The sequence below is a fragment of the Thunnus maccoyii genome, chromosome 2, assembly GCF_910596095.1.
Source record: "Thunnus maccoyii chromosome 2, fThuMac1.1, whole genome shotgun sequence".
In the NCBI taxonomy this organism is placed as follows: domain Eukaryota; kingdom Metazoa; phylum Chordata; class Actinopteri; order Scombriformes; family Scombridae; genus Thunnus; species Thunnus maccoyii.
This window is the reverse complement of record NC_056534.1, coordinates 23,905,757-23,977,845: the sequence shown is the minus strand read 5'-3', so window position 1 is coordinate 23,977,845 and position 72,089 is coordinate 23,905,757. Positions and strand designations below refer to the sequence as shown.

The window sequence follows — 72,089 nt, the reverse complement described above, 5'->3', positions numbered from 1 at the left end:
TATAATAACCATGTGCAGTGGAAACATCTCATAGTGATCACGTTACAGTGATCAACCAGGTATTTGGCTCAGAAAGCGTGGGATGGAATCATTTCAAGTGCTGTCTTAATTCAATTAGGCAGCAGTACGTTTAAAGTGATTATTTTGGGCTATTTCATATATGAAATTAAGATTATATATTTTAAAACAAAGGTAATTCAGGAAATATGATTTAAATGAATATTTTTTACTTACTGCCATAATATTGAGCAGCACATCTCCACAGTTAACGTACTGATCAAGATCAGCAGATTAATTGATAAAGAAAATAATAGTAGCAGCCCTAAAATGAAGCCTCAAGTAGGCTATATCATTTTTTTATATGTATTATTTAGACTGTTGGCCTCATCCAGCAGTAAGCTTTCAGTGTTTCAATCACCAGAGTTTACAAACTGAAAATCTATCTACACAAGCAACAAATAGTCCAGCATCACCTGATAACCACACAGAGCAGGCAGACCGAACAGCAGTATTAAACCATACATAGAGATGAGCAGGGACCAAAAGACAAGCCGTAGCTATCAAACCAGTGACGCAGAAACAGCAGCACAAGACCCCATTAAGTTTTCATCCAAAATATGCACAATAATGTAGCTTAAGTAGCTTACCTCTGACATCTTCAATGAAAATATCTGCCGATAATGTTAGTCCAAAAATTGAGAGTTCAGTCTGTGTGTAACCCTGGTGCCCTGATTTAAGTTTTATCCTGCGAGACACCTCTGATGATATAAGTTACTTCAACAAGTGATGGAAAATCCCTCTCCTGTAATTTTTCTTAAACTGCGGGATGTCGTGCATACTTGTGTCCTGTCCTGTGTCCTATGCTAATAAAATAGTGTGGGACACGGGACAAACACTTGCAAAAGTCTGTTTCCTCCCTAAAATCATTTGAGCTGGGAACATGTTGATTGGGCATATTCAGGGGCTATTGATCGCTGCGGGGGTGCTCTGGTCAGCAGCAGGACCGACCACTCTGTTGTTGAAGCTGTTAGCTGTTAGCTAATTCAACCCGCCAACATAATTCAAAACTTGAGTCAAGTGAGGTGATGCTGTGAGCATCACAGCCTGTGACAGGTCAAAAATAACATCAATCACAAGACAGTGGACAAGGAGTTCCAATGAGCAGGCACAGCCTGGTGTGGCATGCCCCCAATGCTGCAGGTACCCATATGAATACTGAAAACCTCTTTCAGTGTTCATGTGGGCACCTGACTGTTGTTTTAAGACAGAATTGAAAAATTGTAAACCTATCCTTTAAGGGTAAGGTAAGCAGGTGTTTTGTTGAAACTTCACTGATGTTCTGACTAAAATGACAGTGAGCAGTGAGTGAGTGACAGTAGCTTATGACAAAATTTTCATTTTTAGGTGAACTGTTCCTTTAAGTATTAGCTGACTGTGACACCAAACAGTCCATGTGGTCCCAAAACAAAAGTCTCATCATCCCACTTCTTTCAGTGACTGAACTCTGTGAAGTATCGCTGTGGACACTTTAATAGACTTTTCAAGGGGTTCTTTTTAGTATTAATTTCACAGTTGCATAGCTACAAGAGGATTTAATTTGTTCGGGCCAAACATGGTCTGTGCGACTCTTTGACTCACAGTGTGAGACTGGAGAAAGTCCAGTTTGGTGGCTACACAGCTAATTGTGTGTGAAATACAGCATGCTTATTTCAAGCCAAATGATATTTCTCCCTTTTCATCAGCTGCAATTTCAAAGCAATGAGGTCATTGTGTGGCGTTAAAACCAATGAGGCATTAAAAACCAATACATTTTTGTATTGTTAAGCACATGCCCTTACACTCCACGTTCAAAGTATCCTCTAACAATACGTATACTTAGCGTGTCACATGCCAGGCCAGTGTGTAGCACGCCTTCAGCATTCATCCTGCATATCAAGACAATGGTAGGACTTCTTTGAAGACCCAGAGCACGATTCTTCTCAAGGGTTGACCACTGCAGCTGAGTCTTTTTTTAAATATCACTCACTGGAGCTGAACAGGGAGAAAGAGCAATCACCCAGCTGATTAGATTAGTGGACACGGGACAGATAGTGTCGGTCGGCTGATTGAGAGAAAACGGAACGAGGGCCAGGACCTGCTACAGCGGATCACATTAATTGTGCTTTAAGTCTACCGGCCTGCGGCTTAGCTAACACTTCTTCTGAGAAACACAATTAATATGGAACGTCTACTTGTTGCCCAGGATGTGTGTGTGTGTGCTCCTGATTGCATACACACACACAAACACACTCACACACACACACACGCACACATGCTGCAGCTCTGGGGGTGATTAGTGACTACGTTAGCTGCCTCCCAATGAGTTTTACTACAGTCCACATCTACTGCAGCATGTGAGTCCTGAGGGCATGGCATTAATCAAATGCTCATTGCTGATAGCCTTCTTGTTAAAGTCTCTTATATCGTAATTGCACAGGACCATGGTATTGCTTGTTGTGGCGGTGCGGTTCAGTTCGCCAACCTTCCTATTAATGAAACAGTTTGTGTTAGCTGATATGCAGTTGCTTTAAATTGTTGAATTTCACCCAGAGTCCAGAACACCTTTCCAGATTCAAATTTCTGCTGCGGCACACCATTTAGGACAGAGCGCTGTTCTGGACTAACAAAATGGCAAAAGGGTTTGGAGTAAAACAGTTAATTGAAGTACAATAGTCGCAGTGTGTTACAATGGTAATATGTGACTGTGTATGTGTGACTGACTCAGAGCAGAATGCTGAAGAGGGATCAGTATCTCCCTGACAAGACTCCCACCTGAGTTACACAGTGGTGGTGGACAGCACAGAGAGCAGCAGCTGCTCAAATTGGGCTCCAGGGGGTTCTCACCAATTAAGGGTGTGGTTGACCTATCAGTCAAGAAGCATGCTTTAAATAGCTGCTGTTGTCCATAAAACAGATTTTTTTAAAAGGTCTGTAAGGCAGATATCCAATCCATGGATTGATTGACTCACAATGATGTCATGGTCAAACTGAAGACAGCAACGATTTTGGGGGTTTTAGTTTAAGGGATTTGGCTGGTGATTTTCCGTATTTTTCATATTGTCAACAAATCTCATGTGCAGAGCCAAAACGACAATGAACTCATCCTACTTACAAGTATTGTGTGTGTATCCAGAGTCTGATATATCTTATTCCTCTGTGCCGTAAACCTCCAGTGTTGTCCAAAAACATTAAAAACTCATCAGTGAGCCACACCACTGCACTGGGTGACATGTTCCTTCGTCCCTGAAGATAGTGGTTACTGTAGCTTGTTTAGAAATGGTTCCAAGGAGTAAAAACAGTGATAAGATAGTAACCCTCAGGGGTCAGGTTCCTTGTATGGCAGATGCCTCTGCGCATGTGTGGAAACACAGTTCTGTTTACAGCTTCACTAGCTTGTTGTGCTACATATGACAACCTCTTGTCTTTGTACTACATTATAAATGTATCAAAGAACTTTAGTACAAAGTCAAGAGGTTGTGTTATGTAGTACAACAAGCTACTGAAGCTCTGTAAACTGAACCACATTTCCGAGCATGTACAGTGGCGGTTTACTATCGTATTGTTGTTTTTACTCTTTGGAGCCATTTCTAAACAAGCTGTGGTAACCGCTATAGCTTGGGTCAATGATGTGGAGGTCTACAGCACAGAGGAATAAGATATATCAGGCTTTGGATACACACATAGTACTTTAAGTATGATGAGTTCATTGTTGGTTTGGCTCTGCACATGAGATTTGTTGACAATAAGAAAAATATAAAAAATCACCAGCCAAATCAAATGAAAATAAATCTTTTCTCTCTTGCTTTGAATTTCCACATTTATTCTTTACCAAGTAGTAAAATTATATCTTTTCAACCCTTTTCATATCAGTTAAATGGAAGATGCTAGCTTCAAACAAGAAAAAGAAAGCTGGATTCCTGGATTTTTGCTTTGGGTAGGTTTTGTGTGTGTGTGTGTGTGTGTGTGTGTGTGTGTGTGTGTGTGTGTGTTTCTTTTAGTTTTGTTGTTCGTTTCTGTTTTGTGGAATTTTTGAGATGGGTTTAGTTAGGACTGGTTCATCTCCTACCTCTCAGATAGGAGTTTTTCTGTGTTGCTTGGTCCCTACATGTCTGAAACTGCTGCTCTTTCCTTTGGTGTTCCCCAGAGTTCTGTCTTGGGTCCTATACTATTTCATCTGTATACGCTTCCCTTAAGTCATATTATTAGCAAATGTAAAGGTATCTCTTATCACTGTCAAATTTTCAAAATAAAAGCACAACACACTTGTAAGAAATATCCCTCATTTTTAAAAAGCAAAATGATCTGATCCTGACGGGCCAGAGTGCGAGGTCCCGACCAATGCTGCTTGCAGCTTTAATTCAAACTGGCCTTTGTCTCATCTCATACTGTCTAGTGTTTGTATTTTGTGTGTTTTTAAGATATGTTGTTGCCTGTTCGTTTCTTTTATTGTGTCCTCTATTATACTGTTTTATGGTCTTATTTCTTTTACAGTTTTACTCTTGTGAAGCACTGTGTGACCTTTGTTTCTTTTATTATATCTTTTATTGTGCTATCTTTATGGTCTTATTTCTTTAATAGTTTTACTCTTGTGAAGCACTTTGTGACCTTGCTCTGTGAAAGGTGCTATATTAAATAAACTTTACTTTTTACTTTACTTACTTGGTGTTCTGTGACTTTTTCTTGTGCACCGGCACTTCTCACAAGTGGCTGGTACCTGATTGTGGCAAAAAATAAAAAGTCAGACTCAGACCACGTCTGTGTCTTCTGCAGAGCAGAGACAACCACTGCCAAGGGTGTGGTGGAGGCTCTCTTAGTACCACCCCCTTTATACCCCCTTAATCAGGCCCCCGCCACCAGGAACAGCGGTGCCAGCCACAAATGTCTGTCCCTGACTGACTGACTGAATGATGAAGTTACACCATTGGTTCACCGCATGCTGCCGAATGACTGATGTGTTATTTTAAATCTAGCTAGGTAGGAAAATGAAGTACAATTCAGGTGCATCAAAACACAAGCAAGAGAGTAAGAAAAGTTTTATTGCATCCTGTGCTCCTCTTACATCTTACTTCTCATCTTGCTTGTCCTGTCAACACAACCATGATGATGTTGATGGAATGGATAATCAAGCTAACGTTACTGCTAGCACTACTAGCCTGACAGTGTCTAACGATGAGGCTAGAATCGATCAAAGTGTAGCTTCCAAACCCCTTGCCATGAAAAGCACATATTTTTTTATATGGAGTATGGAGGATGGTGGAATACACAAATGGACTACACTAAACTACAGCAGGCTGAGCAGGGACAACAACTGGTGAGTGAAACATCCATAATGAGTAAATTTTGGATATGAATAAATCAGTCAAAATGTTAGATTAACTGTTGTTTAACTCCATGTTTACCACATCTCAGTAAGCATGGAGTTAAACAACACCTGTCTGTATCAGTGCCTGTGGTGTTGTAGACTGTCTACTTTGTATTTGAATAGGCCTTGGAGTGATGTAGACAGTGGTCTATTTTCTGTTTGGATAGATCTTGTAGTGTTTTACACCGATTTTATGTTTATGTTATTCCCGTGTAAGAAAGACACGGTATTGGCATGCCCCAGTAATTTACTTGTTAAGATGCATTTTACATAACTGCAACATCTGCAGTTCAATTCTGGCAGTGGACCTTTGTTGTAAGTCACCTCTCCATCTCTCTCTCCCTTACGTTTGCTGTCTACTCTCTACTGCCGTTATAATAAAGACTTAAAAATGTACCCAAAAATATTTTTAAAAAGAATGGTACTGAGACAGTGCACTTGGCCTGTCGCTGTCTATCGGCAGTGGTGCTGAACCGTTCATCAGTTGATGCACGTAGAGTGCTACATGCTGTCCTCAGTGCTGAAACATTTGAACACGACTGGCAACCTGTTTTCTTTTTTTGTTCTTCAGAACAAGCTCTTCTGACAATGTGGCTTGCTTAAGGCTTGCTTGGCTCAGTGAGTGACAATTTGTGTTATGGATAGGATATATCAGCTATTTTACAGTTGTGAATTTTAAAATGACTTTATCAGAAGGGCCCTTTAAGAATGCTCTGCCCCCTCTGTGCTAAGAGTCTAGCTCCACCCCTGCCTATCTTTTATTCATTGTAGAAATTCAGAATGTACCAATTAATGATTTGCTGATACCGGATACACACATGTGAATAAGGTGAGTACTGATACTTATTTTTTTCAACTTCAAGCACTGCCTGCCAGCAACTATAAAGCTCACTAGTTAACACACTATATATACATTTATTTAACAACACATTGTGATTTTACATTGTCATTACCTTGAGGTTGCCAGGCAACTGGTGGAGACTCAAACTGTTTCCAGTCTTTAAGCAAAGTTAAGCTAACCATTCCGGGCTGTAGCTTCATATTTAACAGACAGACATGAGCGTGATAACAATTTACTTATCCAACTCTCTTCAAGAAAACAGAAAAACATATTTCTTAAAATATTTCCTTAAAGAAGGAGCTCTAGTAATGAATCAAGACTATCGTGTTGTGTTTTGTTGCTTTTTTAGGCAGCTGCAACTGAATAGTACATTTTTGACCTTCTACAATTATCTAGCTAGTTGATCACTCACCTATCATTTAACAGAGAGCATTTCTGCCGACAGCTGTTGGTTTGAATGTGAATGATCATCCAAAGTGGTCAAAAGGAGTTGTTTCTTTAAACACTTTGCCTAAACTTTAAATATCATCCAAGAATGGTTATGACCTGTTGCCCTTTACACCCTCGACTTCACCTTCATCTCTCCCTCTTCTCATTCTTGCTCATTAAAACCTTCCCCATCACACTGGTTCCTCCCCATTAGTTCTCACGCTGGCCTCTGGAACTTTCTCAACTTAAACTCTTAAGTTCTTCCTTTCCCCCCTGTCACTTTTTTTTTTTTTTATCCTCATTTCTCCCTAACTGTCTCCTGTATTACCCTCCTTCACAGGAGACTCACATCCTCCTGTACCAGTTTTAATTCTTCTTGATCTCGGGGCTGTCTTTTTCTAATTCTCTGGCAGACTTCAGTGCCTGCAGGACAGATTCACACGGACGTCGCTTCAAACTGAAGTCGAGTTCTGTCAGCTTTTTGGATCTTGTAATGTAATATTTGTGCTGCTGTGCATCTTCCTTTTTCATGGAAATGTCTGTTCTCTACATAGGCCTCTAGGCACCTAATGATTTAGTATGTAACAAAATAAAAATGGAATTTTGACAATGCAGTGTCACAAAATGTTAATTGAATGTGTTTGTTCAATAAATTAACATTCAAAGAAAGAAACTGGATTTCCATAATATTACACTACTCACTAAATTTACAATTTTCATACCTTTTGATTCAGAAGTCAAGCAGATTTCAATCTATTCAGTCTTATGCTGATTTACATGTTGAAGTCAGGAATGAATTTTGCCTCGTCGCAGAGCAGGAAATTAAAGGTTTATGACACCAAGTTTAAAGCAAAAGTTTTTAAAGTGTGGATAGAGAATGGATAGGGGGATAGATGGATTTGCGCGGTGGTTAATAGTAGATTTCCAACCATTTCAACCCACAGTGGAAAGTGAAAGATTCATTGTATACTGGGGGAAATTTTATGTATTCAGTAACAAAGTTGAAACTGCAATTTTTATGTTTTTATAGATGCATGTTACAGTGCAGGATGAACACAAGAATATCATTTAGTGAGAAATAAAGAAATGAGGTAAAAGTTTAATTATAACAAAGTCTGTTTTTATCTTCACAGGAAGCACAGTCCTATGAATGTGAGCTGCTGTGTCACTCTCCTTGCGGTTGAATTTTCCTTCTGATGCCATACTACACTGGTCACACTGACACAAACAGCTACTGAAAGCCCCCTCACAAGTGCAGAAAGCCCATCAGACGGTCTCAAGTGAGACAATTATAAGTTCTATCCGAAATTTGCCGCCTGTCCGATAGTATACCATGTCAACCCTCGGACAGCCTATGATTGTGCATCACGATTCACACCCATAAACACGCCTTGCGTCGCTGAATAACTAACCATCTGATGTGAGATGACATGTTTTTAGATAAGAACAAATGGGGTCCTGCCCCCTTTTCTTATGTCCACGGCCCTCTCACTAAACTGTTTAAAGTGCTAAGGGGTTATTTCCAAACGCTGCCATGCGCTTTCAGTGGGAGTGGCGAAAAGGTTAATGAATTCAACACTGTAAGCCACAACTCCCCTTACAGTGGGCACAGCGAGAGGTGGCGGGTGCACGGGGCTTCAACAGCATGCTGATGAAGGCGCAGCAGTAGGGGAGAGTGTCGCTGCCCCCTGAAGGTGGAGATCAGCAGGTGCAAGGCCAGTCAGAGGTAAACTACATTCAACAAAATATCTTTAATTGGATCATTTCCATAGAATTACCTGATTGATTTTATTGTTTTACAATTTTTTGGGATTAGAAATTAAAATGTTTGACTTGATAAATTAGAATGTAGAATTTTCCTTTGCTTTTTTTGAGAGCCATCATATTTTTAAACTTTTAATGATTTGGGGAATTATATGTGAATCAGAACCAGCATGGATGTAGCTTAAGGTATGTGTTGTTTTATGACAATTTTCATAGTAAAGTAGTATGTGCTGTAATTATTTCTGCAAGTAAAAATACCCAAAGTTGCTGATTCCAGCTTTTCAAGTGTGTTTTCAAGGATTTGCTTCTCCATTTCAGATCAGATTAAATGGAATACCTATCGCTCTTCAGTTTGTTGGTCAAACAAAATAAGCAATTTGAAGACTTGACTTTTAGCTCAAGTCTCATCATCATTATTTTGGCATTGAAAACAGTCATTAATTGCAGCATTATTTGGAACATGGATTAGAAAACAGGCAGAATGAACACTATTGCATTTCAAGATCACACTCAACCCTCTGCCTAGTAATCTTGTCAGTAAGCAGCAGCACATGCAAATTCACCAACAAGCAGTGGAAGATTAGAGGAAAGGAGAGGCTTAGAGAGAGAGAGGAAGAAACTGTTTAAATTTGCCATTGTGTTTCTCTATGCACAAATGTGTGTGTGTGCGTGTGTGTGTGTGTGTGTGTGTGAGAGAGAGAGAGAGAGAGAGCAAGAGAGAGAGGCCGGGAGGATTTGTGTGTCTGTGTATTCCTCTGTCTCAGTATCTGAGCTGCATCTCAACAACTTGACAGAGGGCGTCAGTAGCCAGGGACCTGAACCAGTGACCAGAAACAATCCCCAGGCAGGCTGTGTATTTGTGCTTTCCCCTTCATCCATCCATCCCACCCCCCTCCCTCCCTTATAAATCAAAGCCACATGCAGCACAGTGCGCAGCTCTAGAGTCAGCCAGTAGTACATCAGGTGGAAGAAAATCCAATCTATTTGATTGAGATATTATTTGCATAGTATATACTGTGGTTATTACGACTATGATTAAAACAATCATTCCAAATCCACTCTTACGGAAAGCCAGCAGAGCAGAAACCACATTACAGCTGTGATTGGCTGCAGATAACTAGCCATGCGTGACACACACACATACACACACACACACACAAAAATATCCTTTGGAGACATATCTTTGCTCTGCATCCCATGAGGCCGCATTTTGCGATGTGGCATATGGTTCAGCCTTCGGAGTCACGGGCCAGCGGCTTTGTGTTTACTCAGTAGTTAAGAAGTCCATGGAATCAACGCAGGGGCCAGCTCTGAGTTTTTCTACTCCCTGTGCAGTTACCCCCTTCTGCACTTAAAATGACAAGTGGCGCGTATGCAGCCCCGCGGCTGTGAGTGGAAAGGCGTCCAGATCCAGTCAACACTGAGGGGAGAGGGAGTGAGGGAGCAGTTGGGGTGGATGCACCGTGCTTTATTTATGGAGCCGGAAGCAACCATGACTGACACTCTGGAATAGCAGAGATGTCCATCTCCCCCCCCCCCCACCCCCCCCCCCACCCAAGCCTCAGGCTGTCTCACACCCAGGACACTGTCACAAACACACACCTACACACACATCCACACTGTCGAGTGAAAACCTCCTATCTAAATGTCACCTTGGCAGGATTGTTCTGCGCTTGACGACCTTTCTGAGTTTATCTGGAGAACAGTTGAAGTTTCCCAACCTGTAGATGATCAACTAAACTTTAAAACCACTGAGCCTTAAAATCAACATATCTGGAGATACAAGGTTTTGATATGACAACTGTGACCTGAGTGTGGGAAAGTATCAACATGTTCACAGACATGTACACACCCTAAAAAAAAAAGAGTAATGGCTATGAAAGTGACAGACACAAGAACAAACTTCCTGACACACTCTCATCCTGTTAGAAGTCTTTTTTTTACATTGCTGTTCTGATTTCGCTTCTTGTCCTGCTATGTTCCACATCGCATGACTTTTTAAAAATTTCTCTATCGAACCGGTGTCCACGCTCGCCCCCGCTGAAGCGGTGAAAGAGCACATGAAAGCTTTTGCTCCAACAGTGCTCCATAAATATTGCACCACACAAAACATGTTTGGCCAATTTACACTTTTTCCTTTGTCTGACAGCTCCATCAACAAGCAGCTGGGTGGTTTCCATTCACATAAATAAAATATCAGGAGAAACAATGTGTATGTTTTTTTTTTAAAGTTTCTCTTTATCTGATTCACGGCATGGATGTGTTGGACTACAGAGAAGCGAGTGACAGCTCTCACATAACTTTGATTTTATCTGTTCGAGCATACAATAGTGCATTTTATTCCATTGGAGACTGTAGCACTGGTGTTTTTTTCACTCACAAAGCTATATATAAACTTCAAAGCAATAGAGAACGACACATAATATCATGGAAATAAAATGCAGAGTCTCCTTTCAGGACTCACATTTGCCGCAGAATGTTTAAAATTTAAAGATGCTTGTCGCAGCTTTTACAAAGTGCCTAACAAATTATTAGCAGCAAGTGTGAGAACATGAAATGCCTCCCCAGATCGAATGCTTATAATAGCGTGGAGATGGTACATCTGTGAAGTGTTTGCTTTGTTGGTGAGAGATCACTTCACAGAGCTTCCATTGGTCTGACAGCCGGGGAGAGCCGTGTAATAAGGGCCTTAACAGCTGAAACACCTAGCAACTGGATGACAGTGCTTTTATACATCATGTTCACTGATCGATAAAGGAAGAAAGCCGACACCTTCTTAAGAGCACCACTTGTCCTGAGACTTTGAAAGGAGTCTGAGAAATGTTGGGGGTTAGAGTGAACGGCTCGGAGGTTCAACAATAGGATTAAAAGCGCTAGCTATTATTTGAGGTCAGATCCAAACGTGATCAGCACTTCGCTCAGACCAGCAACATGTTGAGGATCAGTGTCTATGGGAGCAATTTGATTCAGAGACGCATGAGCTGCGCCTTTGCCTGAAGCAAAGATGATGTTTCTTTTAGCACACAGTAACTCTCCTTTCATCTGCCGGTTTGTGGCTCGTGGGTTTTACTGTGCAGAGACAGAGCACATGCCCAAGCTTGCATGACAATTACAGTTATACATGCTGAGGTGTGTCTCAACAAGGCTGAATTGTGAGGTTGTGGGAAAGTGTAAATGCTGTTATATGACAGCATCATAATCATGATCAAATTCATTCATGCATTTGCCTGACAGATTTTTTTTGAGCCTCAAGTCAAGACAGATTACACATTTGTTTAGAGTCTGCCCACCATACAACACCCTCTGTCCTTAGACCCTCAATCCAGCTGAGGAAAAACCTCACAAAATAACCTTTAACAGGGAGAAAAACCTCAGGAGGAGCAAGAGAGGAGGGATCCTTCTTCTAGGATGGACAGACATGTTGATTTACAGTATGGAGAAACACAGTGATCATATTAAGTAAATAAAATGCAAACATATAAAATTATGTAAATGCCAAGTGTAAAGAGGGTTCCAGGCAGAGTGCAACAGTGTCATACCATGGCTGCCTCTCATAGTGCAATGTGTGTGTGTGGGTGTTTGTGTGTGTGTGTGTATTCTCAACCGAAGAGAGCTTGAATGTAAGTGTATCATTTTCAGCTTTTAAGTTGCACATGACAACTCAACACTCTGGCACCTCCACATGGCAGCAGGAGGTAACTGCTTGATGTTTGCAGACTTCAAAACCCCAAAGCATGCACTGTGATCACTGAACACCCACAATACCTCACTTCTACATGTCTTTAAAAGAATGCCATTAATAGCACAGGACACATCTGCTGCATCTCAGTTAGCGAGGATGGAATTACTTATAATAATATTAATAAATAAGATGATATATAAATGTATGATGTATGTGTTTACGATCACTTTTTTTTTATGTAATCAAAGGTCCACATTTAGTTCTCGCGATGGCACCAGAGCCAGCTCCATATGTTGAATGAAGACCATGAGATGTGGCTGAAAGCTCAGTAAGCCTTAAAAACAGTAGTTTAAACACAAAACAAACAAACAAAACAAAAACTTAAATTCCATGTACTACCTTTTTCCAGAGCTTTCAACCACATCTCGCAGTCTTCATAAGTGGCCACCAACCTGTTATCACATGACTGAAGTTTACATAACAACCAAGCCATTGCCATGCAAACTCTATTCACTGAGGAAGATCAAAAGATGCAGGAGAAAGTTTTATTTGTCCAATTTAGAAAGCCAATTAGTGAACATTTGACCTTAGATTCACATGTACATAAAGTAATATTGCATACATTGTAATATGGTATTGTACACTATAGAGACCTGTGTGATGCAGAGCTATATAATTAAAACTTGACTTTATCACAGCCTGGAAGAGGGTTTTCTCATTAGGTTGGAAAAGTGTCAGCAGCTGGCTCAGGTTTATGTTTTTCCAGCCTTGCTCTGCTCTTTAAGGGTTTTCTGTTTATTGTCTTGAGGCAGAGTAGTGAACAAGCACTGCTGAAGGTCTGTGAACAGGCTGCCAGTGGCTCAGTGTGCAGAAGACCCTTCTGTTTGGACCCAAGAGACTCTGGTACCATGTAGCTTATATTTTAGCATATGTTTGTTGTGTTTATGTCTGTATGAGAGAGAGAGAGTGTGTGTGTGTGTGTGTGTGTGTAAGGCCAGACAGGGCGAGCACAGCCTCAGGACCCAGAGAAGGAGTGTGCTTATCGAGGATCTATTCTTTCCCACACTCCCGTGCTCCAACCCAGACCAGGCCTGTTTTGATTTCCCCGGAGTGAGGCAGCAGCTCTGATATTCTCCAGCAAAGTTTATCTCTTAAGCAAAGTTAATGGTCAAAAATCAAGATGTGTTGGCTCAGCCGATCACTCAGAGGAAGCTGGCTCAGCTGAGAGGCAGAGCGGGCTTCGGCCAATCGATAACCCACTTAGCATTACCACGTTAGCATTCATCGACACACAGGCGGGGGATAAATGTGCTGCCTTTATTTGGGATAAGCACAAAATGTTGAAGCCATTCTGTACATTATCTTATCATTCAATGTTTCGCCTTTTATCAGCTGAGAAGTGATTCTTGTCATCTGCAATATAGGTTGAACAATAAACTAAAAGGCAACCTATTTAAAATTCAACTGAAATTAAAACATTTTTTAGGTGTCTTTGGTGTTTGTTTGGTCAGAATTCTTATTGCTAGGAATTTTACCAGACTACCTCTTGCTCTGAGTTTTCATGATCTGGTCAGTCACCATCACCAAAACTCAGCAAGTGTTGAAATTAGGGCTACAACTAACGATTATTTTCAATCAGTTGATTATTTTCTTTCGATTAATCGATTAATTGTTTAGTCTATAAAATGTCAGAAAATAGTGAAAAATAACTATTACTGTTTCCCAAAGCCCAAGATGCAACCTAAAATGTCTTGTTTTGTCCCAACCAACAGTCCTCAACCCAAAGATATTCAGTTAACTGTCATAGACGACTAAAGAAAACATTTGATTATCAAAATTGTTGGTGATTAATTTTCTGTCAGTCGACTAATTGATTAATCGACTAATCATTTAAGCTCTAGTTGAAATAACATGAACAGAAAGGCATGTGTAAAGGAAATCAGTGTTAACATTAGTAAGCTATTCCAGCTAGCCACTTTCTTCAAATTGGAGCCTTCACATACTGAGTTCATGTCACCATAATTATTATCAGCCAAGTGGGAAAAACTGTTAACCTCAACTTCCATGTTATAATTTTAAATAAGACATAGCGGGAATTTCAGACAGCAACAATATCTCCCACTTGGTGAAAAAAAACTAGCGTCAATAATTGGCAGCAGTACTGAAAAGTGTCCTCCACTGGTGGTTACATCTAAATACTGATACAGAATCAATTCAGCTAATCTTTTCGTATCTGCTTTCACTTGTTAACAACCTGCTACAAGTAAGAACTACAACAAAAGTAGCTAATTTAGACTTTATTGGCTGTCACTAGTTTTTCCTGTTCTCACTGTTCTACCCTATTGCATGAATGTAGCAGAAGCTAGTTAGCCTAGCTTCCCATCTTACACTTCACAAATGAAATAAAAACTTAAAAGCATGATGGGTCCTCCTAAATATTGAATGTTGTAAATGCAGCTTAAAATTGCTAATGATTGATAGACGTTGCTATGTGAACTTGTATCAACATACATAGGTTATACAGTATGATATTCTCTTGTTATATACCTCAGAAGTTGACAGTGCGTTTTCTAGCAAAGCCAGCCCTTAAAGGACAGGACAGTCAGGAGCCCAAATGAACATTGAAACATGTTTTTCTTGCTGTAATCATTCCTCCTGTTCACACTGACCATTAGAAGATCCCTTCATAATGCACTTACAATGGAAGTGATGGAGGACAAAATCCACAGTCCTCCTTCTGTGCAAAAATGTATTTAAAAGTTTATCTGAAGCTAATATGAAGCTTTAGACATCCAAATGAGTCAAATCAAGTAGATATCTTTTTTAGTGCTAAATTCCCTCTTTTTGTTGCCCTCTTTGCATAGTGATGCATTTAGAGTAACCATATTTTATTGTGAACAACATACACTTTTTATTCAGTCACTTGTTTAGAACATATTACACATATTACAAAGTAGCCTTGAGCAATGGATGGTACTCAAAAAAGTATTCATTATTTTTTGTGTGTGTTTTTGTTATTACTGCAAACACAAAGAGCAGAGAAATACATCTTTAATAATAATAAGTAACACCATGTTACTTTTGTCCCTCTCATCTCTGTCAATTTTACCCTGGCTAGCACCAAAGATAGGTTTGCATGATAAATTAACTTAACTTAAAGATACTTAGCTTACAGATAGGTCTAACAGATGATATACATTTACAATCACCAACAAACGAAAATTACTTTAAAAACAGAAAACATTTCTGCTTTGTGTTTTTTACTTATTAAAAAAAAAACAGTAGAACAGGCAAAACTGAACGGATCAGGCTGATTTTCGGTTGCAGACTCAATGGTGCCCGACTGTCCCTGACCTCTGTGTTATAAGAGAAAAGGTCAGTGTTGCAATTGTTCCCACGATGCTTTCACCCTGGCCCTCCCCTACTTGATATGACTCAGACTGCTGAAGCCTCAAATAAATTTCAGATCAACTTTTAAATGCATTTTTGCACAAAATGACTGTGTGGACACACTGTGACTTTGGCCTCCATGAATTACATTGTAAGTGCATTTGAAGAGGATCTTTTAATAGTCAGTATGAACAGGAGGAATGATTACAGTGAAGAAAACCTCTTTCACTGTTCATATGGACACCTGACTGTTGTTTTAGGACAGATTTGAAAAATTGCCTTAAATGTCACACACTGGAACACCCACCCAGAGGTTTGAAGCTTAGACACTGTTTACACAAATATGTTCAAAAACAGTTTTATCCATTTATCTGCTTTTACAGTTTCATTTTTGAATCATTTTAGTTTATGTTTCCTTACACAAAAAGTGATCATTCAAATTTTACTTTGACTTTAGGATTATTTACTAATTGCCTCATGACTCAAGTATTAAAAACTTTCGCAGTTGTCACTCATCAATTTTCACCTCAGTCAACAGAGTCACGAGGTGCTTCAAGAAACTGTCTCTACTCTGTCATCCAGCCTGCAGCTGCTGCAAACAGCTGTGGTCAAATTTTCTCATGGGCATCATTTAATTGTTATCATGCAAAGCCCCTTCTCCCTGAGGAGGGAGTGGTTTTCTATGATAACAATTAATTTGTCGCTCCCTGCAACAAAGTCACTTCAGTGTCCTCAAGTGCCAGCTGTGTCTTCGCTGCAGAATAATAACTGTTTTTATTGTGATATTGTGTGACTGCTCAGCTGCAGAAATGTTGGTGGTGAGCCGCAGGTTTCATTAGGAGAGTTAAGAAATGCCAGTTGGAAACAGATGGTTCACAGGATTCCAACTTATTTCCTAAATAAGGAATTTAAACTTGATTTCTTTTTCCTTGGGAGCTGGGATTAAAAACTAAAACAGAGAGCAAGGAGTTTTATCAAAAAACAATTTTATTTGCTTAGATTCTGATATTTGTGAGAACACAATTAAAGACATTTTTAACAATAAATAAATCTGTATAAATAATAGTGATGTCAAGAAAAAAAATAGAGATATGTGCATTTCAACAGTGGTCTCCTTATTCAGACTTGCTGCTATAGAACTTGAATAACTTCTCCTCTGTAATCCAATCTCTCCCCTTCCTGCCTGATAGTTGTTAATCATTTCTCCTCCCACCACTCTTCTCTTCCTCGCCGTCATTTCCCAATACTCTCCGGTGCAGGAGTTCAGTGCAAGCTTTGCTCTCAGCATTCCTCAGCTTGTCTGCTTCAGTCTTCATGTGACCTCCGGGACTGGGGTCCGGATAACTTTCCTCCCCACTCAGGCCTCCCAGCCAGCTCTCCCCCGCTTGTTCTTTCACTCTGATTTTCTTTTTTTGTCAATACACTCCATCTTACGGCTCTCGTCTTTGTTTATCCTTGAAAGAGGAAGAAAAACTGGGATTAGGCCAGAGGACTAATACAAAACATCTGGAGGTTTGTGCAATGAGTCACATGATAATGTTGGATGCAATTTGTTTAGCCAAGGCTTTTGTAATAAAGCCCAATATATTCGCAGAAAGGTTTCTGTCTCATTTACTTAGTGAACTGGGAATTGTATCAATTTTTCCAGGCAGGGTTTTGGCTCTGCAAAATGTGTTCTGGTGCTAGATCTTGAGGCCAAATCAAACATGTTTAAGTGGTGTAATTTTTCTGCCCTGACTTGCAGTGAAAGTTGTGAGAAATCCAAATGTTGCTTGAAGATTCGGTTGATAAACGTAGCTTAGATGCAATTCATTACTGTTTTGAAAAGGCTTGAATTTATGTGCAGATTTAGTGGGAGTTTATATGTAGCTTTTAAAAAATTATACTACATTTTACTACTTCCACAGTTAGTCAAGTTGAGGATGTTATTGTCGTGTGACAGCTGTGTTGTCTTACCTTTCCCAGCACCTCAAAAAAGCCTTGGCCATCTTTCCCACAGTGTTTATGCAGATTTGGTCAGTGGAGTTGTCTGGGTTGGTCCTGGTTACACTGAGGAGTCACAAACAAGAAATAAAAATCAGAACCAAAGTCGACAAGAATCATGAGATTAAAAATCTTTTAAAGCTTCATGTATTCACGTACATGAATTCAGTTCTATCACATCCAGGCCGCTTTTCAAGGACTTGGAAATCTGATATATCTTTGGTGTACTTGATTGTGGTTTCACATGAGCATCGTCCAGGGAAGTCGTGAGCTGCAGGGGAAAGTTTTTAGAAAGCCATTAGAGTTGCATCCTCAACAACAGGAGCAAGTCATTTAGTCAAACACAGAGACAACATGTAACCGCAGCAGCACCATGACAATGCATTACGGTACAACTGAATAATGCATCTTAAACTTTTAATCCTTCGCTAAATTTTTTATCGTTATTGTATCACACATCCTGTAAACATGCCATTCTAACCACAACAATCTGCACTTAAACTCACCTTGATAGAGCTCTATGCAAACTGCAGCCACAACAGCCAGAAGGAGAGTGCAGCTTTTATGTGACAAAGCCATTCTTCTGAAGAGATACAAAGTCCAGAGATTCCCCGGAGTAGAGAGTGAGAGTGAGAGCTGATTCTGAGATCCACTTGAAGTGAGGAGAGAGGAGTGAAGAACTGCTGCGAGCCTCTTCCCTTTTTATACTGAGCAGAGTGGGTTTTCCCAGTCCATGCTTTTTCCCGTCAGGCCAAACCTGCAGCTCTGGAATTTCCACACTCACTCCGGACACTCACAGATTGGAATGTGTTCAGCACTTATTTCACAGGCGGAAAGAGAAGAAAAAGGAAAGGGAAAACTATGCATTGTTTAAATGGATTCCTGACTTAATTAGTTTGCGGTAGTAAGTCACAGATTTAAAAAATGATTCAACGACATGCTGAGATGATTCATTGTGACACACCTCGTCTAGGCATGTCTGGGCAAATCAAACCTTAAATAAATTGTCTTGTCAGTCAGACAACAGTACGGTACAATGTCAGTACAGCTGCACCATGCTGACTTTGATAGATGTTCTCCTGCTAGGAAGTGAAGCTTTATGATGTCAAGGTTAGCTGTTATCAAACAAGAAGAGATGGGAACTTCAGATTGCTTTTGTAACAGTGCAATGTACTGTGCAGTTTTTCGAGTGTGTCTTAAAACAACAATCAGGTGTCCATATGAACAGTGAAAGAGGTTTTCGTCACTGTAATCATTCCTCCTGTTCATACTGGCTATTAAAAGATCCCCTTCAAATGTGATTTCAATGTAAGTGATGGAGGCCAAAATCCACAGTGTGTCCACACAATCATTTAAAAGTTGATGTTAAGCTTACATGAGGCTCCAGCAGTCTGAGTTAGTCATATCAAGTGGATATCTGCCACATTCACAGTCTTTTTAGCATCAAATTCCCTCTTTGTTCCCTCGGACAGTTTTTCCCTGTTGAGCTGCGGTGGAAGTATAGTAACAAAAAGAGGGACTTTGACACTAAAAAGACTGTAATGTTGAAATATATCTACTTGATTTGACTCATTTGGATGGTTGAAGCTTCATATTAGCTTCAGATAAACTTTTAAATACATTTTTGCACAGGAGGACTGTGGATTTTGTCCTCCATCACTTACATTGTAAGTGCATTATGAAGGGATCTTCTAATGGTCAGTATGAACAGGAGGAATGATTACAGCAAGAAAAATATTCAGTGTTCATTTGGGCTCCTGACTGTTGTTTTAAGACACACTTGAAATATTGTGACGCCGTCACTTTACTAAGTCTGTAATTACTAAGAGCAGTTACTGTATGAAATAAGGCTGTAGTGTTTATTTACTGTGCACAGATGAAAAATCATATCTGATATTATGGTTGCCCTTATTAGCTTCTTGTTGTTCTGAATAATCTGTGAAACTGTGAACTGTAAGCTGAAAACAGAGGACATCTTTCTCTTTCTGTTCTCTGTAATTCATACTTTAACATTCCTCACATGTGATAACATTTACTGGAACCCACAAAAACATGACACACTCAGCTGTAACGGTGGGTGAGGGGGGAAGGGGTGCTGGACTCTGTATATGCACTGGGTGGGAGTAGGACAGTAGACAGGCCAGACCAGCACCTGTTTTACAGTACATACTGAAACAAGTTTGCTTGCAAAGCGAGTTCATGCTGCAGCAAGTATCCTCTTCATGACTGAACAACCCACAGCGTGGGTGAAGAGTTCACTCTCCCATAGCCTACATGGGAAATTCATTTCACAATAGATAACACATGTCAAGACACATGCTACCTGCAAAAAAATACCTCAATCAAAGAAGAAATCAAAAAAATCAAAGCATGTATATACATCTCAATTGCAAACACAAAGCTTTCTTTCTTTCAGACAAATAGACCTTCGTTAGAGCTTTAGTCATACCAAACAAACCACAAGCAGTCATCAATTATCAGTTAGCAACCTGAGGCAAGATAAGATAACACACCTTGTAGGATGAGACACTTAAGAATATTACACATGTGAATATACAAAAACATTGGTTGCCAAATCATCATTATTAACAGGATTATCCATAGTAAACCAAGGAGGTCACTGAGACAGCTGCATGTCCTATCAGGACAAGCAGGTTATATTATAGCATAAATTATGAATGTATGAATCCAGAAAAGTTTCCTTTGGCAAAGTTTTTTCATCAAGAGAAAAACAAAATGAACATCTGGGTTTTGTTACAGAAGTAAAAAAACATTTAATTCATACAAATCCAAACCGGAACATGACCTTGCTCAAAAGTGTGATGTGCTGTTTACTCTACATGTATATACATGAGTGCAGAATTTTAAAAAAGCAATGATATATTTATTAAATATTAAACTCACCTTATATATTAAATATATTTATTTAAATATTTTAGCTGTTTTTGACAAACATCATTTGCAACCTTACATCACTGCTCAACAGTAGAGGCCAGTCAAATGGCTGCAACTATAGGACTTAGAATATTAGGAGGTGGAGCACTGAATGGCGTTTTTAGACGGCAGAGTTTAGAGCTATAAAGTTGAGTGGATGGACATCATGGATAAGAAAGAAATTAACAGCTACCATTACGCACAGCTGTAATGACAGCTGTAGTTTTTGTATGCTAACAGACTGTATGCTAACAACTGTTTTAACTTTGTTAAAACCACAAAGGTTTGAGTTAGCATAGTGCTGTAGTACACATTCACTTATCTGCACAGTAAGAAGCCTGGTTCCAGAGTTATACATCATTATGCGCATATCCAGTTTGTTCAGAGATTCAAATAACATGTGGTGTTGTGCTCACTCACTGTTGGATGTTTTCTTGAATGGAGAAACAGACGACCAGTGAGAGTTTAGTTGGCAGGATTAAGAAATAGGACATCAACTTTCTACATAGCTAGCTACCTATCTACATTCATGAGAAATAGCAAGTACTAGGCTGCATGGGAAATCACTCCCTCACTCACTCATTACTCCCTATATAATAGACACTAAGCAGTAAATTGAGATTTTAGACACACAAGTTTAGCATGTCTAAAATGCACTGCGTTGCGTTGTGGGACTGTTAGTAGATGCCATGGACACTACTTTTTCATTCAGTTGGGGAACTTTTGGATAAATTCACACACTCTAATAAACTGTTGGAGGGTAAATATAGTGCACTATATTGTAAATAAGAAGTAATTTTGGACAGAGTCATAGTGATAGCCAACCAGGCCGATGAATTAAACCCACCATGAGAGCTTATATTGAGTCACAGAAGCAAGTGGAACAGAGGCTACACTAGAGGCAGCTGATGATATTGTCCTCTTAGGGGAATAGTCAATAGTTTACCTACCCCAAAAACACAATGCTGTACACAAAAATGCAGTGCTTAAAGGTGCCCACATGTTTAATGCACTTCCTTGATAATAGCACATTTGAAATGCCAGTTTTTTAAACATTTAAAATCTCACATTGTTAACATCCATGTTTACTTGCTAGCAGTCTTCTTCTCTCCTGCCTTTGTTGGGCCCATTGCTACACTTCTTACCACCACCAACTGTCGATGAGTGGATTAGTGTGAAACCAGTGTATATTGCGTTAACTGTGTGTACACATCCATGTGTGTCTTTGTGTGTTTGCACAATACTAACAAAACGGGGCCCCACTCAAAACATTGCTCCATAGAACCATTGATGGTCTTAAACTCCACAGGGTACCTTTAAGGCATCTGATTAACAGATTTTATCAGACGTAGCTCACATTCTTTTTGTAGCAGGAAAAAGAAAATGTTGACAGAGAGTTTTTGCCCAATCTAGGTTGATTTTAGAGACAGTTTTGGTGGATTTTTGCACTGGCTTATTTCTGTGGTTGGCTGCTTATCTGTAAACAAAAGGAGGATGGGTCAACACATTATTGGCCGAGAGAGTCATCTGAGAACAGCAAATGTCAGCATTTCATAACAACATCTTTAATCACATAAGGGTGAGGAGACTTTTGCAAGCTGCACTCTGACCACTGAAACTCTCAAACCAAAACAAAAGGACTCAGTACAGCAAATCCTTTGGTTTACCAACTGAGCTGCAGTCATATCGATGCAGAAGAGGTCAGGCGGCTGATTCTGTCTTCCCAGCTGTGTCCCGCTGTCCAACCGAGTGACTGACTGCAGCAAAAAAGCAAATGATGGTACTGTTATTTTTCTCAGTAACATATTACTTCCTCAATAGATGTGTCATCTACATGCTCCCACTAGCTCAGATTATGGGAAACAATAAAATATGCTACCACAGTTATGCAGATGACACACAAATTTACATAACCATGCCACCAGGGGAATATGGTCTAATACAAGCACTGAGTAAGGGCATTGAACAAATCAGTGATTGGATGTGCCAGAATTTTCTTTAGTTAAACAGAGACAAAACTGAAGTAATTGTTTTTGGAGCCAAGGAAGAATGTTTAAAAGTCAGCTTCAATCAGTAATGTTAAAAACTACAAACCAAGCCAGAAATTTTTGTGTAGTCATGGACTCAGACCTGAATTTCAACAGCCACATTAAGACAATTACAAAGTCAGCCTACTATCACTTGAAGAATATATCAAGAATTAAAGGACTTATGTCTCAGCAGGATTTGGAAATGTCCATGAATTTATTTTCAGTAGACTTGACTACTGTAACGCTGTCTCACAGGTCTCCCTAAAAAAATCGATCAGACAGTTGCAGCTGATTCAGAGCGCTGCTGCTCGAGTCCTCACTAAGACCAAGAAAGTGGATCATATAACTCCAGTTCTCAGATCTTTACACTGGCTTCCTGTCTGTCAAAAAATTAACTTTAAGATATTGCTGTTGGTTTATAAAGCACTAAATGGTTTAGGGCCAAAATACATCTCTGATCTGCTGCTACATTATGAACCGTCCAGACCTCACAGGTCGTCTGGGACAGGTCTGCTTCCTGTCCTCAGACAGAAACTAAACATGGTGAAGCAGCGCTCAGTTTTTATGCTCCACATATCTGGAACAAACTCCCAGAAAACTGCAGATCTGCTCTGACTCTCAGTTCTTTTAAATCGCAGCTGAAGACTTTTCTGTTTGCCGCTGCCTTTCATTAAACCACATTGAAGGTTAATATTTTACACTGCACTGTTACTTTTATTCTCTTGTTTTATCTGTCTTATTCCCTTTTTAGCTTCTTTTATTTTTCCAAATTTAACACTTTTTAATTGTTTTTATATGTCTTTTTACTTGTGTTGCTTTTATATTCTGTTTTAATGCCTTTTATGCTCTATGTAAAGCAGTTTGAATTGCCTTGTTGTTGAAATGTGCTATACAAATAAACTTGCCTTGCCTTGCCTTCTGCTGGATCTTAAATTATTTGGCTCTCACTCAACTCTGTTGTTGTTGCAATTTCTTAGTTGATGATAGAATACAATGAGAGGCATACTGTAATTGCCTATTTTTTATCAACAACTTTATTTCAAAGCCAATATGATTGTACTGCGCATTACAGGCCAGTAGTTCCTCAGTTCAACACATTTAAATTTTATGTGTCTATTGAAAGCATCACAGTCTCCCTGTGGGAAGAATTGGATGTGAAGAGCTGTTCTCTGACTCTGAGCTTGTAAACCTGCAAACATAGAAGGAATACAAGTTACTATAGGACATTATTGACTTCTCAAACAACTAATTTCATCAAGGACTTTATCATTTTAATGCTTGATGATTGATAGTATTTCCAGTGTTATTTACATCCAAAGAGTAGTGTCATTTCATACAGATTGCCTAACAGTGACTTAATATGTTTATTCAGTGAACATAGAGGCAAGCCTGAAGGCAAGAATGGTTGCATGTGTCCTGTTTGACTTGGAACAAACATTTTATGATCCAAATGATTAAAGACAACAAAACAGTCACCACTAGGCCTAAACGATGCCAAGTGAAGGCAATGATCCATAAAGTAATCTGCAACACAGCTCTATCCAGCAGGTCTCTTAATCAAATAAAGGTATGCCGGGAATAAACAACATGGACACAATTGTACATTCACCAGCACACAATGATGTGCACCAGATTTTATTTTCAGTTTGCAGCAGCTGCACTGTGAAGGAAAGAACTACATCAGAAGCCAATACATTTCATTTATTTTGTCAAATTACATAAAACATACATCATGATTGAATGACTTTTAAAATAAAATGAGTCTTGTTTCAACAGAGCCCAGTGGGACTTTTAGACTTGCTGTAGGAGAAAAAGGACAGGTGTAATGTAAGTTTAGGTGTTATCAGTTCCAGGCGCCTGGTATTACACATGCTGTCTTATATAAAACATTATTGATGTTATTGGTTCTACCTGTCCTTTTCCCACCATGCCAAGTCAAAATGTCTGCTGTGAAACTAGTTTACTGCTGGTAGCCAGCTCTTAATACCAATTTTCTTTCTTTCTTTTTTTACTTTTGTATATAATTGTTTTAGTTATTTATGCATTTCTTTATTCATTCTCATCAAAACCGTCCTCCCTCGCACAAAACAAACATAAACCTTTGCACTGCAAGACTGGTGGTCCTCAAATATGGGAACAATTCTGAAGAGTTATACCATCTGTTTAAAGTTAAAATATTTTCCATTCACTTAAAGCTGCACTAATCACTACTTTTATATTAACGATGGCTCAAATGAGTGTTTGGGTGAAATGTGAAAGGAGTCATAGACAATTATCACCAACTCTGTAGTTCATTTGTTTTAGCATCTTTCAGTAACTTTTGGTTCAGTCTTACTGCTCTCATGAACCTTCCAGAAACATGGGAATTCATCCATGCAACAACCTGAACATTTCCTGTTTTTTCCTCTCTACATGTCCAGACTGGAGCCTGCATCTTGCAGCTATAATCCCAGTATATGTTCAATTAGTCTTTATTGTTCAATTATTGTTTTTCAGGCTGGAGATTTGTAGTTTGCGAGATTGATTCTCTTGATATTATACCTCAATGCTGATATCTCACAGTATCTTCTGTCACCAAGCTCTTATTATCACACTGCTTTCTTCAGCTGTATTTCATATTTGAAGCCACACCAGTGTTTACACATCACATGGGTCTTTGGGATATTACAACTAAACTTTGAATCGACTACAGCAAATGTGTTTTATATCTCTCCTCTGACACGTTGCAGTTTATCTTATTGCAGAGAGCAGCTCACAGTAACTCAGTCCTTTTCTAATTCAATGGGTTTTGGAGAACATATGATATCTGATCTTCAACATCACCATCCAAAATCCAATGTTGTCAACAGACATTCCTGAAGTACCATTTTACTGTAAATGTTGTGCAATAGTGAAAGTAGATTATGTTATGAGTCATTCCTCTTTTCTTATCTGCACACCATTAACTTACTAATGATGCATGAGTGAAGTCGTTTCTTTTTAACATCATTATGTATATTCAGGAAATTGCATCATCTTTTTCAGGAATACATTCATGCTCATATTTTGTGTGCTTTATGCATGCGGTGTTGCGCAATGTGTAACAGGAATCAAGGGTCAGTAAGATTAAGACTTACAGGCTTGTTCTGCAGAAACGTCTCCGGGGGGGCCGTTCTGCTTGCTCACTCCCTCCCTCACCACATGTTTGTTGGACATAACTCAGGCAGTTCCTGCCAAGACTCAACCAGAGACCATTTCCACATGCTCACAGAACTTCAGGGAAAAAGAAACTAAAAGTAGATGGTTGACCATAAACAACAGCTTCAAAAGAATAATAAATAATTTATAAGTGTTTACCAACAGAAAGGATGTTTACACATCAAGGTACAAAGTAATTGCTGATTCTTGAGTCATTTCATGTTTTCTTCACAATTGTTTTATTTAATACTTACCAAAAGATCTTTAAAGATACAGAATACAACAGCCATTTTAAGCTTATATATACAGTACATATACATTTATACAGTGCAGGGTTAAGTTAAGGTGCTTTTTTTGCTTTATTCATCTCATCTACAGGGCCTGGCCAAGCTTGTTTGGGGCCATGAGCAGAGTCTGATAGCAAAAATAAGGGAGTGTGTCTTTAAATATTTAAATGAGGATTCAGAAGAGCGTTCATATTTTCAGTTTGCTTTGGGGCCCCCTAGTGGCTAAGAGGCCCTACGCAGCCACTTATTTCTGTGCCGCCTTGGGCGGGCTGTGCTCATTTGTTTGTTTTGCCCTTGATATTTTTCCCTTTTCATCTTTTGTTTCATGTGTTGCACTCATTTAGCACTTCAAAGGGAATGCATATCACTTTTGGAAAGTGTCTGTACTCAATTACTTCTTACATATAACTGAATCATGCAACATGGAGCTGATGTCAAAGCACGCTGCAGGGATAACCCAGCAAATCCAGTCGTGAGGGTAATCTGTTCACCTGCTAATCCCAGCTTTCGCTCATACCAGGCCTGCAAAAAGAGACTGTGAAGCCGACTGATCCAACAGGTTGTGGTTAAAACGCAGCAATGTCTCAGAGTTTGATTGGTCAAGTAAGGTGAATGACACGTCTGATAGGTCAACAGGAATCCAGGGTGCATAGGTACTTGAGGAATTCAGAAATATAGTCGAGGCAACAGGTGTAACTCCGGGGCACCTGCGCACCATCCAGCGGCGGTGACCTCTGAGTGGGCCGTGGCGAGGGTAAGGGGCTGGCTGGGAGAGCTCTTTGATGGAGTCCACGTACTCCTTCATTGTGTGGGATGAACAGTCCAGGTCTCCATCCTCTGTGTCGCTCTCCTGCATTTCACTGATGGTAGGAAGTCTGTCCACTGCGGAGAGGAGGCATCTGGGCTTCATTCTGCTAAGGAAGGAATGCTGTTGTTTAATGCTGCTATTGAGTTATTGTCATCCAAACATTAACCATGGTTTCCTTTGGTCATCAAAAGCATATCTTGTGCTCATGTGAGCCATTTGGTCATTGAGAATATTACAGTAGCAGTCAGTTGGGTTTAGAGTCTGAAAGGTCAAAGTCAAAATTAAAATTTAGGACAAATGTGTGATGTAAAGTTCCACCCAAACAGTGACATGTAGTTTGAATATTCAGCTGATTCAGTTCTATTATTATACTCATAGCAATCTATGTCCTCTTGAACTCTTGATTTTCTCTCTAAATTTCCCCTTAAATTATGAAACTTTGATTTCTGAATTTTGAGTGGGAAAATAAGTCTAGATTGTATGTTATATCTATATCTGCTTGTTACAGTGGAATGCTTCCAATGTATTACATTCTCAAAAACAAAGACAGCATGTTCTTGCACCGCAGAATGCACCCAGAATGCATTTCAACTCAATTCACTCGGCTAAACAGAATCAGGTGTAACGGCTAACGTGCAGTAGCTTCAAGCCACTAGCCTCAAGCAGAGATGAGGAGCGGGCTACAGAGGTCTGGTAATCTCACTTCTTTTTAAATCCACCCTCAGATTTTTTTCATTTTCAAACTTGTAGTCTTCAGCCCCTACTGACACTGATTCAAGTGACATCACACCTGGAAACACACTTTGATGTGTAAAAGTGGACAAATAAATAAAAATATTGTAAACTTTGGGTCTCCAAAGATTTTTTTAATGCCTATTTAATCTACTACTCCCTTGTACAAACACAACATATAAAATAACAAATACTTGAAATTTAACATTTGGTCACACGACATGAGTTTGCACAGACATTGGAGCATAACATAAGATATGACCATTGAACTGGAACTTTCAAAAGCCAACACAAAACTAAGGTATACTAACACCATACGTATCTTAAACTGTAGGCTGCTGTAAACAGAGAATCTAACCCTGGCAGTGTAATACCATCTCCAGGACTTAAGCAATAATGCAGTCATGAATCATTCCCCGCTCAACTACCACAACAACAGAGAGTCTCTGTTTTTCAGTCATATTATGCTTTTAATTATACTTTCTGCAAGTTCATTTTAACAGAGAAAGAAATCTCTCTGAGTATCAGCAGCTGCTTATAAACGCAACCAAATCAACCTTATTAAAATCACTGTCCCAGAACTTAAAAATCTCTATTTTCTGTATCATTTGTACCAGATGGATATTTCCAGGGAAGAAATAAGCAAAGTAAATTACGTGTAATTACATGAAATAACTAGAATCAGCCTAAAAAAGTGTAAGTTTTAACTGTATAATGTTAACTCCCCCCAGGTTGCTAAAAACATTTGATAGGACATGACCTCAGTGTCTTCAGTGTCCTCAGTTAAAATGAGAGCCCTTACTAGATGGATTTGCATCCCAACACTGACTCACCTGTAATGTCTCAGTGATTACTCCTGATGTTGGTTTGTCTTATAACAGCAATTCTCTTCCTTTGTGCTTCTTTGCCGTTCTGTCTGCCAGCGCCGCCTTGTTCTCCTCTCTATTTTCACCCAGGATGCCAGCAGTCTGTGGGTGTCAACTGTGCTTTTGCTAAGGCTCTCAGCGTGTACATAACATGTTGTGGCGACATGGAGGTGTGAATCTGTAGCGCTGTCGGAGGATTAGCCAGGCCAGGGGAGCTTTTATAATGCATTAGCCAGACTGGGCTAACAGAGCCAATTATAGCCCTCAGAGCACAAAGAGAAAGTCGAGCAGGAATGGTGAATGTGGGTTGGGATGTACTGTACAAGAGGAGGGGAACGGAGACAATCAGTGAGTGGGTTATTGACATTATTTCACATCCAGAATACTAGTGGTTCAATTTACAACTGTAATTCTACTTTTATTGATTGCTTGAGGTTGTGGTTAAATACATCAATCTTTGAATTTTCTCTGCTGAAATGAGCGTACAGGACAGTAAAGTATTCTGCCCCTTAACAGCAAAAACTACACCACAGCATGTTTCGTGTGTTTTAACGTTAAGAAATCACAGTCACAATTCCAAATCATAAACATTTATGTCATGAATTCTATCCTATGCAAAACTATTTTTGTAATTTGTATAATATTCAAGGAAGAGTGGAATATTTTTAACTGACTGGGGTTAAATAAGATGCTGAATGAAACTGTTTGTTTTGATGTTCACTCTACATATCAATTAGGTAATATTGCTGTTGATCAGATTAGAGGATGTATGTGTGTGTGTGTGTGTGTTTTATGTATTTTTGTGACCTCTTGGGGACCTTTCTGGTAGTTGGGATATACTAAGCAAACCTCTTGGCATCATAGAGAAGTAGGTAACCTGAAATCATAAGTGTTTTTAAAGGAAATAAATTAAAATTCAAGAATTAAAAAGGAAAACTAAAGTGAGAAAATTATGTCTCACTCCCTCCACTGATCCCAAATAGAGAGTAACAATTAAATACAGATCACAACTTGACTGATACCCATACAGGCTTCAAGTTTAGGCCCAAAGGAGGAGGTTAGGTTTAGGTTTAGGGTTAGATAGCCTGGTCAGGTTGTGTTAAAGCCTTTTCACTAGTGAGCTAGGGTTAGGGACAGTTGATCTAGATAGATTAGGTTTAGGCATCATTACCAATTGGTTAGGGTTAGGGCCAGCCGCCATGATATGCTTAGAAAGGCAAAACATTCAAATTCAACCCCATTTTAAATGCAATGAAAGGAATATGATTAAAAAGTAATAACTGATCAATGCAATTAGGCAATAAATAATAAATAGTTAAACAGCCATAAAATAGCATGGTGGAGTATGTGGAAAATGGGCAGTGGTGGCCTAAAGGTTGGAGAAGCTGAAGGTCATTGGTTCAATCCCCAGGCCGGCAGGATAAAGCTGGATGGGGAAAGTGAAAAAGCAGTGCCCCTCCTTCATTACCACCACTAGGATGCCCTTGTGCAAACAGCTGCAGTGGAGCTGCTCAGTGGCCAGCAGATCAGACTTTGGTTGTACTCATGAATTTCTGGGTATGAATGTGATCATAGTGTTCGGCAGAAGATCCTCCTCTCAGTGAAACTTCCCTGAATAAACATCATTCACATGAACTGGAGATTTACACTGAAACTGCGTCATACTCCTAAGTGATCACGGCTGCAGCCAAGAAGTGTTTTTGTCTGGTTTGGTTGGAAATATAACTAACAATGTGGCATCCCACTTATACTTTTATCTCTATGTCTTAAAAAGTGACTAAATAACCTTTTTTAGTTTTTATTGCAAAATATACAAGCATAGATGTGAATAAAGCAGGTGTATAGGCTGACACAGAGAATATCCATTTTATTATTTAATCAAATATGTGACTGATTTCTTTAAACCACAACACCCAAGAATGACATGATTACATAAAGCGAGACACAACAGAGTCAGACAAACTGGAACAGTAGGCCACAGTTTATTGGCATGTATGATATTATTACTGGTGGGTGTATACACACTTAATTTCTTACACACAGGTGATAAAATTAAAGGAAAATCTGAATAAATGAGTGGAGAAACATAACAAATGCAGTTGCCTCTATATAGGGCACAAAGGCTCATTCAGTGCTTTGATGAAAACAATGTGAATTAAATGCCTCAATCCATCTGAACATACCGGAAACTTTGGAGCAACATGTTAGACAGTGCTTCCACTACCATCCTCAAATCACCAAATGAGGGAATATCTGAGTGGTTTATCTTTCCAGTAGAGTTTAGTGATTTAGAGAATCTTATGTCAGGTTTCTATCCAAATGGAGCGCACATTTTAACCGAATTACCAGAAAATCTGCAAAAGAGAATGTGTTTTTCTATGTTATGTGAACATGAGTTAGTTGAAGGTGCTAATTCTCTGGTCTGGTGCTATTAAACCACTGAAGAGGAAGAGGACATGACATGACGTAGTTAAAACAGCACTGGTCAAACTGACATTTCTGTTTTCATGTAGTACTTTGAGGAACTTTACAGTCTCCTCATCGCTCCACACAGATCTGATTATGTTTCCACCACACATTTGCATATTTTAACTTTATTGATACACCAACTTTCCCACCTCAGCCAAGCATAGAAACTTTTTTGCTAATTTGCGATTCTTCACTCAGTTTTTGTTTGTTTTTAATTGAAATTGCACATGAAAACAGGTGGATGGTAACTCACTTTATGATAAGGAGAACTGAAGCTGGCTTATGTTGGACCTTACCCTACTGAGACACTTTATGCTGGTTTTTGATGTCATTTGTCAGTCATCTGTATTTCAACCAAAGTTCTATTATATAATATTTTGCGAGAGAAGTGACCTCCTGGCTGATGAAACTTTGCACAGCCTGCCAACATAGTCTCATAGTGTTCCCAGGAACTAAAATGGTGGCTCTGAACAACATTCATCACAATAAACAGAATCTAGTCAAAGTTGGATCAGACGCCTGGAAAAGTGAGTCACTTTCCTGCAGCAATCTACTGTGTAAGAACTGAAAACTGTCTGCTGTTGCACTCAGTGAAGTCAGTCTCCATACTAGTGCCAGCTGAGTTTTTATACTGTGAATGAATTTCACTGGAATAGATAGTCATCAGTTTATATGACTTGATGTCTGAAACCAAAGCCAAACCCCAAACCCAACCTGAAATTCTAAAATTGAGTTGAGAAATTACAAATAATTTCATATAAACACTGTTATGTAAAAAGTATATTTCATTTATTCAGTAATTTATATGTAAACAGCTAAAATTTGACTATGTGTACAGTTTGATTCAATTCGGCTTTATTGTCATTATACATGCATACAAGAAAACATCTTTTCTAAATAATAAAAAAAAATGCATCTTGCTAAAAGTCAGAAAAACTAGAAAGTTTTGAGAAGTGATCTCCTGACCACCATATGACCATTTTAATCTAACAGCAATTAAGACTGTGTCTAGGAACAGCAGTTGTCATAGCTTGACCAGACAACATACACGTGGAATGAACTCTCACATAAATATCGTTCACAACTTGTCTCTAGCCTCATCACAATTTTAACCATGTCTCACTTTTTTCCTAGGAAAAAATGTAAATCAGTAATCTCATTAGAATTGTTAGTGAAAAATTACAGTCACTGGATGGGAAGCTGCGTTTCAACATTGCACTGTCCAAATTAAGTGTGACCATACTTTTCCATTAGCTAGACACCAGCTGGCTCACATTTTACAGTCTGACTGTGAAATGAGCACACCTGAAGGTTTGTGACATTGATACATTATTCCTGTTCATATCTTTCATAATTCTCAACTTCACTAGGAATGGTAAAATGTAATGTAAAAATGCTCTCCAGTCATTAATGCAATAATGGTAATATGTTCAATGTAGCAATTTATACTCATTAAAATGGGATTTTTATCTGGACACAGCTAGGTTTTAATAAAAATAAATGGCAGGAATTTGCATCAACAGCGATCTTTAGGTATGGAACAACAGAGCCGCTCCTCAAGACTGTTACCTCAGTTACATCTCCACTGAGAGCTGACCTCAGGGACACACAGCTAACTATAAAATGGTGCACACTAAGCCTGCATGCTAATGTGCTATTTGAGGCACTTTTCTTTGTCAACACCACCCAACATAAACCCTGAGATTAAGGCAAGGGCTGAAAATAGAAGCTGCTGTGATTTAGAGTAGACTGTGAGGTTCAGGTGCTGCAGTCATTTGGATATTAAGGAGGACTGAGATGAGCTAATTGCACCATGTCACCTGATCTGATGTTAGTCCGCTTTAAGACCTACGCAATCTTAAAGGTTTTGCAGTTAGATAATTAGGTAGGTAGGCAAACTTTGTCAGGAATGGGGAAGCAGGAGCGGACCCAAATGCAGAGGCCGGAATGCAAATTTGACAAAAATCTCCTTTAATCTTGCAATGGTCAAGAACAGAACAAGGCAAACAGAGCCAAACAGAACTAGCAGACAAAACAAATGATCCAACAAAGACTGAACAAAAAACCAGGGCTTAAATAGTAACTGAACTAATGAGAAGATGAGGTGCAGGTGGGGAAATAGTTGGAGAACTCAGGAGAAGGGAGTGAACAGACAGAGCTGATTGGCTGGGGAAACACTGGAGCACGGCTGATGAGGCTAACACAGGGCAGGTGTGGGGAAAACAGAGCAGGGCAGGACTAACGAGGGTGATGCAGGGCAGGTGAGGGGAGGAGCACACAAACACAGGAGGAGGAAACAAAGGGAAACCAGGAAACCAAAAAACACAATACTCTAAGCTACCGGAACCCAAAAGAACACAAAAAGTCCAAAAACCAAACAAAGTCCAGGCAGGATGTGACAAACTTTGCTTTTGGAGATTAGATGTAATGCTCCTTTACCGCAAAAAACTGTCGATCAAATGGAATTAACAGCCATTTGCTTAAATTAGCTAGATTACATTATAGCCACAGTGGGCTATATTAGCATGCTTGCAATACTTTATTCACACAAGTTGACACATAATTCTGAGAAAAAAAACTTGGAAAATATGCTTATTTGCTTTCTTGCATAGAGTTAGATGAGAAAATTGATGCTACTCTTAAGTCTGTCTGTTAAATATGAAGCTACAGCCAGCAGCCATTTAGCTTAGCATAATGTCGTCACTCCAGTTGGTCACTGTGCTTAGCCAAGAAAGTCTCAAGCATATTACATCTGAGAAACCACAACGCTGTTTTTATGCTTAGGTTTTTGTACAAATGGAACAAACAAGATATAACGTGTTACTGTAATCATTCAGCTTTAGAGGAGCTGGTAGGCAGATTTTGTTACCCTAAGACAGAGCCTGTTTCCCTGTTTCCAGTCATTATGCTAGGCTAAGATATAAGTATTTCCCAAATATTATTTTTTCAATTAAAGTGCAAATTCTTTGTTACTTGGTAGGCGTTTTATAGAGATTCAAGTCAAACATGTCAGTTGGCACATAACATGAAACTTACTCAGACGTTGAGTGATGTCATCTGGACGCATCTCAAATGTAGTATACATGATTGCATGTGGCGTACAATAACTAATAATCTCTTTTGCTGTGTTAATGAGTTTTTGGCATGATTTAAGTGTTTTTAAGGGGAAAAAAGGCCTTAAAAAATACTCAAGTGAAGGCCCTTTTCAAGTAGAAATTAAGAGATGACCTTCAAATTGTAAGGGATTTTTTCCCCCTTTAAAAAACCTGTTAAACCGTGCTGAAAACATACTACAAATACATAATATATTACAATCAATTAATTTTTAAACTCTCATTAAAAATACCTTTATTATATCATTATTAATCTGTAAATGAAAGGTATTTTGATGTCATGTCATCACACTAACTGATGCTTTTATTTACGTAGGACCTGGCAGAAGTCAGCACTGTGAGGTGCCTTGTTTGAAGCAACAGGTGGCTGGATGTCTATAACAGCACCTGTCCTTATTGCTGCAAGGAGACACTCCTGAAAGGAAGACAAGGAAGGCAGATGCACTTCTCTACCTGAGGGAGCCTGAGGAAAGAGAGGAACAGAGACAAAGGAAGGCACAAGTAAAAGAAAAGAAAAGTTTGAAAGAAGTAGGCGAAAGAGGGGAAAGTAGGGGGAGTTGGGGGGGGGGGGGGGGGGGGGGGGGGGGGGGCTTGAGAGAAAATTACTGAAGAGGATGAGAGCTGAGAAAGAAAGGAGATATGATTGCAAGAGAAAAGTGAAAAGGAGAGATAAGAAGGCAGACAGGAAAAAGGTAGAATTATTTCAAAACTACTTTAAATACAATATTTTGAAATTAGCATACTGTTACTTGAGTACAAATGTTCACTTATCTTGCCTCCTTCCTCTGAGGAGGGCAAAGTCACCAGTGTTTCCATCCAGGGGTCAGTGTGGACATTGTGGAGGATTACAAGTACCTGGGAGTGTACATCGGCAATAAACTGGACTGGGCTAAGAACACTGAAGCCCTCTAAAAGAAGGACCAGAGCATTCTCTACTTTCTGAGGAGGCTGAGGTCCTTCAACATTTCCTGGACAATGCTGAGGATTTATGAGTGGTTTATCTGTGGTGGCCATTGCTCTCCTGTATGCTGTTGTGTGCTGGGGGAGCAGGTTGAGGGTAGCGGACACCAACAGACTCAAAAACTGAGCCAAAAGGCCAATGACATTGTGGGGGTGGAGCTGAACTCTCTGGAGCCGTTGTCAGAGAGGAGGATGTTGTGCAAGTTACATGTCATCTTGGACAATGTCTCCCACCCACTCCATGACATGCTGGTCAATCACAGGAGTGCATTCGGTGCAAGACTCATTCCACCGAGATGTATCACAGAGCGCCTCACAGGAAGTCATTCCTGCCTGTGGCCATCGAACTTTTCAACTCCTCCCTCAGAGTATCAGACACTCTGAGTCAATCGACTGGCCCTTTGGACTTATTTCATCCCTGTCAGCAGCTTCATAACCCCTTAATAAATTATTTATATTTTCAACCGTGCAATGTTGACTTAACAGTACAATTATTTTGTGCAATAATTCATCTGTGCAATACTCTGGTGTTTATTTAAACTAATATTATTTATACTATTCTGCTTTTTAACACATCTATAGATCCCACTTATCAGTCTTTACACAGTTTTTATATATATTGTAGTATAATGCACACATTTTACATATTTCTTATTTTTCTTATTTTCCATTTTTCTTATAATTTCTCTATGCTTATATATATTTCTCTTCTAGAATGTGAGCAACTGTAACATGACCTAATTTCCCCTCGGGGATCAATAAAGTATTTCTGATTCTGTGCTGTAGCCTCCCAGCTATAACTGTAGTAGCTGTGTAGTGCCCCCAGCTGGTCAGAAGACAGTACTACACAGCACTTTAACTCAGATGAATAATCTTTATGGGTAATGCAAAGTGAATCCCATAAAAACAGCAAAATGTACGATTACGAAAAATACCTAAACCATATTATTATAACCATATAACATAAATCCGCAAATGAACATGCAGAAAAGGTCCATTTTACTTCATAAAACACATATATCTTTAAAATATTTTCAATAATTAAGAAACAAACGTGCATTGCCCTGTGTACAAAAACCAAACTATTTAGTTATTCATTACAACAAAATGCACTTTAACTTTCTCCACTGAGTGCTGTTACAAATTAGCATGTTTTCTTTGAAATATCAGCTCAATTTCATATGTTATTAAAGGTATACCATGCAGGATTTTACTAAAAAACATGTATAGACTCATACAAAAATAATCCCTCTCAATCGTCACTTATGACCCTCTAGAAGTGTGTGGCAGTGTATTAATCTACAGACTACAGCCCTCTGCCTGTATTTTCTTATTATTATTATTATTTTGCTGTGTTCGGAAAGCTTCTGGGCGTCAGCCTTTGGGCAGTGGGTGTGTAGCCCCAAGCCAATAACAGTGTGCAGGGTTTGAGGTCGGGATTTGTTGTGTTGTGACCGGGTTACATCGCTGTCTCAAGCTCTCTCCTCTGCTCAAAATCCTGCATAGTGTACCTTTAAGAAAAGATAACAAAGTTGGACAGTACAAAGCGGTTCTAGCTGTCTCATTCAACACATTCCTCTCCGTGTGTTTCACTATTTTATTTCACTGCGTATTTTTTAGCAGGAAGTTCATGGACATGTGGGTTGCTCACCTAGAGGTTTATTGTGTTAATGTGAAACAATGAGGCCACCGATCAGAGAAATAATGTAACCAAGTTAAACTCTTACATGCTGTTGCTAAATATCGATCGTGCCTTCCTGCCTCAGCAAACGGTTTGTTTGTGTGTCTTCTGTTTGGATCAGATGCAAGAGCAGCTCTTATCTGTATACAAGCTCTGTAGCCGATCCCAGATCAGTAAATAAGGTTATCCATCAATCAAGACCAGTGACTCAGCAAATAGAAAGCAAAATCTCTGTGCCAGTCTAGGTTTTATATATCCCCACCACTCAGTGAGATGTGAATGAGCAACCATAACCTTTTAGCCACAAATCCTAAAAAGCCAAACATCTAAAAGTTTGAAAGTCAACTAATGCCAGATTATGACTTAACATGGTGATATACTATACTATGTCTTCACAAGAAATTTTTGCTGAATCTCTGCTCTGATTGGCTGGTGCACATTGGCTGGTGGCTGGTGCCCAGGCTCAGAGTTGGGAGTTAAATTCAGCTTCAACTAGCCTGTGTCAGTTACACACTGCCAAGGATGAAGGCCATGGCAGGGACACTTTAGTGCTCTGGCTGAGGATACTTAAAAAATTCAGCTAATAAACTACTATCTGAGAGCAACATTTCACCCATGGTAGCATCCCAGTGAACATACCACTATCATAAACTGTTCTTAAGTTGGAGTTCCACTGTGCAAAATAATGTATGTGTGGAGTTTGACACTAGAAGGCAGTTTTCACCTTCATCTGCTGAAAGTGGAGAGTTTCTCTGCGCTCACTGAAAATACAATTTTAAGCAGTGGGCCTATGAGCTTGATTTGTGACATCACAAACAGTTTGGAAGCCAATCCCGGTCTAATATTCAACTTACACAAGAGTGATGTGGAAACTTGAAGCCTCCAGTGCACAAACACTGAGAATGAACTTTACAATGAAGGAGGAGACATCTTGTGTTCAGCAGTTAAACTTCTGAAATGAAATATTTTTGCATATTCATAGATTCTGGAATTCTTAATGAGGGAGAAGGACGAAATTTAAAGATTTTAACAAGATAATGGAACTTTTTTGTGGAAAACCCATATCAGAAACAAATTATTTTTCAAAGTAGTAGTATTTTATACATCTTAAAATATGTCTGGAGGGGATCTTTAATTATATGTTTTTTTTTGTGTCTGCACATTCTTCAGGAAAGGGGTTTCCAGATGTAATAGAGGACTCAGTAATATGAGCTCCAGGTGTTATGATGCTAACTTCCTCTTGTGCCATCATCAGGTTAAGATTTGAATTTGTCCATACTTTGTTTTATGACAAAATACCTGCAAAACTAATAACATTTCAATCAGCCACAGCTGTATTTTCTGTTCAATGCTAATTAGTAAGTATTAGCAACACGCGAAACCAAGATAGCTAACATGGTTAACATTATACCTGCTTAACATCAGCATGTTAGCATTGTCATTGTGAGCAAATTGTACATAATTTGTAGGTTTTGTATAAAGCTAACTGTTAATTATGATTTATATATGTTTGATGTTTCTACAGTGTGTGTATTTCTGTTTATTTGTTATTATTTCGTGTGTGTCTTACAACTCCTTATGATTGGTCATCATCACATTTTTTGTGTCTTTTAATCATTTTGTATTGTATGACTTGTGTGCGTAAGAGTGACATTAATACACTGTCATCTTCTGTTTCTTTGGTGGGTTGTTACAGTTAAGGACCTTTATTTATAGTGTACAAAAATCAATACAAATCAACACGCACAACATGATATGATGAAAAAGTAAAGTAAAGTTGAAACTTGGAATATAAATGTGAAAAAAAAGGTTAAAAATTGCTTGATTGATACGTTGTCAATAGAATAAGAACACACACAAGAATACATTTATGTTAAATTTGTACATTTGATTGAAATTTTCAACTACTCTGTCTGTCATGTATGAAAAGCAGATTTAAAGTGCATCCTTTATACAACTTCATTCTTCACACAAAATGAAGGGAAGCTTTGTTCACAGTCATAATTGCTCCAACCATCTGAAAATACAGAAAGAGAGAGAGAGTTATATATTTGCTGAAAAAAACTGAACATCTCCTTATGTCCTATAGTATAAACGTAGAAGTGTTTTTGCAGATGTTCTGCAGAAATGGCTAAAGTCATACTGTATCTGTTTAAAAACAATAGCAATAATTCTTACAGGTCGATAGTGGATCATAAAACAAGTCTAATTTTTTTTCACCCCAAACTAACTGCATTTGCTTCACGCAAGGGTTAAGGTTAGGGTTAGGATTAGTTTGATTTGATGACCAGGAGCACTTCTCAGTCATGGAATACGTATCCAGATTCTTTACTTAAGTAAAGTAAGAATACTGTGGTCTAAAATTACTCCATTACAAGTGAAAGTCCTGAATTCAAAATGTTACTTAAGTGAAAGTACAGACATATAATCAGCAATTTGTAGTTAAAGTATCAAAAGTACTTATTATGCAGACTGGCTTCTTTTAGAGTGTTATATTAGTATAGTATATCATATTGTTTGTTTTTATCACTAGCAATTACATTTCAGAACACTCTGAAAAGTAACAAGTAGCTATAAGTGCCAAATGTAGTGGAGTAGAAAGTACAATATTTCCCTCCGAAATATAATAGTGTAGAAGTACAAAGTAGCATAAAATGAAAGTACTCAAGTAAAGTACAAGTACCTCAAATTTGTACTTCAGCACAGTACTTGAGTTAATGTATTTAGTTACATTCCAACACTGGCATGTCTTTATCTTAGAAACCTATATTGCCTTAAGAAACTACCATGTGTATAACTGTGTTTTCTTACTAGTGTCATATGTTGAAAGGCAGGGGCTGGTGCTGCCTTGAGACATCTGATCAGAAAATCCCTGATAAAACCAGGAACCATCCAGCCACATCCACTGGTCCTGAAGTAAGACAGTGAAATATTGCATCATATAACAGCTCAGATCATTGCTCCAGCATTCCTCTGCCTGCAGCTGACGATACCAATTGGCATAGAAAAGGCACTGCAAGCACACTCTCACACAACTCTGTAGAATTGCCTCATGCTCTTGTCGGACACACCAAACTTATCTGTTAAAATGGGTTTTTTTGAGAGTAGGAAAAAAGTGTCACACACTCTGGCTTCATATGCAATAATGAAATGCACATGGAGCCAGAGTGTGTGATGCTTTTTCTTACTCTTAAATCTACTTCCAGTGATCAGCACCTCACTACAACCCTTGGTATGCATTACTTTTCCATTATAAAATGGGTTTTTTTGTCATTCAGACCTTGTTGTCTGTTATGTACACATTCTGGAAAGGCTGTAAGGCATGACAAGCCCATCAGGTAAAGAGCCACAAAGCTCATGCGATATTTGGCATCAGGTGCACAAGAGGGAGCGGTGCTACAGCTGGAGAAAAACAGTAAGTGTTTTCTGTTCTCTCACAGGCTGCAAGTACAGGCTGCTTAGCTAGTTTTCCTTGTACCATGAGAGGACATTATCTTGCACTTTGGGGAAAAGATAATGTCACTGATTTTTTTTATTTTATTTTTGAGATTTTCTTTTTGGTTTAAAAGACAGATTTAGAGGCCCCATGAAAGAGAATCTAGAGTGTCTTTAGCTTCTGAACTGTGACATATTTCCTAGTGAAACAGAATATTTGAGCAGTGTAAAGTTTCAAGAGGGATGTCAATCAAATCCTTTGCATTTGATTGGACTGCTAAAAAGTGGGCGGGCCTAAGAGTTTAGCATAATATGGAGCTAAAGAGGACTGTTGGCTCCACACACTTCCCTCACCTGCTGTTAGATCAGGAGGAAGATGAGGGAGAGATGAATGAATTAGACCTCAGCCACATTGTTCTGGAAATGAAAACTTTTTTTTTGCCCACTGATATCCAAACACACATCTCTTCCTATCTCTCTCCATATTGCTCTGTTAGCTATTAGACTCACAAACTGTGAAGTGTGGTTTTATATGATGGGTATGGCTAGATACTGGTGCAAAGTCACATTTGATTGGATGAACTTTTGTACATACCCCTGAGTGCAAGATGAGTCATCAAACATTTAAAACAGTTTTACAAGAAGAGAAAAGACAGGGATTTTGATCAAAATAAATGATTTTTTGACATGTATTTGGCATATAACAAGAGATAAATGAACAATTGACACAGGGACAGGACATAGAAATTGGGAAAATGTATATTTCATTTCATGGGGCCTTTAATTGATATATTTTCTAGAAAAGACAAAGAACTACAGCTCCATTGCAATGAACATATAAACTGGAACCAGATTTAATTAATAGCATGATAATGTGACTGTACATAAAATTTACTAACTCTAAAACACGTATGTGGTGTAGTATTTTGTTTTTATTTTTGATTATTCAATAAAGGAATGGATTTAAAGCTGAGGAGGGACCTTATATGAAATTTTGCAAACTAACAGTGCTGCACAAAAAATATCAAAGCTTATTTAATGTGTTGTTTGGTCATCTCACCTCAAGGTAGAATCCACCCAGCCAGACATTAGAAAATCCATTAACAGCGGTTTGCTGATAGAGGAAGAAGTACTGCTGAGGGCTGTGGACCGAGACCAGGCTGGCCTGAAGACCAACACAGTTAGTCTGGGGGGAGAGAAAGAAGAGAGAGATGAAAGAAGCGTGGAAACAAGCAGGAGACAAAGAGAGAGAGGTTAAATGAAGGAAAGCATGATGTAGAGGGTGGCAGTAAGGAGGGATGGAGGCAGGCAGACATATGTAGACAAGGAGGAATGGAGAAGGAGAGAAAGGTAGCAGTGGAGGAGAAGGAAAGAAGTGACCAACAGATAAAAAATGAGAGACACTAAGACAGCAAACCTAGTTTGAATGTCCGAGGTGGATAAACAAAAATGTGTTATATAAATACCTCCTTTTTCAAATGTGACGATAACTTGATGATAAAAGAATGGGTAACTGCATATAAAAAATGACTAGAGTTCCCAAGCACCTAATATTGAAGCTAAAAATCAGTACTTTAACATAGTTATCGTTTCATTTTAAATCAAAAGTACAGAGCCAAAACACTGTAAATAAACAGTACATAAACCCATGTCATTTTTGTTTTCCTGTAAATTGAAGTATTGGATGCAAATTTATATTTCTCCAATCTGTGACTGCAGGTTTATCCAGCTACTGTATTTTTAAACAATCTGTATATAAAATTGATTCTAATACCAGATATATATTGTGTTTTTACCTCAGCTTCAGACCAGGTCAGAGAATCACCATTGTAGAAGTAACAGCGGCCCTGGAAGCCCGTCCAGCCTTCAGGACACACCATTGTTAGTGCTGTGAATGTCAAAAAAATAATTAGAAGAAAATCATACATGTCCCACAGTATAGCATGCTATATATAAACATTTCATATGTTATACAACACAGATTTTCCTGCAGTGAACTGAGATTCATACCATTTGCAAAAATCCTGTGTGTTCTGTGATAGCCTGTCGTTCTTTGCCTTTTCCACTGCTTCTCACTACTTGTAGGTGGATTTGTGACACAATAATAATGTAAAATCCTTCCAGCACAGCACAGAAACCAGAGAGTCAAACGGGTCTCTCTAAACTCTTAGCAGAGCAGATGTGAAGCAGAGTCTGTCTCAAACTGTTCTTAATTTTTGCTCAAAGTAGACTTTTTCCATGGTACGCTTTTACTTTGAAAGTGCTTCTGAAAGTGGTTTATAGGCAGTATTTTATTGAATATTTGATCAGATAACTAACAGGACTTTAGGGCTCTCAAGCATTCATTGTCAGACAATGAGTAATTAATACATTATTATTATTAATTAATCATAACATTAAATTATACATATATTAATTATAATAATAATATATTAATGATATCATGAAGAATAATGTATACATAATAGTCTCTGTCTCATTCTGAACTTATCTTTTTGACATTGTAACTTCACTCTGAACATTCCTTATATGTTTGCATGTCATGCAGAGAAAATTAATTGACTTACGGACATTGGAGCTCTTCTCACAGATGGAAACATAGCCACCAGCGTCGCACGGGGAATTGAACCCTCCCTCTATGAAAAGAGAAGATTAGAGAAGGGCCATGAGAATGATGGAGCAAAGTGTTATGTAAGATAATAAATGCCCAAACTCACACAAGTATCTGAAAGCTTTGTATTGTCATTCTGAGGATGAAGTCCATGTGTGTGACGAGCTAAATCATTCTCACAGAGTGACTATTGTTCTCTGGTTTCTTGAGCAACTTGCTGTTGAACCCTTCAAAAAAAAAAAACATTCATGGAGTGTATTATTAGGGTCCCTCTGTGTGTGTATGTGTGTGTGTGTGTGTGTGTGTGTGTGTGTGTGTGTTTGTTTTCTTACCGTAAATGTTGAGCATGAGACAGGGGTTGCTGCTGTCTGGGGACTCAATGCTCAAGCTGTTGTTGTAGAACCAGGAACCATCCAGCCATAACCACTGGTCCTGGAGGAAAAGCAAGATCATTGTCAGCACTTTGATGTTACAATAGAGACTAATTTAAATTATATACAGAATAAAGAAACATTCAAATATAAGATGTAAAAATGAGCAGTTAATAAATTACATTACCGCAACCGCATTTTGTGCAAAAACACAAAGGAAAAACACATTTTTTGTATATAATTCTGCATATATTTGTGGGGCTAATACTCCATTAGCAGTCATAACACTAAGCTGCCAAAGGCCCTAAAAAGTAGTCATTGCAGGAAACTCAGACCACACAGTGGACTCCTCTGTGTTTCCTGTATTAGCAAACACTGAACTGTTCATTTGTGTCTGATACTATTTTGGATGGAAATGCAGAGGGAGTTCTGAATGGATTCAACAAGACTTTCCACTGTCTTCAAAGAACAACTGACAAAAAGCCAAAGCTCTTGGCATATGATTACAATTGCATGACAAAAGATGCACTGATGTCCTACAGCACCATATTTTAAATATTTCAACAACATACTGTAGATTAGTATTGCAGATAATACTACCATGGCTAATAGTATTACATCATATTATGGTGTGTACTGTACCTGTAGGTAGAAACCGCCCAGCCATGCATCCTGGTTTCCAGTATTGCTGGTGAGCTGCTGGAGGAAACCGTACTCCTGAACACTGTCGACTGACGCCAGCATGGACTCAAGCATGGCACAGTTCGACTGGTGGAAGAGGACAGAGGGGGGACGGGACACATTAAAGTCTGGCTTTCTGAAGTCTTGTTGTCCTTTATATATTGAGATACCATTACTCAACACAGATACTGGATGGTGACCAGTACAAATGATGAATTGAAACAGGTAGTGTAATAAACTGTGGACCATAAAATATCAACAAAGCTTCTTCATTATTCTTGACCTGTTTAAAGGATTCAGATGCCATAATATTTTCAACTTTTTAGTGCAAACATAATAACTATGGAAGATGAAAAAAAAGATGAACTATTAGGAATAACAAAAAATTACAAAAACACTCAAGTCAAAACTGTGACTTCCTGAGTCAAAATTATAAGAAAGTAAGGCAGAATGATAACCTTTTAAAGTCAAAATCATGAGATATTAAGTCAGAACTATGACTTTTAAAGTCAACATTATGTGATATAAAGTTAAAACTACTATTTTTTTAAAGATAAAATTAAGATAAGTCAGAATTTTGACTTATCTCATAATTTTGATTTACTTTGTCAAGTGTATGAATTATTATTCCCTAATTTTGACATAGAAAGTAAAAATTTGGAACATTTTTCCAAACTTTTAATGTTTTTTTTTTTCCTGGAAGTTAATGGCTTTCAATAAAAATAAATAACTAAATAAAATTTAAAAAAAGAAAGTTGTGGTTCCTGACCATGGATGTATTACAAGAGGTGAAAATGGTGCAGTAGTGTTTCTCCCACTGGCCCCTCCCGCGATTTCTCCCTGGGCCCATAGACTTTACATTGTGATGACGTCACCAATTTTTAAATCACTTTTCTCGGCTTAAGGAAAGTTTTACTTTTTTAATATAAAACCTCTATGGATCAAAAATTCATAATAGAAAGATTCATAATTGATCTTGTTTGCAGTTCAAGGTGTTCAACATCCATGCTCCCAACTAGACTCACTACAAATGAAGCTTGGATTTTCTACAGAGAGTGTGTGTTTGGTGCTGCAACATTGTTCAGTGTTTACCTGAGCCTGCGGCCAGGTCATGCCCTCATCCACAAAGTAGTAGCAACGGCCTTGGAACACCTCCCATCCATCAGGACACATTATCTGGCTCGGCGAGGGAGAAGTTTGTGTAGAAGGGAATGGTGTTGATGTGACTGTAGGGTAGGGTGTAGTGTCCAGTGTACTGTAGGATGTAGTGTCTGGTTCAGGGTAGGCTGTAGTGTCCAGTATAGTGTAGGGTGTAGTGTAGGGTGTGGTCATGGTTTGAGTAGTGTAGTCATAAAGCTCAGTTAATGTATTATTCACTGGGGCAGCGTCTACAGAAGGAGGAACTATGAAGAAAACAATTAACACCTGTATTAGTTCAAAAATGTAAAACCCTTAGTTGTAGAGGTGTAACAATCATATCTCTTTTGCCAGTTTTAAAATATAAACGTACTTAATATCATTATCAGGCTAACACTAGGCTGGAATCATGTTTCTGATGAATTTAAGTCCTATATTCACTTTCCTTTGGTTCTGTCTCTGTCACCACAAACTCCTGAAAAATGTATCTTTCTCTTCTTTAGCTGCTAGCTGTTTGACTTGCTAGTTGCTAACCTTTTCTATTGTTCGGTACAGTGGGTTTATCTAAGTATTTTTGCTAGCAGCTGCCTGCTACTGGAAGCGAGGTTAATGAGCAGAGTCTGTGGGCCAAAACAATTAACTAGAGACATGTCCATAGAGATGAGGGATACTGCACTACTGGGTGATAATTCTGTTTGGGTTAATCTCTAAAAGAAACACCTTTCACAATACACATAATTATTTTCTGCATTGTTAAAGGATAGGTTCACAATTCCTCAAATCTGTCTTAAATCAACAGTCAGGTGTCCAAATATGAAAACTGAAAGAGGTTTTCCTCACTGTAATCATTCCTCCTATTCATACTGGCTATTAAAAGATCCTCTCGAAATATGCTTTCAGTGTAAGTGATGGGGGCCAAAATCCACAGTGTGTCCACACAGTCATTTTGTGCAAAATGCATTTCAAAGTTGATGTGAAGCTTATATGAGGCTCCAGCAGTCTGAGTTAGTCATATCAAGTGGATATCTGCCACACTTACAGTCTTTTTAGCATCAAATTCCCTCTTTGTGTTTCCTCGGACAGTGTTTTCCTGTTGAGCTGTGGTGGAAGTATAGTAACAAAAAGAGGTACTTTGGCACTAAAAAGACTGTGACGTTGAAAGATATCTACTTGATTTGACTCATTTGGACGTCAGAATCTTCATATTAGCTTCAGATAAACTGTTAAATACATTTTTGCACAGAAGGAGGTCTGTGGATTTTGTCCCCCATCACTTACATTATAAGTGCATTATGAAGGGATCTTCTAATGGTCAGTATGAACAGGAGGAATGATTAGAGCAAGAAAAAACATTTTCAATTTTCAATGTTCATTTGGGCTCCTTACTGTTGTTTTAAGACACACTTCAAAAATTGTGAATTGTGAACCTGTGCTTTATATAATGAATATTGATTGCAGCTATAAAATTGAACTTAACTGTAATTGGCTGCATGAGGAGCAGCATATCTCTGCAAAGAAAAAATCTGATGTTCGCTTGAAGATCCATAAATCTAATTTACACTTATATTGAATTTGGTTTATAGACAAAGTTGTATCAAACAGAGCAGAGAAAGTGAGTCCATGTAGTAGGCTAATGTGAGTGATTTCTGGTTTACATACCTGATGCAGTCCTGACAGACAGGACAGCACCCAGGAGAACACAGAAGACAACAGACGACTTCATGATGATGAATGACACGTTCCTGACATTGAATAGAGAGTTCAATAATTAGCACTTAAAAGTCATTTTAACCTTCATTATGGTTCTGCTGAGGTGAAGAAGGCAGGAAAAAGGCTTACCTAGTTCTGGTGAATCAAAGATGGTCTTCTACATGAAAATCCCAAACAACTGTGGGATTTATAGTCCCACATCACGTGCCGACCCATTTCAATCCGACCCATGCTGACCCATTTTTTATCACTTGCATGTGTATTTAACATGCAAGTGATAAACTAATCAGCATGTTCAAACTCGGATCTCAATTTATCAGTGTTTGTTCAAGCAGTTTCCAGAATCTGTTGGCACCAAAATGCATTTGGGTGAATACTGTATTTTTCCCAAGAAGTAAGCCAGTCCCTTAGAGAGAAAATCCAAAACAACACTCACATACTATGTCCCATTATTCAGTGTACAGCATGTTTGTGAATATGAGTGGAATTAATAGGCAAGCAGCAATGACACTGAAAATTAGAGGTTTGCACATTCTGTTTTAGGATGTTTGTTTTTTTTTTTTTGTTTTGACGTAATGACCTGAGTCAATGACCTTAACAGGTGTCACGTGCTGACATTATCTGCTGGCAAATTAACTATACGAGCTGCTAATCAGTTAATGAAGGTCGAAAATTAGGTCAGGTTGCTTGTCCTTGAAGTTCACAGGGCGGTATTTACTGTATTTGCTGCACATACATTAGTAATTTGTGTCTTGGAAAAAATGTCACCAAATATTTCTTAACATAAACATACATGCCCATTTAAAGCCAAAGGTTTTAATGATAATCATGTCACAAAACACATTCCCGAGGATAACATTATATATGAACATTATTTTCTCACTAAACATTAATAAACACAACGTTTTTCTTTGAAGTACAGCAAAATGTAAGGCCCCCACCAACCATGTTACAAGATGCATACACTGAAGCTGCAGGTGCTCCAAACTATTCTTCAACATATGACACTCACAAGGTTTTATATATATCAGTGTTCTGAGGCTGAGGCAGATGAATTGAAAGAAAGCAGATCAGAAGAGAACATCTGTGATTCCAACCATCCTGTTGAGAAGACCACAAAAATGTGATCAAAATGTGATCCATTTTTGATCATAATCAAAAGTGGAGGAAAAGAACTGATCAAGGCAGATGGTAATACTGTAAAGGTTTCACATGCGGTTTCGAAGAATGCTTCTTGAAAGCTTTGGAAACTAAGAAATATTGGATATCTCTGATTTAAATCTTCTCAATTAGAACATTGTGGAACACACTGAAAAGTTCTTTTATCTGGGGAATACATAATACTACAGAACTTGGCCTTTAATGAGCTTCTAATAAAAAATTAAATATGCTCTGCTGGTCATTTTTCCTTGCTTATTAAACACATAAGAAAGTGAACTACATTATTTTTATGTTCGTCAAGGGAAAAATATAAATATCATGATTTCTTATGAATCACCGTAATGAGTTAAGCTTTTGGACTTTACAACCAGTTCCACCTTAAAATTGAATTGAAATCAGAGAATAAAATTATGTTTTCAACACCAAAATCACGATACACAATTCAGCAATCAATATTTTTATTCTCAACACTTCATCAGTTAGCAGAAGGAACATATGACACAAAAGAAAAATGCAGCAATGATCATAAACATTAGCTTAAGTCCACTCAATCATCTTTGAATCACATTTTTAGAATATACATTTGTGAAATTCCTATTAACTCAAGAGGTGTAGAATCCTTCCACAGCACTGTGTATACGACTCTTTATTATTTAGTCAATGACCTTAACAGGCCGCACATGCTGACATTATCTGCTGGGAAATGAACTAAATGAGCTGCTAATCAGTTAATGAAGGTCAAAAATTAGGTCAGGTTGCTTGTCCTTGAAGGTTCACAGGGCAGTATTTACTGTATTTGCTGCACATACATTAGTAATTTGTGTCTTGGAAAAAATGTCGCCAAATATTCCTTAACATAAACATACATGCCCATTTAAAGCCAAAGGTTTTAATGATAATCATGTCACAAAACACATTCCTGTCTAATTTTGGGAGTTAAATAAGCTCTGTGGCACATTTTCATGTGGATGTATTGGTGATTAGCGTTTTTAGAGGCACCTGTGTATGAACATTATTATAACACATCTTTCAGTTTGTCATAATTAAAACTCTACATAATTATATAATAATTAAAAATACAAGGAGCTTCAAATTTAGTCCAACTTGATTTGGATAATGTACAATCCATAAAATGATCTATTATGTCATTAAATTAAATTCTTGATTTAAAAAAATAAAAAAATGGGAGACATAAAAACAACTGAAATTATTGAAATAATAGCAAAAGTCTATAAAGAAAGCAGCAGTTTTAGAGCTGCACTAATCACTATTTTTATATTAAACTGGATCATATGACTTTGTGTTATATGAAAGGTGTCACATTTAGTCACAGACTCATAATTATCTGACAGTAGCTCCCCTCAACTATGGAGCATTTTAGCTTCTTTAAGCTCATTGTTTTAGTTTTACAGCCCGCAACTTTACTGTTAGGCTCACCCTCATCACTCTTGTATGCATTTAAACTGATTTTTTGGCCACTTCTAACATTGATTATAGTTGCTTTAAGTTTAGCACCACAACTGTAATTTCTTAGTTTGATTAATGGTATAAAAGTGCAAATAAATTAAATGGCTACCATTTTAAATTCATTATGTTGGGATAAAGTTAAATTGCTTCATAGGAAAGTCTTAAAGTTTCTGAAATTACATTTAATCAAAACGCAGATAATGGCATAGGGCTGACATTTTCCATGGCCAGTGACAATACAGTTATATATATCAAGCACTTTGAGTTTCACTACGAATGAAAAGTGCAGTACAAATTAAAGGGGACCAATTATGCTCATTTCCAACTCTATATTTTTATTCTGTGAATCCACTAGAGTAGCTTTGCATGATTCACAGTTCAAAAAACTCCTTATTTATCTTATACTGGTCGTTTGCGGAGCCCCTCAGTTCAGCCTCTGTCTCTTAACAGACAGTCTTAGCTCCTTTCTCTTTAAAGCCCTGATGAGCCCACTCTGTTCTGATTGGCCAGCTTTCTGGAAGCCTGCTGTGGGGCAGTTGTTTCAGAGTTGTATTAAGTTACTGCTGATGAAAACCCAACATTTTCTGCTTTACTGCTTCAAATTAACAGCTTTTAAACGTTTAAATAACAGGAGACTTTTACTGTGAAAAATTTAGAGGAAGTGAAATGTGTTTCTTACCGAATTAGAAGAGCTTTGTTAGCAGCGCTAAAAACCGGTCAACACAACAACATATGAAGATATCTGGAGCTATTTGTTGAGTGAATCAGTTAGAAATAGCACTGGGAGGAATAGTACAAGCAGAAATAGCCACAGTGATGATGATGTCTGATGAAGAGCTGCAGATGACCAGCACACCTACAACATTTAAACTACTTATTTTACTTTGTCCTGCTGTGTAATGGAAAAACACACAGATTGCCAGCTCAGCTTGAGTCATGGCTCAGCGCGACTACCCTTAAATGTTAGCGGAGTGGAGCAGTGAATTGGTGCGCTATGTGTGGAGTGATGTCCTTACAAAGGAATCCATCACAAGCCGACATCAGGCTCATGCTGAAAGTAGGAAAAAACACTGGAATAATATGAACATCTGACATTGTGACATTATATTTATGACTGAAAATAAGGAAAAGCATATTAGGTCTCCTTTAAATGTCTTATTTTTTATTATTATATAATCCTAAAGAGTTGGACCAATACCCTTTTATGCAAGTTAAACAAGTTCTCATCTGAATAAAAACTTTGAAAAAATATAATATAAACATAATATTGGCAAATTAAAAAGGCACCCAAACAGAATGACTAATTTCCTCTGCTTTTATCTATATTGTCTCTACTGATGCTCATCCTTACAGTGCTTCATTCTTTTTTTGTTAATGTTTCCTGATTACATGCTGCTTTAATTAGTGCTAACTATCTTTTCAATTATCACCTTACTAGGTTAATGTTGATTCCTGATTACTGCCATGTCTGCCAACTGTCACACACACCATCTTTTCCTCACTGTAACCACAGGATATACTGAAAATGTTACAAGATGCATACACTGCAGGTGCAGGTGCTCCAAACTATTCTTCAACATATGACACTCACAAGGTCTTATATATATCAGTGTCCTGAGGCTGAGGCAGGAAGACTGCAAGAATGACACCAAAGAGCCGTAAAAATAGAGAGGAATTGAAAGAAAGCAGATCAGAAGGGAACATCTGTGATTCCAACCATCCTGTTGAGAAGACCACAAAAATGTGATCAAAATGTGATCCATTTTTGATCATAATCAAAAGTGGAGGAAAAGAACTGATCAAGGCAGATGGTAATACTGTAAAGGTTTCACATGCGGTTTCAAAGAATGCTTCTTGAAAGCTTTGGAAACTAAGAAATATTGGACATCTCTGATTTAAATCTTCTCAATTAGAACATTGTGGAACACACTGAAAAGTTCTTTTATCTGGGGAATACATAATACCACAGAACTTGGCCTTTAATGAGCTTCTAATAAAAAATTAAATATGCTCTGCTGGTCATTTTTCCTTGCTTATTAAACACATAAGAAAGTGAACTACATTATTTTTATGTTCGTCAAGGGAAAAATATAAATATCATGATTTCTTATGAATCACCGTAATGAGTTAAGCTTTTGGACTTTACAACCAGTTCCACCTTAAAATTGAATTGAAATCAGAGAATAAAATTATGTTTTCAACACCAAAATCACAATACACAATTCAGCAATCAATATTTTTATTCTCAACACTTCATCAGTTAGCAGAAGGAACATATGACACAAAAGAAAAATGCAGCAATGATCATAAACATTAGCTAAAGTCCACTCAATCATCTTTGAATCACATTTTTAGAATATACATTTGTAAAATTCCTATTAACTCAAGAGGTGTAGAATCCTTCCACAGCACTGTGTATACCACTTTTTAATTATTTATGTAAATAAATATACAAAACTCAACACAATTAACAGCTGTTCCTGCTGTCCAACTGCATATTTTATGAGACTGTAGCAAGTTGTTAGATTTCATTCAAAAAAAACAGCCCTGGGTGCACTTATCTTGGCATTATACCGTGATTTAAAACAGTACAACATACTTTGTCACTGTATAGTTACAGTGTCATTACAGATATGAACTGCAGTGTTAAGAGTACAAACTGTTTGTTCACAGCCCAGCATCAAACATGTACACACGCTATATCCAGTACTAATGAAGGAAGATAGGAAGACATTCTGAGTCAGACCAGTTTCCTACCGCTATGAGCAGGAGAGACCTGCAAACAGGAGCAGAAAAATGGAAGTCTTCCTTTTGAGAAAAGGGGAAAAAAAGGCAACTCAATCTCAATATTATGGAGACCCAAAGTGTTCAGTTTTTATTTAAAAATGACCTTTTTCCAAAGTGTGCTTTCACATCAAACATTTTCAAACAACCCCAGTGACTGTTTCATTTCATTGTGCCACTTTTCATCACAAAGTATTTGTCTGTCACTCAAGACAAACTGGGCAAGGCCAGTCACGTGTTTGGCTACTGAGCTAGGGCTGTTGCTAATTATGCAAAATTCAAACATTTTTTCAAATGTGGGAAAAAATGTAATATTCGAACTGTAATAACCTGTTCGAATTCAAAATTTACAGGCCATAAGCGCAACAGATTGTCTGAAGTAGTTTGCCTTGTGATCCAGCAGAAGGGGCTTTAAAAACGGGGGACACCATTCAGGAGGTTGCTTTGGTGGAGAGATACAGGGTGCGATAGATACCCACAACTCTCAAAGCTGACTCGTTCATACCTGTGTACCAGGAACCTTTGTACACTCTGAACAGGTGTTCTCATCGGCAGGTAATATTGTAAATAAAAAGAGAGCCGCACTTGATCCAGATCAAGTTGATAGACGTCTGTTTCTGGCTAATATGCAATAGCAATGAAGTCGGGCTGTTCGGCTTGCCTGTGAGTTGTACGTTTTACCTTGCTTGCTGCATTTTTAGTTCAAAGCTATTGGACATTCGATTGCTGGAAGAATGATGTTAGGCTGGTGTTAAGAAAAAAAACAAAACAAAAAAAAAAAAAAAGACAAATGAAAATATAGCTGTTGTCATTCATTGTTAAAGGTGCAATGTGTAAGAATTGTCAAATTCATACTCCACACTCCAGGGGGCAGCATATCACCAGAAATATGGGGTGTCCTTTATGCTACGCTATGTTAGTGCCAAATCAATAGTGCATTATAAGTGCTCTGTTAGCTAGCTAGGTAACTAGGACTTTAACTATGTAGGATAGCAATATCAATTCAGTGCTAATATTGAGCTAATGTTAGCTTGAATAAATCTAACCTCGAAGAGGAAGTGCTACTATTTCTTACTCTCATGTTAGACTGAGGGCAGACTGGACGCTACAGTGACTCACTATCGCCTCTTGAGGTACAAAGTGGTATTAGGGTGGGCCAGGGCTAGCTGGTTAACATGCTAACTTCAGTAGATATCTCTGCTACACAGTAGATAGATGTCTTTGACATAATGTCAAACTATTATTTCTTCACATTCTGTTGGTAATTTTAGTTAATTTTTAAATGGGGAGGGTGGAAATTAGTTCAAAAAGTGAAAGCCCTAGAATGAACTGACTACCATTAAAAATGCATTGGATTATTTCAGTATTTAATTTTTATACTAAATATTGTGTCTGTATATATTCATATGATGTCGCGCTGTCTCCAAATGGCCAAAAAGTCCGAGTCAAATTAACACAGATGAACACTTTGAGTCTCCGTAAGTTGCAAAGGATAGTTTTCACCTGGTAAATACATTCTTTATTCTCCAGTAAAGATCCTGGTCGACATCACAAGGCATTGAAGAAAATTGGTGATTTATCCAACAGATGTAAGGAAATGTTGAGGATCTTAAACAATCCTATTCATGAAAATGTCTTTTTTTTTTAAAAATTGTACATACATCACTGGATTGGAAACAATAATTTAAAGATGTATTAATTATAGATTTGGCCAATAAATTAATATTTTGTTATCCTAAATTAATTTGTAACATTTGCACTTACAATCACTGCTCAAGATTATTTTGTCTCTGCTGCCTTGAAGAGCTGCCCGTGTTATAGTGCCTTAAGACACATACAAGCTTCACTGTTTTTCTAACTGCAGTAATAGAAGATATAGTGACATGTGCCCTTATAGTCCATTTGCCTCTCAGCTTTTTGATGCAAAAAAAAAAAAAAAAAAAAATCAAAGAGCTTAAAACATTTTGGCATCAAAAGTACCTTATAACCTCTTTGTAATCCATCCAAGTGCTGAATTAAGTGTTTGATTGAGGTTGCTTGTGGTGATTTAACCCAGCATCACCCCTTACAGGTATGTCAGGCCATAACAAACACATCAAAATATCTAGAATTTGAAGATTTTATTTTTAAATACTATTTGACCTAGGTTTCATATGTAAAAATAGGTTTGTTCGGTAACCCAAAATACTCTTTATACAAGATTATACCTCTGTTTTCTTAGAGCACCTCTTTTTACAGCCTGTTCTGACTGTTTATTGTACTGACTGTACGGATGTCTATCCTTATGTGAACACGGGTCTTTTTTTATTTCTATACAGGCGCTAATTTGAGGAAGGATGATAAGAGGATGAAAACCTCCCGGTTATCCACATTAACACAGAGTATATCCCTCTTGTTAAGTGCACTCCACTCTAATGTGATTGGTCCGTTTGTACAACAAGAGGATAGCATTTGTGAAAAACATTGGCAGTAGGCATGAAGATTCTCTGATAAGATAGCTCAGAGAATTGAGAAACCGATGATAGTTGCCATGTTTTCTAAGAAATGTTCACTACAGATCAAGTTTGGCATTCATGGATACATTATTTACATACATTATTTTTGTCTGATGTAGCATTTCATTCAGTAGATTCCTATATGATACAGTTCCACCCCAACATACAACTAATCTCACTACTTTCGGGTTGTGTAGCCACAAGTTACTTGATAACCTCACATCTGAAGGTCAGTTTCACACTTCACCCGTGATGGAAAAGACTTCAATCAAGTGGACCTTCATCAGTTATCTTAATTAAAACGTCAGCCTATGATAGGCGACCTCTTTGCACAAACTCTGATGAACTAATTAAAAGCTGATGAACTAATTAAACCCCAGAAAACTCTATATCATAGCTTCAATTTTCTGTAATTATACTACCATGTACATACAAAATGAAACACTGTTACCAATCAATCAGTCACTTAGCTGACCTCGACTGCTCACGATAGAGTTAGGTAATTTGGTGAAGAAAAATCAATGGTTTATCAACTCTTCTGTTGTTCTCTTTCTAGTTCTATTTGAATAAAATATTTTCAGTGTTTCCCATGTATTAGTGCCACAGTGGGACAGATCTGTAGTGACATAATGAAGTTGTAAATTAAAGCTTTATGCAGTCAAGTCTGTTTTATCATCTGTGATAGACAATAAGACTAAAGTTCTTTGAACTAGCTTGAGGAAAATAAAAGCATGGAAATTCCACGCTGCTCCAGTGATTAATCTACCTGTAGATAGTCACTATGACAAACAGTATGCTCCAAGTAGTACTGTATTCATTTTCAAAGATTTCAATTTCAAAAAAACGTTGGCTTTTCAGTGACTCCAAGTTAAACCACTTCAAATAAAATATGATACCAGCAAACTCAAAACACAGCTCCCTGCCTTGACCCTTGTTACCTATACTAGAGAAAATGTTAATCTGACCAAGGTCTTCATCTCCGGTGTCCCTTCTGCTTCTTGTTCCTGGCAGGGGTCCTGATAGGCTGACTAGCAGCTCCGTTCTCCAGCGGCACGGAAACTGGAGCTGTTGGTGGAGAGTTGGGAGAGAACAGGTCTGACTCTCCGTCGATGCTGGACTTGAAGGGTCCGGCTGGGGAAAATTTCAGAGGACTAAAAGATGAAAAAAAGGAGAAAAAGACAGGAGAAAAGAGGACAAAACATTACAGCACCCTACATTCATCCTGCAGCAAATGCAGAATTTCACACGATCATTAATACTAATGATTTTCACTCGCACACTGTGTGAGCACGTTATCACCCTACGTTATCATGGAATTGTTTTGAGTCATCGACTAGTGCATCAAATCCCAGAATCCTCCTTCTCCTCATTCTTCAAAGGACATCTACCATGAATGTATAAAGAGAACATCTACTTGAAAGGTACCGTTATAAGAGTAATGTAGCTGCTTTAAGGAACAGAGCAGTGTGTAATGTGTGTGTGTGAAGTGAGTGTATCGTTGAGCAAGTGGAGAGAGCGAGTGGCAGAAAAGTGACAGTGAATGTGAGCGGAGCAGAGGAAAAGGTTTGCAGTAAGTTGTCAATATGGCATTAATTGTACAGTACAGACTACAGTGTGTCAGTTAATAAATGCTGCAGATTCTCAAGACCAAGAAAAGTTGTTGTTTTCCCAACTTCTGGAAAAGTGAAGGGGGTTAGCCCCAAAGTTAGCAACAACGGGTTAGCCTAACCTGACCAGGCTCACTTAAGGTGAACTGACCTTTAAGTTATTTTCATTTTAGTGTCAATCTAAGCTGCAATTGCCCAACCCCAACCCCCCACCCCACCCGAACACACCACCAGAACTGAAACATAAATAAACTCACAGAATGTCGAGCTACCCAAGTGTGTGTGTGTGTGTTACCTGATGGGTGTGCGTGGGCTGCTGTTGTGTCGACGTACAGGCCGTGTTCTGGGTTCGAATGAGAAGCCTTCTTTCAGACTCTCTAGGACCGAAGGAGCCACGTAGGTGAAGCCCTGATGGGAATAATCAATATGGATGGATACCAATAACATAAACTGTGGTTTCTATAGCCTGACTATAAACTAGACTAAAAAAAGACTGATAAGGAACAGTATCTCACAGCGAAGGCAAGCTCTGCACTGTGACTGAGTGAGGTGTCATCTGGACTGTCCACTGGTGTTTGTCTGGTAAACCTGGTGTCAAACTGGCTCACGTCCTCGTCCGAGTGCTACGGAGAGACAGAGAGGGGAACACAGACACAACCATTCAGTTAGAGAGAAAAGAGTGAAGAAGAGAAAAAGAAAAATTTATAAAAGGTATACAAAAAGGTATGAAGGTGCAAGCAAGGGTGTAGGTTTGATTTGGAGAGTGGTGGGGACATATATTTGGCATGGGGTTCGGGGGTCCTCCCCCAGAAAATTTAGGAGGTTTTCATTGCAAAATTAATACTTTGTTGAACACAATTAAACGTGAGAAATTATCAGTGCAATCACAGCGTTGTTACTTTTGAATACATAATTTAACTGGTGCTCTCTGCCTGGCCTGAGCTCCGTCGCTTTCTCTCTCTCTCTCTCTTTGTCTGCCTGTATCTCTCTCTGATGCCTATATGGACGACCACTATGTAATACACTGTCACTGACAACCATGTTTGTCTAGTTTTGGCCTTGCACATGGGATAAACTGCTTTTTAACGATTACATCAGAAGGATGTGCTCAATGAGATAATATTACAGCTCAAAATTAGAATAAGTGATGGGAGAAATTTGTTTAAGACAATGCTCAAATTAGAAGGAGGAAACATTACAGCTCATAGTGCAAATTCTTATGTGTTCACTCCTCTTTTCTTTCCCTGCCTGGCCTGGCCTTTCTCTCCTTCTTGTTCTGTCTCTCTCTGATGTCTGTATTAACAACAAAGCTAAATGAAAATGAATTGAACTTCTAATCTACTATACAAGTTATGAAAATGAAGGGAACGGGACAGAGTGCACAGTGAACTCTGCAGTCACACATTTCTCCGCGTCAGTTATGCTAACCCATTGTTGCTAACTTTGGAGTTATCTCCCTTCACTTTTCCAGCACTTGGGGAAACAACTGACTTGACTTTTTAGCATTTATAAACTGTTACACTGAAGTCTGTACTATACAGTGACGGTGGATGCTGCTCCGCTCGCATCCACCGTCACTTTCCTGTCGCTCACTCTTTCCCGCTCGATACGCCGACATGCCATATTCCTTAACAGAGTTACGCTATCAATAGTTTCCCAGGCAACGACATGGAGGTAGACTCACGTACCGGAACAGTGCTGCACAGACACTCCCAATGGATATTTGGCGTTTTTTTTGACATTAAAAAAATTTTTTTTTGGCCTAGCGGGAGTTCTTGTTGTTGTAATTATAGGAGAAACACTGATTCAGTAAACGCTCAGTGAACGTTGGGTACAGTTAGACCCAGCAGTCTCCATTAGGTTGGGTGAGTTCAAAGTTGTGAAAACAACGGGGGTGTATTCTAGCCACAACAGAAGACAATCACTACTCAACAATGTTACAAAAGTCTCTGCTGAGTTTGGATTGCTGAAAATGTCAAAGAGACCAAAGTTATGGTGATAAGCAAAAATGCAGTTCAAGCTGACATCTACATCGGAAACAACACGATGGAAATAAGTGTCCTCCCTTACATACCGTTGTGCAGAACTAAATGACAAACGAATGCAGCTAGGAAATAAGGTGAAGGACAGCAATGGCACACACAAGCACTACCAAGCTCTGGAACATATGGAAAGATAGATCTGTGAGCACTGGCACCAAGAAACGCCTCTTCAAGAGTCTTGTCTGGCCAGTAGCCTTCTGTGGCAGTGCAGACATGGACCCTTAAAGTAGCTGATGAAAAGAAGTTGACAGCATTTGAGATGTGGACGTATAGACAGATCCTCAGGATATCGTACATCGAAAGGAAATCCAATTATTTCATCCTAGAAAAGATTGGCACAAAACCATTACTTATTGAAACTATTATCCAAAGGAAACTTCACTATTTTGGACACATCTCAAGAACTGATGACACACTGGAACGTATTGTGCTTTAAGGCACAGTAGAAGGAAGCAGCTCATGAGACAGAAGACGACATCGAGAAGTGGACCAGCCTCACTGCCAGAGGTGCAAGAGGTTTGACTGCCAAAAGATTGCAGAGGAAGAAAGTGGTCAGCGAGGCTCTGGTACAGTACAGCATATGATGATGATGATGATGATGAACAATCAGTGTGTTTAATTTGATACTGAGACCATGATGTTATGATCACAGGAGGCAAAGGGCACTGTGCTGTTTCTGATTCATCCAAAATACACTCCAGCAATAATATCGCTGCATGTAAAGGAGGCAGGAACAAAGCAAACAAACACCAATAGAAACTCTATTTCTCATCCAATGGGAACATGAGGGAGTTACCCCTATGTAGAGCTGATGGAAATTATATTTGATATAAACACAATTAATATCAAGTTAGTGGCTGGGACAATTTAAGTCATTAGAAAAGTGGTGGGGATATATCCCCATAGTCCCTACTATAAATTATGTCCATCAGCACAAGTAAGACAGTAAGAGGACATAGACAGTGAGCGTTTAGTAATGAAAGAAAGAGAGCAAAAAATCATCAGCCTTTTCATAGTGCATGATGTTGTTTGCTGAATTAACTACACCAGAATACCAAGCATATAATTTACTTAACGAGCTACTCGCTGACACAACAGGAAGAAAATGACAACTGATGACTTACCAGCTGTGGTTTGTATGGTGGCTCCACACTCTTGTTCAGCAGGTCATCCCAGCTGATGTGCTTGAAGAATGGATGTTTCTGCAGAGGAACAAAAGAGATGCTAATTCATACAGAATACTGTCTCTGGTCCCTTTCCAGCTGTCCCTTTCCCTATTTTACCATTGATTAGACTGACTACCCCTGCTCTCCTTTTATACATTTTTACCATAATACATATTTAAAAGGCTTCTTTTTGACAAATTGAGTGTCCTCTTCTCCCTGGCACTTGGCTATTTTGTTATTTCTGTATTTTTTAAATAAATAATATAAACTTTAAAAATAATGAAATTGAGTTGTTTTCCTCACAGAAATGAGTTAAATGTTGAGTCATATATCAAAAAAGAAAAAAATTCTTACACCCCTTAAAATCAAGAGGGCGTCCTGACCCCTGCGTAGCTTTGCTGAACCCTAATAGGAGTTGGGACCCCGGGTTGAAAACCACTGCTCTAGAACACATCTTCTGTATATCTCTGCCTTTACGCTTGTATTTTTATGTATTTTGGTTCACCCAGTTATAATGCAGATAGCCAGGATGCCATGTAAACACAAGGTGGAAAGAGGATATTTAGTGTGTGCAGTATGTTTTAAGTAAAATGGCTTTATTTGGCCCAGTATAAACTGTGGTCTAGTGATGTGTCTGTATCAACTGCTAGCAGAAGGTACGTCACATTGCTTGCATTTTAATTCTAGGGGACAGTAGTTGTTGTTGTTGTGTGCACTAACCACCAGCAGGTGACAACTGCAAGCAAGGTGAAGTAAATACTAGGTTTGTCTATACAGGAGGCGTTTCAGCTGTGTTTTTCAGTTCTGTCTCATACATGTCTGACAGAGCAGATTTGCTTTGCTTAGTTTGGAGTTTTTTTTGTTATTTGACAGCTGAAAGTAGCAGAAGGACAGGAAACAGAGGTAGAGAAAGAATGGAACCACAGACATTGCAGTTATGTGGTATATGTCTTGACCAGGAGGCTACCAGACCAACCCATTATTATAGTTAGTTACCTGAATATCAGCACAGTCTGCTTTGCTAGAGCCAAGTCTTTGGGATGGATTCTTCTTCAACAGCTGGAAAACAAGTAAAAAAGAGAGAGCGGTGCATTTATTTTTGATAATTGTGTTTACAAATAAGTTTGTGCTCAAATTTTATATAATAGTCTGAGACTTTCCCATTCACTTGAAAGGGAAAGTGGTGCGCCAACACCACCTACTATGACCTCAATAATAAACATAAAGTTGAATTATCACTTTCTGACATTGTCAACAAAAACTGAAAGTGTATAAGCTTCATAAAAGTAGAATTTATAGCAGAGCTGTTGTACTGAATTGCACAGGTGTTCCTGACTGGACCAAAGTGATTTGGACTGACTGAGCACAATACTGGCTGAAGCCCAGTGCCTACATCTTTAGAAGATTTACCCAAATTTTACAGTATGCATTGCTTTTAAGAGGACTACTCTGTGTAGTTAGAGGGGTAACTTTGTTTGCATGACAGGGCACCTTTCCAGAAGAAAGACAGGGGAACACATACTAAAACAAAAAGCTGGCAAGGCCTCATTTTACTTTCATGGCTTAAACAATCAGCATAATGTAATGTGCTCTATTCAATAACATCATATATTACACTTGGCTTTAATGTGCTTACTGCATGTGTTTTCAAATTTCATTAGTCAATCTAGAATTAATTTATTTTAGATAACAACATGCACCCACTTTGCAATATCAAAGAGGATCATGTTCCTTGGAGTTCACAAGCAATTTAAACCAACATATTAAACACTGCCTGAGTGGTTTAATCAAAGTCAGAAGCCTCACAGACAATTAGAAATGATACATCAATGCAAATTGATCAAATGCATTTATTCTTTCAAGAATGCTGCCAATTTGTTAATTTCTAGGGCTGCCCCCTAATGGTCGACCAAGCCTACAGTTGATGAGAAGAGTCTTAGTCGACCAAGTTTCCATTGGTCAGTTAGTCGCAGGAAAAGAAAAAAAAAAAAACAACCTTAAACCCCATTCGGGAGATGTGCCTTGTTTTTGACAAGACTAGGTTAAAACCTAGTATGTCTGGAATGTGTATGAAACGCTAGAGGGCTTTTGATTTTTGATTTTAACGACAGATACAGGAAGTGGCAATACGTGGCGACATGGCCAAGGCAAGTGATGAATTTACACCATCTTCATGACTCAGTCAGTTACTAAATCAGTCACTCAGTCAGTCAACAACAGACATTTGCATTTATAAGGCTGGTCCCTGCAGTCCAGCCAAAAAGTGACTAGACTGTTGGGCAGGAAATCATCCAAAGGTCTCCTTGATGGTTGTTCCGACATATTCAGAATCATGACCACTTTTGCCATTAGCACCGTCATTAAGAAGTGGCTTACTTCATGTGTGCACTTGTAAAATTTATATTCTTAAGGCTCAATATTACAGTTTTGTATTTCTCTGTAATGTAGTAGTGTTAACAATGTTACTTATAACATTCTTTCTCAGCCCTGGAACTCAAACTATTTTCTGATCCCCTAAAAAATATATATCTAAATAATTAAATTAATATGACTAGTCAGCTAATGGTTTGAACTAACAACTACTAGTCAACTAGGAAAACCTTTGGTCAAGAGCAACCCTAGTTGGCTTAAACATATTACACTGAAAAATGTGTGCATCATTGACTCAGGCCTTTTTATGTCAGAAGAATGAAAAGGCCCCAGGAGAGCAAAAAATGGTCCAAATCTACATTTGGGCATCTTCTGTGTGTGTGTGTGTGTGTGTGTGTGTGTGTGTGTGTGTTACAGACCTTCTTGATGAGGTCCCTGGCATCGATGGTCAGGTATGGGGGCAGGTTGAGTTTACATTTCAAGATCTTATCAATGGTCTTCTTTCTGTTTTCAGCTGTGAATGGAGGCTGGTGGGGGATCACAGGAGGGAGTCAGTGGTTTTTACAGGAGCTCAAAATTTCTGCTTTCACTCTATTCTGTGAATCCAGATTAAAATCCACCACAGTAGGGATGAACAGTATCACCAATAAGCTATTTTGGGTGGTAATGCATGTAGTAATATCACTCACTTATGGTAAATTAAATGGTAAAATTTACCCATGACAGTATAACACTGATACTGTTGTTGTTATGTGAGTTAGACAGTTATCAGTTTAATCAGTTAACTTTTATTTAAGTAGTCAAAGAAATCTCTCTGAACTTACTTCTTTCTGCTTTCTTACAGTTTGACCCATTCGCTCAATAAAAGACTTGCAAAAAGGGCATTCTGAAGCATGTGTTGTATTTTCAGTTCACTGATACAGTAATTCATATCTTTAAAAAAGGTGTTGCACAATCCAGACAGTAGCTGACATGAGACGACTTTGCTAGGATGAGAGAGATGTTAACAATGCATTGCCATGCATTCTGTTGATATAATAATGTGCAGTTGTTCAGTAAACAGCTGAAGTTGAAATGTAAGGTTTCTGTCATTTTTGGGGTAACTTACAGGCAAATCCTCACAGGCCAGGCACTCTCTGCATCACTTTTTTCTCCCTCAATAAAATACCTAGGCTACACTATTCAGCCTGCGTATTGGTAAAGTAAGGCAATAAGAAATGACTCAAGGGCTCCAAAGGAGTTGTGAAAAACAAATCAAAAATTCAAGAAGGGAGGCACAACATTGCCCAGGTTGTTCTCAGTAACAGAGCTGGTTGGTCTTTAAAAGCTTTTCTTTGACTTGCAGGTCAGTCTTCTTTCCAACCCTCATCTACTGTAACACATTTTGGATACAGACCTGACAAATGAGAACACTGATACAAGCTGCAGAGATGAGATTCTAACCAGGGGCGATGCTCTCATTCTGAGTGACAGAGTGAGAGCTCAGGCAGCTGCTCTTTCACTATAAGAGGAGTGAGTTGGAGTGAAGTGGGCACCTGGTAAGACTGCCTTACTTTAGAGGTGCTCTAACCATGGCTGACTGAGAGGAGACAGAGCAGACAAACCTCCCAGCTGAAGCACGTGGTTATCCCCCAAACATCAGGCCATCACCATGTCCTGACATAGTTTTCCTCATGATGCAATTATTAACTATTCTCTCACATAACTCTAGCTTACCGATCCGGTCATCATGTCGTACATCAGGGCCCCCAGGCTCCACCAGTCTACTGCTCTGTTGTGACCCAACCTGGTCAAGATCTCTGGAGCCCTGTAAGAGAGAAAGAGAGAGAGAGACTAAAAAAAAAGAAATTGAAAAGTGAAGTGAAAAGTGTGGACAAATGGCTGTTAATATTTATGATGGTTAAAAAAATATATATATACTGTATCTCAGAATATCAAGTGCATTTGTTTGGTAATTGTATTTGCACATTTACGAAGTACACAAAGTTCTAAGTTTGTACATGATGTTACAACTAGCGGCTAGCATCCAGTTTTACATGTGGATGTTAAAGGAGTTAAAAATCAAGAAAGTGTGGAAGTGAACTATAGATGTGTGTGTATGTGAGAGCGAGTGCAGTGTTACCCACATGTATTCTATGGTGCCACAGAAGGTGTGTGTGACGGTTCCATCATGAATGGATTCCTTACAGAGGCCGAAGTCAGTTAGCTTGATGTGTCCTTTAAATAGAAAGAAGCTTTTGAATGATCATTATTCCTGATTCATCGGTAAGGCTGCATTTACTGCATATTACAACTGAGATGAACTATTCAAGTGGTATATGTATGATGTTGGTATCACAGAAGTCTAATGTTTAACTTCTAACCATGTCAATTTAATAAATCCTATAGAATATTTACATCCTAAAGCTTAGATGACCTCACATATCTTTAGAATGTAAAGTGCTGGTGATTAAGAGAAGTAAGGCATATTTATTAATTTAAGAGCTATATTATAATAAAATATTTTTAAAAAGCCATGGGAACCCTGACACCTTTAGATAGAGAAAGTACATCTTCAATAATCTTTAACGCAAGACACACATTAACAGTCATTTTGTGCTTTTTGACATTAAATATACTTACTTTAAGCTTATATATCAATATTTTAATGCAAATATCCTACTTTGCTAATATTTATTTGCATATGTTTCCAGACAAACACATGGTGCGGTACCTTGGTGATTGAGCATGATGTTTTCAGGTTTGAGGTCTCGGTAAATGATCCCGTTAGAATGGAGGTGACCTAGAGCCAGTGTGATCTCGCCTAAATAAAAACTACACACAAAGACCATGACCTAAATTAAATATTTCAAATGAAACCATCATTACCATGATAAAGCTCTGCAAACCGGAAGTTGCTGCATATGCGTAAACATTTAGCTGAGGAGAGGAAATCTTTACCAAGCAGTGTCCTCCATGAAGATGCCTTCCTTCTCCAGCTGCATGAACAGCTCCCCTCCTGCAGACAAACAGTACAGTGAGGTTAGTGGTAGTAGGGATTCTTCCTCCCACCCATTCCTTCATCTCTCCGTTTTCTTCTCCTACTTCGATCCCTTCTATCCCCTCAAACAACCATATTGCCATAGATGCTAAGAATTAAAGGACGACTTCACAGATTTTCAAGTTGATTCCTGTGGATCTAATGTGGGTAGAATTATATATGAATGACATTTAACTTTTTTCTGTCTTCCCTGTATCTGTATCCTGATCTACCTTAAACTCCTCATTTTTTGTATTGGTGCCTTCAAGGACTGTCAGGGGGGGGGGGTCTCCCAAAACACTCCGTCCGCCATGTTGTTTTCTGTTGTTTTCAGACAAAACAGAGTATAGAGGAGGAAGCAGAACTATGCCAGCGCCAGGTGAGCGTTGTCAAAAAGACTGGAGACAGAACTGAAAACTATGTGCTGCAAGTAACTTCACAGTGCTTTGGTAATCCTGACTTTGTTTTATAAACCGAATATTATACTGACTTTGCCGACTCTGAATACAGAACAGCACAACAGCGAGTGTGTGTTACCTGTAGCTTATGCAGCTGCATTCAGCATGAGCATAATCAGGCTCGTAACAATAAAAGAAACAGCGTTTGGTTACAGTCTTTCACCCCTTCGTCCACGATTGTTTCCCAAACCAAGCTGAAATGGAGACTGCAGACTCAGAGGTTTTTTGAATGTCCACTGGCACCGATGTATCCACCGATGCAGCATTCTGGCTTGTGTGCAGCTCTTGGTAAGTTTGCAATGGTCCACATAACCACCTCCAGTGTGTTTGTTTTATGATCCTCGTGTACAAAACTGGACTGAAGAAATGATTTCCCCCTTATGAGCGATAGGGAACTACAGCCTTTTTCTCAGTTTTGTCTAGTCATAGGGTATCAATTTAAAAAATAATTGCCTATTTCTACTACATAGGTGACCTAGTTTTAAGAAATCAACGTATTTACAGGGGAGAAGTTCCTCTTTAAGGGGTCTGATCAGGTGAGTGTATCCTCCATCCTGTGTTTTCATCTTCCTCCACCCACCAGTCCATCCCTCAGTGCCTCTATCTTACCGCTCAGACACTCCAGTATGAGGTAGAGTTTTCCCCCAGTCTGGAAGGCGTACAGGAGATCCACGATGAACGGGTGTCTCACCGTCTCCAGGATCTCACGCTCTGCTCGCGTATGGGCCGTGTCTTTGGCATTACACACAATCTTAGCCTTGGGACAAACAAGAAAGAGAAAGGGAAAGGAGGGAAAAACAAAATTGAGGAAGGAGGACAAATGGATGAAATACACTCAATATCTTACAATTTGTGTCTAAGGGGAAGCTGTTAGGCTTAAGTACCTTTTTCAGGACCTTCATGGCAAATATTTTCCCTATCTGGGCACCTTGAACCTTCCTCACCTGGAAAACCTGGGAAAAAAAAACATTTTGTTTTGATATGAATAACATAAAAAAGAAGTGTGTATTGAACTAAGCTAGGACCTAACAATGTTTAAAGAGATAGTTTTATCTGGTGCTGAAACAATTAATAACAATAGATCATTTCAGTATTTTTATTTATCTTATTTTTATTATTTTCTGATATTTTATAGACCTAACAATTAATAAAAACAATCAACAAAATAAGTTGTAGTTTTATTTTGTTCTAATTGCTTGTCTGAATAGTTACTTTTCTAATTATTATTAACAAAAAGAAGATTCAAAAGTCTAAAACTAGACAGATTTCAAGGGGCAAGTCATGGTTGTGGTTGTCAAATATGCACACGTATACACAAGCATGCACACCTTCCCATACGCTCCTTTTCCCAGCACAGTGAGAAGCTCAAAGCAATCAGGTCCAACTCTCTCACTATCTCTGTTGACGCTCTCACTGGTCAGCTCCACTTCCTCTGTCTGAACACTGGGATAGAGAATAAGTGTGACACAGAAAAGCAGCAGGATAAGTATAAATTTGCATTTTGCACTATTTCAGTGTATATTGTTAAGATTTGACAGTGAACTGGACTCACTTCTCTGGCTCTGTCACAGTGAAGTCACAGACATCATCCTGCAGATGGGGAACCACAAGCCACAGGGGTTAAACAAAATAATGATAAGAAGCATCATTATCATCATCATTACAATTACTAAAGACAAGCTGTTTAAATGACACCTTATCTTACAAACCAAAGAAACCATAAATAAATGAGGCTAATGTGGTGTATTTCTGATATAAAAGTGATCAGACCTCTGTATCACTGATGTCCTCTGTCTCCAAGTCTATGTCGAACACTCCTGCCATCCTGGAACAGAGACAGCACAGTCAAACACTTTGTTGTGTTTCATTTGACCAGAGGCTCATTAATACTTTCACTTCAGTGAGGAATGTAGTGTCGCTCTACAACTATGAAACACGCTCAATCCTGAGTAACAGTAACCTAACAGAACTGTTCAATACTTACAGTAATAACAGAAATTAGACATTACAGGAACACTGCATAAGTTTATAGTCAGTCTAGAATCTGAATAGTATCCCAGAAGTAAACAGTATCAGTAAAATCAGTAATTTTATCTCATATAGCCAGAGCTTTGTTGTAATAGTTAATTTGTGTAACTGAATGCGCTGTACAGACAAAGAGGGATCATAGGGATCATTCATCCTTATACACTTAAAGGACAGATTCACAATTTTTCAAGTTAAAATAACAGTCAGGTGTCCATATGAACAGTGAAAGAGGTTTTCCTCACTGTGATCATTCCTCCTGTTCATACTAGCTATTAGAAGATCCCCTTCAAATGTGCTTTCAATGTATGTAATGGAGGCCAAAATCCACAGTGTGTCCACACAGTCATTTTATGCAAAAATGCATTTAAAAGTTTACATGAAGCTTATATGAGGCTATCTGCCACATTTACAGTCTTTTTAGCATCAAATTCCCTCTTTGTGTTTCCTCAGACAGTGTTTCCCCGTTGAGCTGCGGTGGAAGTATAGTAACAAAAAGAGGGACTTACTAAAAAGACTGTAATATTAGAAGATATCTACTTGATTTGACTCATTTGACTGGCTGAATCGTCATATTAGCTTCAGATAAACATTTAAATACATTTTTATACAGAAGGAGGACTGTGGATTTTATCCCCCATCATTTACATTGTAAGTTCTTTATGAAGGGATCTTCTAACAGTCAGTATGAACAGGAGGAATGATTACAGCAAGAAAAGCCTGTTTCAATGTTTATATGTACTCCTTACTGTTGTTTTAAGACAGACTTGAAAAATTGTGAACCCATCCTTTAACAGCTGCTGATCTTTCTTGAGGATCAAATGAAAGTTGGTGTGTCTATAACTGATTTTGTTAAACTTCATCAAGGCCCTGCTGAAGTCTCCGGATCCCAGTTTGAGATCAAGTGAACTAACGTTACTGCAAATGGTCAACGTCCAGTCACCCAGGCAATGCTGAGAGATTAAACACAACACACCAAACCTAGCTACTATAGCTGACAGAGTGTTGGTAAAAACAGTGTTTAGTAAACGTGTGGGAGCATCTCAACTCAAAGTACTTTGGCCTACCCAAAACCTAACGTTAGTCGAGCCTCCACCAAGCAGTTATCGTGGCCAAACACGGCAGTGCTACAATGCTTAAAGAGAGCTAGCTTAACTTCTCACGCTAGCACGCTATGCTAATAACACCCAAAACAACAAGCGCACATGTGAACATGACAGCATTTGTTGTGGTTTCACTGAGCTGACTTACGTCCACAGATGGTCTGTAAGCTTAATAGCGTGCTACTTTTTTTTGGAGAATTTCACACTGGTTACAACTGGCTGACAGTTCTAAATGTTCGCCATCATCACGTTGGCCGCCGGTTTGACAGGTAACGTTAGCGCGCTAATAAACATGCTAACGCTAGTTAGAATTTCACCTGATCACGCACCTTCATCCAATGGTTACTCCTTTTCACAGTTGACAGTCCGGTAGATTGAAAAGCAAGGCAGTGTTTTATACATAGATAGCAGTGGCTGCCATTATTCTTGTTACACTTTACACAGCTAAGTTACCAGACGGAGCTATGCTGCCTGCTGTTGATATCTCTGCCTGGACCTTTAACCTGTTACGTCATCACTCAAGGAGTCAATCTTCCTTTGAGTTATTTACTTAGTTACTCAGGTCTATTATCTCTATTGCTTTTTTGATTTATTTTTTCTTCATTTTTTTATCCTGTACCTTTATGTTGTTCTTTGTCCTTTGCGGATTTGTCAAACTTTGTGTTTATGTATTATTTGTTTGTTGTTGTGTATTTCAATATTTGGCCAATTAAGTTGGAGAAAAAGAAAAAAATAACTACAGCTTCCATTGTTTTCATCTTCCTACTGATATTATTAAGTTTTATAAATGTATTGTTTGTTTTATTTCTGTTTGTATGCTTAACTTGATAATGTTTGTGACTTGATTAATGCAGTATTGAACCTGTATGTTGTGCAACTGTTCTATTCTTATGTTGCAATAAAAATGTAAAAAAAAAAAATCTGTTACAGCTAGTAATAATAACACTAAAAATAATGATGATGCTATGGCTGCTTCTAATACTACTGACAACAAAATGATACAATAATAATAATAATAATAATAATGATGATGATGATGATGATGATGATGATTGGTATTAGTGGTATTGTATCTAACCACCTTCTAATAAAACTATTTCATTTATGAAATTATAACTGAATCTGTGATAAAACACAAAAAAGTATAATATAGTATTACAGTTACTTTGTTTGTTGCTAAAGGGGCTACCTCACCCAAATTACAAAAAACAAGACACATTTTCTCCTCACATTAGGGTGGAGGAAGATACCCCAGAGACAGAAATCTCAAATCCTGGACATATCACTATGGCTAGATAGCCTACAACTGTGGGTAAGTAAAAAAAAAAAAAAAAGAATCAAGAAAAAAAATCAGCACCACAGTCCCCATCTAACCAACTTCCACTTGTGAGTGGGAAAGTTATAGGCTATAGAAAAACCTCAAATCCAACCTAAGAATGTACATGTTCTTACTGTCATATTGAACGTAACCCAGTCTAGCTGTGTTGTGAGAGAACGTGAAACAGACACCTCTTCACAGCATGGTTACATTACAGTATAGCATCCTCTTTCTCTGTAAGACATTCTTTTGATACAGAACTAAACAAGTTACTGAACTTGAAATCTGGCCAACATGCACAGAAGTTTTGCTGTTTTGTTTCAGGATAAAAGTAGCTTCAAGAATATTTTCCACTTTGTGGTTTTTACTTCCGTTGACATCAGCTCATGCTGGAGGCACTGGCAAACATTCAACAGTAAAACTTCAACTGATTAATCAGGCTTTATTTGTGCTGCACCTTTCATACATGTTAACACTTTACAGGTGCTTTACAGGTGTCTGACAAACTAAGACGTAGTAGAAGTACAAACATAAAACAGTAAGGCAATGGCAGACTAATGCATACAAAACAATATGAAAATCAAATGATTGAAGGCTTTAAGTAAGACAGTAGTTTAAAGGCTCTTTCAGCCACTCTCAGATCCTGAGGTAGGCTATTCCACCTGCTAGAAATATAAAAACCCAGCCTGGTCTCTTCAATCAGCATACAAATAACACGACTTTACATTTGGGTGTAGGTGATACACCGATCCTTAGCAGGGAAGTGACGTCAACGTAATGTGGCTAGGTGAGTTTTGGCTTATTAGGAGGAGGCGGTTTGGGTGGATAGCTAGATGATTTTTAGTTAATTTGTTGGCAAGTTTAACATGACACATCTGCAATGTGATATTGGGCATTTTAACCCTAGATTTTTGGTGTCACATCGGGCATTCTAGTAAGAGATTTTTAGCATGACTTCAGGACATTTTTACCTCATTTTACTGTTTTAACCCAAACCATGATCTTTCCCTAACCCCAACCAAGCGTTTTTTGTGCCTAAACCTAACCAACGGCGTTAAATGACATGCAAAAAAGGTTAAAAATGTGGCATTAAATTGGCATAAACACCTGCACGTCAAATTGGACTTTTGCATATGCACTGCACGCAATATGAGTGTAAAGTCATGTTATTTGTACGCAGATTGTGAGACTGAGTTGCAAAACCAAATGGCGAGCTTACAGGATGGTGACGCTCTCTAACAGTCAAACCGAAAGAGGTAACAAGACTGTGTCAAAATATAGAAGTGAGCCTTCAATGGAAACAGGGGGCAGGTAGTTAAAGAGGAAGTCAATGTGGTCTGTTAGACAATAACATCATAGCTGTCAGTGAAAGGAAAAAATAAAGACTTGAGAATATGAAGTCTTCCTGGATTACAATGATTCTTGTTGGTGAGTAATAATTATGTACCCTACAGTTTACAATATTTCTGGATAGACAAGTAACCTTAACTCTAAGGTGATGAAATCTCACTTTTCATTTATGAAGTTTTAGTCAGGCAGGTAGGCAGACAGATCTTTAGCTTTTTTCTGATAATTACAAATGTTAGACCGGAGCAAATTGACGATAATGTAATAATAAGTGATAACACTTTACAAAGTGTTTTATAGCACAAAAGACAGATTTAAATATCATAAAAACAGGGGGAAGACAAGCAATATAGAAGGCTGTAAAAGGCAATAATTAGGACAACTATAATATCTAGGCAAAACGTAAAGAAAAGAGTAAAGAAAAGAAAGGAAATGTAAAAATTAGAGTTTTGAGAGGAGGTTTAGGCTAAAATATGTTTTTTTTTTGGCTTACCTGAGATACTTAAACATTTAGTTCCATAGCTTCGGGGCACATACTGAAAAAAACCTTGTTAGGCAAATGCATTGATGTGAACAAACAGGAAAACCCCTATGTAAAGATCTCAGACTGCACTGGTGCTCATTATGTAAGGGAAAAATGTGTAACTTGGGACCATCTCTCCGCGAAGCCTTAAAGTCTAACAGTAAAATCTATTCTGAAACTGAAAGGCAACCTAGGCAGAAAGGCAAGTACTAGTGTAATATGTTCTCTTGGAGTTTGACTGAAAGGACTTGAAGTTCCTGTCAAAGGAAAAAATATTATCAAAGACAACATCAAATTTTTGGGTTGTACAATTTGTAAAGCATATGCAACCCTCTGTCTGTGGACCCTATAGAGAATCTTCCCTTTTATGGGGAAAAAATTAGGATAATATGAGTACCGTGACATAATATGGGTAACATTGGTAGGAAGTGAACTTTTAAGTACATAATCGACAGTTTAAATTCTAGTGGATAAGATAATTTTCCTAAGGTTGCCAGCTGCATTTAGTCAAAAGGAAAAAAATGGAATTTTACTCCTGATCTCCAGACCCAACCATGCTTTGTAACGTCAAAATGTTTTAGCCTTTAGTTGGAATTCTTTCCATGTCACTTAACCATGGCATTTAAATCGGCGTCAACATTTTTTTTGGGATTAAACCTGGCATGCATTGGTAAAGTTGGTGTCTATTTGGTCCATTCTAGGGTTCAGCACC

General features: G+C 38.4%; 3 protein-coding genes across 5 annotated transcripts; all 3 read right to left on the bottom strand.

Moving 5' to 3' along the window:
* Positions 1-16,821: 16,821 nt before the first annotated feature.
* cxcl18b (chemokine (C-X-C motif) ligand 18b) lies at positions 16,822-18,210 on the bottom strand. Its single transcript, XM_042388905.1, has 4 exons — positions 17,997-18,210; positions 17,650-17,761; positions 17,464-17,556; positions 16,822-16,961 (listed from the first exon to the last, which is right to left on the bottom strand). Exons 1-4 carry the CDS (start codon positions 18,067-18,069, stop codon positions 16,901-16,903), a joined length of 339 nt encoding a protein of 112 aa, XP_042244839.1. The 5' UTR covers positions 18,070-18,210; the 3' UTR covers positions 16,822-16,900.
* A 20,087-nt stretch (positions 18,211-38,297) lies between these two features.
* LOC121885691 (macrophage mannose receptor 1-like) lies at positions 38,298-46,985 on the bottom strand. Its single transcript, XM_042395382.1, has 10 exons — positions 46,622-46,985; positions 46,442-46,524; positions 44,738-45,048; positions 43,607-43,732; positions 42,926-43,025; positions 42,550-42,618; positions 41,779-41,870; positions 41,043-41,168; positions 39,359-39,458; positions 38,298-38,564 (listed from the first exon to the last, which is right to left on the bottom strand). Exons 2-10 carry the CDS (start codon positions 46,503-46,505, stop codon positions 38,497-38,499), a joined length of 1,056 nt encoding a protein of 351 aa, XP_042251316.1. The 5' UTR covers positions 46,506-46,524; positions 46,622-46,985; the 3' UTR covers positions 38,298-38,496.
* Positions 46,986-51,342: 4,357 nt separating this feature from the next.
* Positions 51,343-68,782, bottom strand: LOC121911051 (ribosomal protein S6 kinase beta-2-like). Of its 3 annotated transcripts, none has more exons than XM_042432391.1 (16): positions 68,507-68,782; positions 66,832-66,886; positions 66,614-66,651; positions 66,390-66,504; positions 65,946-66,014; positions 65,671-65,818; positions 64,525-64,582; positions 64,298-64,398; positions 63,711-63,801; positions 63,301-63,391; positions 62,004-62,111; positions 60,211-60,273; positions 59,173-59,250; positions 56,522-56,629; positions 56,302-56,414; positions 51,343-55,550 (listed from the first exon to the last, which is right to left on the bottom strand). In XM_042432391.1, exons 2-16 carry the CDS (start codon positions 66,883-66,885, stop codon positions 55,373-55,375), a joined length of 1,413 nt encoding a protein of 470 aa, XP_042288325.1. In that variant the 5' UTR covers position 66,886; positions 68,507-68,782; the 3' UTR covers positions 51,343-55,372. The 3 variants fall into 3 exon arrangements, with proteins under 3 accessions (XP_042288325.1, XP_042288323.1, XP_042288324.1); XM_042432389.1 differs by having other exon boundaries at positions 68,519-68,781; XM_042432390.1 differs by lacking the exon at positions 68,507-68,782 and adding an exon at positions 68,338-68,433.
* Between the last annotated feature and the right edge of the window lie 3,307 nt (positions 68,783-72,089).

Bases quoted from the DNA above. Each gene is read 5' to 3' on its own strand.
- cxcl18b (XM_042388905.1), bottom strand. From the start codon at position 18,069: ATGGCTTTGTCACATAAAAGCTGCACTCTCCTTCTGGCTGTTGTGGCT. The intron at 17,762-17,996 runs GTGAGTTTAAGT...TTTCCCCTGCAG, and splicing joins TTGCATAGAGCTCTATCAAG to CTCACGACTTCCCTGGACGA. The intron at 16,962-17,463 runs GTAAGACAACAC...TCCTCTTTCAAG, and splicing joins TTTTTGAGGTGCTGGGAAAG to GATAAACAAAGACGAGAGCC.
- LOC121885691 (XM_042395382.1), bottom strand. From the start codon at position 46,505: ATGAAGTCGTCTGTTGTCTTCTGTGTTCTCCTGGGTGCTGTCCTGTCT. The intron at 42,619-42,925 runs GTAAGAAAACAA...CTCTTTTCATAG, and splicing joins TCTCATGCTCAACATTTACG to AGGGAGGGTTCAATTCCCCG. The intron at 38,565-39,358 runs GTAAGAAAACAC...CTGTATTTTCAG, and splicing joins CCTTTCAACATATGACACTA to ATGGTTGGAGCAATTATGAC.
- LOC121911051 (XM_042432391.1), bottom strand. From the start codon at position 66,885: ATGGCAGGAGTGTTCGACATAGACTTGGAGACAGAGGACATCAGTGAT. The intron at 66,505-66,613 runs GTGAGTCCAGTT...TCTCTATCCCAG, and splicing joins ACTGTGACAGAGCCAGAGAA to TGTTCAGACAGAGGAAGTGG. The intron at 59,251-60,210 runs GTAACTAACTAT...GTTCCTCTGCAG, and splicing joins CAGACTGTGCTGATATTCAG to AAACATCCATTCTTCAAGCA.